Source organism: Cydia pomonella, chromosome 3 (genome assembly GCF_033807575.1).
Source record: "Cydia pomonella isolate Wapato2018A chromosome 3, ilCydPomo1, whole genome shotgun sequence".
Taxonomy (NCBI): domain Eukaryota; kingdom Metazoa; phylum Arthropoda; class Insecta; order Lepidoptera; family Tortricidae; genus Cydia; species Cydia pomonella.
This window is the reverse complement of record NC_084705.1, coordinates 9,525,565-9,585,034: the sequence shown is the minus strand read 5'-3', so window position 1 is coordinate 9,585,034 and position 59,470 is coordinate 9,525,565. Positions and strand designations below refer to the sequence as shown.

At 36.6% G+C, this 59,470-nt stretch overlaps 5 protein-coding genes across 11 annotated transcripts; 3 read left to right on the top strand and 2 right to left on the bottom strand.

The window, feature by feature from the left end:
- Positions 1 to 891: 891 nt before the first annotated feature.
- LOC133516012 (RUN and FYVE domain-containing protein 2) lies at positions 892 to 18,499 on the top strand. 5 transcript variants are annotated; one of them, XM_061848683.1, is made up of 14 exons: positions 892 to 1,141; positions 4,432 to 4,610; positions 4,722 to 4,840; positions 5,150 to 5,357; positions 5,767 to 5,945; positions 6,464 to 6,600; positions 7,776 to 7,834; positions 8,118 to 8,243; positions 8,327 to 8,467; positions 9,791 to 9,888; positions 12,442 to 12,583; positions 13,293 to 13,367; positions 14,019 to 14,252; positions 15,222 to 18,499. In XM_061848683.1, exons 1-14 carry the CDS (start codon positions 973 to 975, stop codon positions 15,345 to 15,347), a joined length of 1,992 nt encoding a protein of 663 aa, XP_061704667.1. In that variant the 5' UTR covers positions 892 to 972; the 3' UTR covers positions 15,348 to 18,499. The 5 variants fall into 5 exon arrangements, with proteins under 5 accessions (XP_061704667.1, XP_061704664.1, XP_061704665.1 ...); XM_061848680.1 differs by lacking the exon at positions 892 to 1,141 and adding an exon at positions 3,731 to 4,352; XM_061848681.1 differs by lacking the exon at positions 892 to 1,141 and adding an exon at positions 3,732 to 4,352 and having other exon boundaries at positions 4,731 to 4,840.
- Positions 18,500 to 18,858: 359 nt separating this feature from the next.
- On the bottom strand, positions 18,859 to 26,855 carry LOC133516013 (retinoid-inducible serine carboxypeptidase-like). 3 transcript variants are annotated; one of them, XM_061848688.1, is made up of 8 exons: positions 26,087 to 26,619; positions 25,015 to 25,114; positions 23,947 to 24,077; positions 22,662 to 22,772; positions 21,191 to 21,521; positions 21,034 to 21,111; positions 19,795 to 19,943; positions 18,859 to 19,281 (listed from the first exon to the last, which is right to left on the bottom strand). In XM_061848688.1, the coding sequence occupies exons 1-8, from the start codon at positions 26,405 to 26,407 to the stop codon at positions 19,216 to 19,218; spliced, it is 1,287 nt and encodes a 428-aa protein (XP_061704672.1). In that variant the 5' UTR covers positions 26,408 to 26,619; the 3' UTR covers positions 18,859 to 19,215. The 3 variants fall into 3 exon arrangements, with proteins under 3 accessions (XP_061704672.1, XP_061704671.1, XP_061704670.1); XM_061848687.1 differs by lacking the exon at positions 18,859 to 19,281 and adding an exon at positions 26,716 to 26,855 and having other exon boundaries at positions 19,303 to 19,943; positions 26,087 to 26,346; XM_061848686.1 differs by lacking the exon at positions 18,859 to 19,281 and having other exon boundaries at positions 19,303 to 19,943.
- LOC133516015 (uncharacterized) lies at positions 26,753 to 31,762 on the bottom strand. Its single transcript, XM_061848689.1, has 4 exons — positions 31,422 to 31,762; positions 30,627 to 30,885; positions 29,036 to 29,227; positions 26,753 to 27,576 (listed from the first exon to the last, which is right to left on the bottom strand). Exons 1-4 carry the CDS (start codon positions 31,461 to 31,463, stop codon positions 27,299 to 27,301), a joined length of 771 nt encoding a protein of 256 aa, XP_061704673.1. The 5' UTR covers positions 31,464 to 31,762; the 3' UTR covers positions 26,753 to 27,298.
- A 2,227-nt stretch (positions 31,763 to 33,989) lies between these two features.
- Positions 33,990 to 45,391, top strand: LOC133516011 (programmed cell death protein 2-like). The gene is made up of 8 exons (XM_061848679.1): positions 33,990 to 34,557; positions 34,637 to 34,803; positions 34,920 to 35,117; positions 35,368 to 35,480; positions 38,625 to 38,749; positions 42,429 to 42,582; positions 43,621 to 43,759; positions 43,873 to 45,391. Exons 1-8 carry the CDS (start codon positions 34,450 to 34,452, stop codon positions 44,171 to 44,173), a joined length of 1,305 nt encoding a protein of 434 aa, XP_061704663.1. The 5' UTR covers positions 33,990 to 34,449; the 3' UTR covers positions 44,174 to 45,391.
- Positions 45,392 to 46,516: 1,125 nt separating this feature from the next.
- LOC133516009 (uncharacterized protein CG16817-like) lies at positions 46,517 to 47,303 on the top strand. The gene has a single exon (XM_061848678.1). It carries the CDS (start codon positions 46,676 to 46,678, stop codon positions 47,186 to 47,188), a length of 513 nt encoding a protein of 170 aa, XP_061704662.1. The 5' UTR covers positions 46,517 to 46,675; the 3' UTR covers positions 47,189 to 47,303.
- The last annotated feature ends 12,167 nt before the right edge of the window (positions 47,304 to 59,470 follow it).

Here is a 59,470-nt window from a genome sequence, read left to right as displayed (position 1 = left end):
CACCGTCGTGGTACCTATTAAAAAAAATGAATTGACAAACTATTAAAACCTAAAACCAAATGGCTACGTCGACAGTGACAGCTGGATTTGACTTCATCTTTCGGATCTTATATCTCTCTAAACTCTGCGTATATCTCTCTAAACTCTGCGTATATCTCTCTAAAATCTGAGGGTCTACCGCGAAACAAGAAAATCGAATATTCGTTATCTAACCTCTCTATTAAAATATAAATTTCGATTTTCGCGTTTCCCGGTAGGCCCTTTGTAAACAAACCGCCTTGATGCATCAATGTCATATTTCATTATCTGTGAAAACTTGTCGAAAAACAATTTAAGGCAGAGTAGGTATAAGTTACTCTATGGTTTATGAAAGGTGCTAGTGCTGCATTCTGGCGGCAGATATTGCAGTAATACTCCCCAAAGAGCATATAATCACTACATACTCCCTATTGTGCCGAGCGAGAGGCAGACATATGATCAAATTGTCAATTTCATTGTCCCGTCTGGATGGTTCTTCAAACACAAATGTCTTCTGTCACAGTCACATTTGTATTTCATGCTTGAGCTGAAGAGCTGATGGCCTAGTTGCCAATGCTCGTAATAAATTTTAAAAAAAAAATCTTCTGTCACAGACTGACACGTAGCGTTTGGACAATTTCTACGTTGGAGATGTTCTGTTCCACGTAGTTATTAGTTCAAATTTTATTTTTTGTTTTCACATTATTTTTACAAAATATTAACTTATTGTGGAAATTTTCAAATTTATAGGGTACGTTTTATGTATTCTAACTATACTATTTTTTAAGTACCAAGTGGTACTAAGAATAACATTATTTGCCTTTAAGTAACTGTATTAGGGTTAGAACGAAACGTTTCACAATGAAAACGTAAAAATAAACTTTTTGTTATGAATTGAATTTACTTTTTCGCAATCGTCTTAATCGAAATGTTTTTTAAAACCCGTGTGTAATTATGGCCTCCTCTAAAGAACAGAAATCAGAATTATCTCCGGCCACATCAACGGCGTCCGTAAAGGAGCCATCATTCGAGAGATCTCCATCTGTAACATCTACAAAAGAAGACAAATGGCCGGACTTACTCTTATCCAGACCCGAAAGATCTTACTTTTTCAGTTCAAAATGTAAGTACTCCGCTTATTTTACATAAGTAAATTACCTATGACGTGTACGTGAATGACATAGGAAGTCAACAATTTACATAATTACTTTGTATTATCAGTGATAAGTGAACAATACGTCAGTTGTATCTCGTAAACAATAATTTCACTATTTTTTATATGACATCATACTGTAATTATTGTAAGATACCTTGAACAACTACAGTTTTTGGTGTACTATAAAAGCCACCTTGTTCAAGCAACAATATTTGCTATTTAGACAGAGTTGTGGATGTATTTAATTATAATACTAATTGACCCTTGATAGGGCTCACTTAAATAGTATATGGCAAAATTGACCACCCTGTAACACAATCTATTTGTATATTTTGTTATGCTGAATTTTTTGGGACTTAAAAGGGGTGATAAATTGATAATGTTTGTATAGTTTTTTTTTTTTTTTTTTATTCTGGACCGTTATAGGCGTAATAATTCATAGTGCAGCTAAAAATAATTCAGTGAATAGCAATTGTGTTTAATGCAACTTTACATTATGATATCAAACCAAACATCCTTTAAATATTAAAACTTTCAACAATGTGTTTCCTTATGTCAAATAAAATGTAACTTGAATATATTTTTCTGTTAATAACCCAGACTGGTAGTACAAATGACAGAGTGAAATGGAGGAAAGGTAGCCAGGCCTTTGCTCAGCAGTGGGACACTAAATTAGGCCAATAATAATAAATTACAATATATGAGTAATTTTTATGTGAGTAGAAGCGCTGGTGGCCTAGCGGTAAGAGCGTGCAACTTGCAATCCGGAGGTCGCAAGTTCGAACCCCGACTCGTTCCAATGAGTTTTTCGGAACTTATGTACAAAATATCATTTGATATTTACTAGTCGCTTTTTTTGAAGGAAGACATTGTGAGGAAACCAGACTATGCCCAATAAGGCCTAGTTTACCCTCTAGGTTGAAAGGTCAGATGGCAGTCGGTTTCGTAGAAACTAGTGCCCATGCCAATTCTTGGGATTAGTTGCAAAGCGGACCCCACACTCCCATGAGCCATGGCAAAATGCTGGAACAACAAAAAATGCGAGGAAGGGAAGGGATATGAGTAAGTTGGATATGATTGAATTCCTTCACAATGACCTGAGTTTGATATTTCCATAGGCACCAGAATTATTTTACACCCTCTCAACATAAGTGAAAATGATACACATAATAATTATTTGCAGCAACCCGCTACTTAGTTTACACTTCATAGTATACACAATGTGACATGAGGAAACAGAAAGATTTTAACTGTGCACTTCTGAGGCCAACAGAAAGAAAAAATGTTATTTGAGTTTAAGTAAATTTATCAAAATTTTTAATGTATTTGTACATGTACATACATGAAAAGCTAATGGTTAAGTAGTGTTTTTTTTTGTAAAACCTAGTTTTTGCAAAGGTTATTTGTCTCTTTTAGACATCTATCAATAAAGATATTTAGACTACACCCCATAATGCCATCATCACCAAAAGTTGTTTTGCACTAAGTTACAATAAAATATTGTTGTTTTTAAATTGCTATTAACTCTGAAACTAGGCAAAATCCAGAAAAGTTTATATGACATTTTAGTCTCTAAATGTGATCAGGAATACACTGTTAAAATCTTTTGGTTTCCTCATGTTACACCATGTATATCCTAACTCTTTAACAATCTTCCACCCTCCATTGAATGTGTGCCAAATTTCCATACAAATCTTGTTGTTTTAAATAATACTTTGTATGGAAGTCTCTAAAAACTTGTTGTACCTTTCTGATCAGCATAATAGCTATATCTTTCTAGAATTTATTTAAAAAATAAGGCTACCTAACAAACACTGTAAATTAAATTAAATCTAATTAATCAGTCAATTGGTACCTTTACACATGTTGCGTATAACTAAATAATCTAATTCAATGGATAGTTCATCATAATACAGTGAGTAGGTAACTAAAAAAATGTCAACTATATCCATAAAAGCAATATGTCATAGTAGCATTTTTCTAGTATTGCCATACTTTGAGAAGTTCATATAAGGTACATTGGGATAATTACGAAAGTGGTCTAAACTAAACCTAAACATTCATAAACTACTGCAACACTTACCAAGGCATCTTGGTTACTTTTGCTATAGTAGAAAGTTTTTTAGTTTAGTAGATATTTGCGATTTTCAAAATTACCCCACATTGGAAATTATCCCAATGCACCTTAAGCATAATATTATAAAGGCAAAAGTGTATATCTGTCTATCAATCTGTTATCTCTTCACTCTTAGGCCACTAGACCAATTTAGATAAAATTGTTGTACCTATGGAGATAAAGAGTCCCTGGGAAGGACATAGGATAGTATTTGTCACGGTATTCATTATTCTATGGAGACGAAATCGCGGGTAGAAGCTAGTATGTATGTAAGTTATAATTTAGGTTACAGGTAAAAGTTACAATCCCTGCACATTTATATACTTTATTTTCTAAGTATTTCCACAAAGTATTCAAGAAAATTTTTGAGTACTTTTGATGTATATTTTTTTGTATTATATTATTCTTTTTTATAACTACATCTATTCCATTATAAAAGAACTACAATGGGCTTACGTAAAAAACCACTAGACAGTCCACATGCAACGTATTTCTCAACTCTGCTCAAAGATGGCAGCACAAGTTACATGTATTGATTTTTTTGCCTCCTATGTTTGGAGGTAGTCATGCTGTGGAAAATCAATATTTTATGTTCCCAATTCGGTGGAAAAGTTATTCGGAATCGTGAAAAGTAAGACGCAATTTGCAGATTTAGCAAATAGCGTGGTTCTGGCAGTTCATCCAGTTTACAGTAACTTGTGGAAATTAAGCGCTTTACCCGGTGAAATGTATTCGACAGAGTGATTCAAGATTCACCTTCGCGTGTTCGTTGTTTCGCTTGAAAGTTTATTTGCCGCTTTATTATGCGTTCGTTGACCGCGGTCCACGGGCACCCCCTGCCTGAGTTAGGCGTTCCCTCCAACATCAACCAGGGCGACGGGAACGGAGACGACATGGCCGGCGCACAAGACACCATCTATCTCTGCAACTTCCGTGTCTCGGTCGACGGAGAGTGGCTCTGTCTAAAGGAATTGCAAGACATGGAAATGCAGGATTCCTATATAAAGCCTGCCGAGCCGGGCGTTATCACCTCGCCCGACGATCCTATGCATTCTTTAATGGGTAACAAACGAGACGCATTTTGTTTACGTCAGGTTACGTTTGAGTTATCCAATTGTTACATACAATGTTTTCCTTGTAGCACGTGACCCCGTGGTCATAGAGCGCAGCAACCTGGTGAATATCTCCAAGTTGATCGTTAAGGAGCTAATCGAACAATCGCTGCGATATGGACGGATGTTGGACAGCGACCATTTGCCGCTGCACCACTTCTTCATCGTCCTCGAACATGTCATGCGTCATGGACTTAAACCGAAAAAGGTATTTTATTCGAAGGGTCTTTATAAAAAAAAAAAGATATTCAAAGAAAAGTTACTAACGGTGATACTGATACTTGTTAAAAAACAAATGGATTGTTTTTAATTTGAACAGCATTTGCAGGGTCTTCTTGGTCCTAAAAAGGAGCTATGGGATATTCTACAGATGGTTGAAAAATACTCGCCAGAAGCAGCCGATATTACCGCCAGTGTCCGAGATCTTCCAACCGTCAAGTATGTTACACGCCAACGTAAACGCAGTTTACAGTGACTTCTGAAAGAATAACAAAAATGCATACTGTATGCATAACATTATTTTAAATTTTTATACAAATGTCCGAACAACGTAATTCAAAATATTATTATACTTTCTTTCGAATGACTTCCTGTAATCACACGATAGTCGCGTTTATCGGTTGCACCCTTTTGGCAACCTCTCTTCATCAAAGCGTTTTTATGAGTAGCATGTCTCGCAAACTGATTTGTCTGTCAAGTTTGTCTCTAATTTATAGCATTACTAGCAAATGTGTTATTTATTATTAGAACCGCAATGGGCCGTGCGCGCGCCTGGCTCCGACTTGCGCTGATGCAGAAGCGCCTTGCGGACTACATGCGACTCCTGCTGGAGCATCGAGAGGACACGCTCGAGGAATACTTTGAGCCGCATGCCCTTATGCTGAACGACGAGGCCGTGATCATCACGGGGCTGCTCGTCGGTCTCAACGTCGTCGACTGCAATTTGTGTGTCAAGGTACTAACGCAATTACGTTTACGGTTTGCTCAACGCTGGCTGACTAAATTATATTACTGGAATACTTCGAGCCGCATGCTCCCTCGCTGAAAGACTAGGCCGTTATCATCACCACCCCGCTCGTGGGCTTCAACTTCGTCAATTGTAATTTGGGTATCAAGATACTAAAGTACGTATGTATACTGTTTACTCACGGCTAGTCGATTAAATAAGGTTATTGGAATTCTTCGAGCCGCATGCTTTCATGCTGAACGACGAGGCCGTTATCGTCACCGGCCTGCTCGTCGGCCTGAATGTCGTCGACCACAATCTGTGTGTCAAGGTAGCAAGCAATTAGGTTTACGGTTTACTCGCGGCCGGTCGACTAAACCGAAATGGTTCTTAGTTAAAGAATCGTACCTTGTTTTAGGAGGAAGATTTGGACAGCCAGCAAGGAGTGATTGATTTCTCGCTGTACCTCCGAGGCAGCAACTCCTCTAGCGACCTTACCACCACCACCAACAACGCCAACACGGAGCCGAAGCAGCGCCATATCAACACCATGTTAGATCAAAAGAACTACATCGAGGAACTCAATCGACATCTCAAGTGAGTTATTTTCCTCAGATGTTACACTAATTAAATAGTGCAAGTGGTTCACAACGCCTGTATCTATGAATTTATAGCATTGTTTAAAATTGTTGCGTAGCTAAATTGGTGAATATATGAAGTTGATTTGACTCGCCTGTATCGGCGGTTTGAAATTCATAAAAACCGCCGTTACACGGGCATTTAAACTTGATTTATTCCTTTATTAATGGTTCTGCTATACCTATATATTAGAGGTACATATATATGGTGAATAAATATCTGTTGTTAAATCGAACCATTTGCGAGTCGTTGATGCCTAATAGGGTGTTTTATGATTATAGATATGTCATATAATTTCATAATTATGTAGACTTAGCGAATCATCAGAAACCATTTTTTTTGTATACATTCTGGCTCATTTTTGTCACGAATATCTGTCAAAATTCACATTTTATTGGTCATCAAAAAGTTAAACAGCCCAGAAACTAATACATCATTTACAATAGCCAATAACAATCTACTTTTATACATTTTAGCGCAACGGTAGCTAATCTGCAAGCCAAAGTTGAAAGTCTGACTACAACGAACGCCTTAATGAAGGAAGACCTAGCGATTGCCAAAAACACAATGATCACTTTGGTCGAAGAGAATAATCAACTAAAACATGCATTGGGTAAGTCCGTTAATAAATGTTTGTATTATACTAAGTGCTGTGTTGTCTAATGCTGATAATTATGCAAATTACAAGTGTCCTTCAAATACTGCTGTCGTACGCACTTTGTAGTCGTAATAAAACGTAGGTAGAGTGCATGCGAATAATGCGCATTTGTACGAGTATTAAATAGACATTTTATTCGTGTTGTGACAAAATCCGCTGACAGAATCACGACACATGTACCTAAGGTCAAGGAAATTTATACTTACGGCACTTTCAGCCGTGTCAATTGTTAGAATGATCATTGTGCCAAAGTACAGGCAGCAAAACTATTATATTCATGCAGGGATGCTAATGCCAAGCTAATAGTTTTGCGGAGTTTAGGTAGAAATTGGCCCAAGTTTGTCTACATTCTTTACTTTAGTTATGTACTTAAGTAACTACAAATCCAAGTTTTAAAATAGAATAGTTTTGTTTTTGTCAATTAAGCGTTACTTTTCATCACAACATAATATAAATATAATCGACAGTTCACTAACGACGACATTCATCAACTAGCCGGAAAAACTCGCTTGATTTGTGCACAAGCCTAATATAATAAAATAAAAAGATTAATAAGATTGAAGAAGAAAAGATTAAAAAAGACTTCATCAATCATATTCGTTAGCCACACAAGACGTTATAATTGCTAGTAATGCTGGTATGTCTTATAACAGTTATAACAGTAACAGTCTTCCAAATACTGGTTGTCCCTTTCACGTGTGTTTTGGCGATATTTTAATTATTCCTCGAATTCGCGTGTCTGTCGGGCGCAAACTCATCAAACTAATGAGCCAGCGCATATCAAAATCGCGATGCGAATAACAATACACGGATAGAGGACAGTAGATAAGACACCTTGCAGTCTAACACTTCCCATGACTCACGCGGTTTAGTAGGCATTAGTATGCTGGAGTTGTCGCACGTATTTTGATGTCCGTCAATTCTGCGCTCGGCCCGTTATGCTCTATCGCTTACGTTAAATGGGCAATACCACGGCAAAAAATCAAACGCGTCCGACCTTTTGGACGAGGTCTTGTGAGTTAGCTAATAATAGATTAGTGTTATTTTGTGCCCGGTTTTAGACTTTTTGTGACTTATTGGAAGTGTGTTTATTTATGTGCCGCGCTATAACACGTGTTCTTTTTGTCCAGGTCAAGACATCAACAAAGATAGTAGGATGAAAGTAACTGAGCTTCAGTCGGATGAAGAGGTGAGGATAGTGAAATATTGCGAAATATGTATTAATGCTTAAAATGCAACTTAAACAAATGTAAACAAGTAGATTGGTGATGTCATTACAACGTCACTAAGCGTCGTCTTTCGTTATTATTATTGCTGTTTATCATATACAACACGTACTCATATAAACAAGAACTAGCTACTATACTTATTATTTATTACATAAACCTGTAAAAAAATAATAGAAGAATAAAATAGGCTGTGTTGTAGACACAACATAAAATATAAATAATGAATCATATTAATGTTTTCAGGAGAAACGCAGTGTCAAGAGTGTCACGTCTGATAAGACTAAGAACGAAAAAGATAGCGAATTAGGTCGAGTACTGGAGGAAGAAAGAAAGAAAAATGTGGAGCTGCAAAGAGAACTGGATTTACAGGTATATAAATAAATATTTTTATTTTATTTTATAAAAAGGAATTTCCACCGCCAATCACTTATTATAACTTATTTATTTTACAGATTTCATTAAAAGCTGAGATGGAGGTAGCTATGAAATTATTGGAAAAAGACATACATGATAAACAAGACACAATAATATCTCTACGACGACAACTTGATGATATCAAATTAATTAATTTGGAAATGTACAAAAAATTACAGGTAAGCCACCTTAACTCGCTTAAAATTATAAATTCGAATGCATGAGCTTAATTAGGGTAATTACTTAGTGTAACAAACTATAAAAAGCCAGGACTTAACATAACCCATTTCTGATTATTATTTCTTGATCATTAAGCAATAGTTTAGCATTAGTACCTTATACATAGAGAAGCCATTCTCGGAAGAAATCACCATAACATTAACATTGACCTCTAAATTGGCGTGTATTAGCTCTCTCCTCATTATGTTCGGAGTGTCGAGTCGAGTGTTGCCCAGAGTTCGCACAGTTGTAACAATGGCAGATAAGAACGGCGCTCACGAAGGCCGCTCATTGAGCGTGGGCGCAGAGATGCATGTCTCCCGCCCATGCGTTCTCATTAGCTTATTGACTAATACTTACTCAATTAAATTAAACGTTTGATATCATCTTCATTTTAATAATATAAAAACTTATCTATTTGTTTCATTCTGTAACTACTTGTATATTTACTTTTTATATTAATGTATATATTTGACTTATTTATTAGATTTTTATTGTTTATATATGTAGAATTCGTACCGTTTATCATATATATATATATTAACTCGCCTTATACTAATAAAATGGTGTATTTATCTATGCCGCGCTTGTCGTACGGAAGGAGTGCGAGATGGAATTGACGCAGAAGGGCGAAATCGTGGCCAGGCTGCAAGACAAGGCCGAGCAAATCGGCAAAATACTCAGCAACATTGAGAAATATAACCACTTCCTAGGACCCGACCACGACCTGGTCAAAGCGCTCAGATCTCCCACTACTAACGAGAATAATTTTGGCGAAAAGTTAGAGAAACTCAAAACTGATAACTTAGGTCAAAAGAGCTCGAAGGCCAAGGACGAAGGCCCGCCTAATAAAAAACTGAACCTCCAGGAAATACCACCGTTTCGACGAGCCACTAGCAAAGATAAACCTATTGCCCAAATGAGAGAACAGCTTTAATAATTCCAATAAACTATTTATCTTCTTAAATGATATTGTACAAATTATCGTTCTGGTTATACTGAGCTCGTCGTAGATTGTTACTGTTACATTGAGGTGGTATTTCCTAATTAAACCGCAATATCAATGTACTTTAACAATATTTCTTAAAATGATATATATATTTACTAACGATTATAAATAACAGTACCCATGTTCAACGTTTAGAGAGCATATACTCTCATCTTAAAATAATCATGATATGTCATGCTTAGACTGTATATTTTCGCTTGTTACTAACAATTTTGAACGCACTATGAACTAAATGTTATTTTAATGCAGCTAAATTTTAATGGCCTTGTTTTAGGAATGTGAAAGTTCCTTGAAACATAAAACAGAGCTAATAGCCAAATTGGAAGCAAAGACTGAATCAATGGGCAGCACGATACATCAGCTTGATGAGAAGTAGGTTCCAAACATTTTACTATAACAGCATCAGGCTGCGGGAGGCCGCGATCTGCGGCGGACTAGAGACCTCAACACCGCAAGGTCACATTGCCGTGGAAATGCTTTCATTGTTTCTCGTCCGCGGCCGGCCAGCCTTCCGTCAATAAGAGTGCCTAGACTTACGCTATCCATTGTACTATTCATGTATGTAACGCTTGACATATCAATATTGGAAGCACTTAGGTGTGCCGCAATGCACAGCTTGCGTGAGGTTGACTAGCGTCGTAGGTAACTCTTTCGACCTTCGGTATTGGCAAACCCCCACAATTTGTGTACAATGTTTTGATAGTATATTTTTGGACTATGTAACTGGATTGGACTGTAAGGGTTTTTACACGGAGGCCATGCTACTATTGCTTTAGCTTCTCGTTGCTGTGATTATACGATCTTCTGGTTGTTATATTTCAATGAGACATATTACGTTATTTGTATTAAGTTTGATTAACTTAAATAATTATAAGATCTGTTTAGCAGATTCTACTAAATTCGTTAAAATATATTTTACTTATCTATTGAGCTATAAGATGCATTATTATTTAATACTAAATTAACAAAAATGTTTGATGATTGTTAGGCGTACAATAAAATAATAGGGGCATTATTAAACATGATGTAGAAAACTAAAATTATTTTGTAAAATTAACTATAGATATAGTTGTATTTACAGTATTATTATTGTACCTTGCTAAATCGACGAGCTATTAATTGTAGGGATGGTTTGATCTCATTCGGTTGAATTATAAAAACTCAATTATACTTAGCACTTACTGATTATATCTAATGTGATCAAAATGCTTGATATTCTTAAGCAAATGTGAAGGAATCCAGTGATAGTTGAGATTCCTATTCATAGTTTTGTAATTCCGAGATACTAGCTATGTAAAATTATATTTATAATAAAGCATATTCAGTCGCATACTGTATTTTATTGAATACCACAATACTTGCTTGTTTTTTTTATGTTAATTGTGTAGGTTTGCCACTACCTTCTTTGTGTTTGCATGCGTTTATGAGTGATGGTCCCTACTCTTCGGGTTAAGAATTAGAATTGCAAATTAACTTTCTAACCATATATTTTCAAGTACCTAAGTATTATTTTTAGAAAAAATGTTGATTATGTTGCATTTTTGAATTATGTGCAGTGGTCATGAATATGTTCGATACATAGACACACCCAACAGTCATTACACTTATGATTATTAATCAAAATCATACGCATGTTTATTTCATACGCCTATAAAATAGAATATTATTCTAACTTGAAATGGATTTTGATCGAACAATTCATATGAGGAATAGGTTTTTGATAATACCTACCACTCAATAATTAATAACTAGTAATTACCCATTGTTTTAATAACAGTTGATCATCAGTTTGGGTACCTATATTTAATTGGTGAAACTAATTAATTATAGGTAATGATAATAGGGCTGAATCAGCTAGACCACTTACCCAGAGCTACATAGGCAACAAGTACTTGTTATTATTATATAATTTGCAAAGCTGCCATAAAATAAAATTAGCTAGAAAATAATTGCAATACACGTTGTTTTGTTAATACAATCTCTCATTATTTCAATGATACTGTTGTGGTTCATTTTGGTAATCATGCCTATGCTAATTTAGGTAGCTATAAATACTTATATGAGGAAGAAAAAGAAATTCCTAATATATTACCCACATATGATGATCAGTATGTCTTAATTTAACATAAATGTTTGTATGGAATACACACAATGCATTTGGTACCACGAAAACAAAATCAGGAAAGAACTCACTGGCAATTAGACCTTCAGCTATGTGAGCTGTAAAGGTAATTGATGACTACAAAGAAAAGTAGAAATTGTTTCCATAGTTACCACACGTGCGAATATTTAACAAGGCAGAAAAATTCGACTATGAGTAGTCAATCAAATCAGTTCCACAAAGCACAGTCGACGTCAAAGGATGTTTACATTTTTCGCCTTATTACAAATGAGTAACGTGCAAAAGTGTAAACATTTCTTTAATGTCGACTGTCCCTATGTAGGTATAATACATACCTACTCCTCCATCTATTATATCGAGATGCTGCATCAAGCTCATTGTAAGTGCAAGTAGTTTCCGCAAATTCTTCTGGCGCTGCAGATCATAATAGACCGATTATACTTAACTATATGGCTCAGTTGTTAGCTTATTTTATGAACCAAACTCTTCAATCCTTCACGAAATTCAAATCACAAAGCGTGCTAGATAGCTTCCTAAAATTATCGCTAGCTTACTCTGATGATTAAATGAATCGCAGTGCCAGCAGGAACTACGGTACCTACCTATATGGGGGCATGGCGCAAAAGCGGGGAAATGGGGATTTAAACTGTGTTAAACAGAGAGCATATCGCGAACCACATCGTTATTTCGCCTATTTACCTCTCTAACGCTCGAATTTGCAAAAGCGATAGAGGGGCAGGTAATGAAAGTTTGATTTTCGCTGTAGACTTCAGGTCCCTAAATATAATAAGATACACGTACAGGTTAAAGGAAGATAAGGCTGCTAGAAAAAGTTTGGAAGAGAGCGCCCGGTCACTGGGGCAGAAGGCTGCGGCCGCGGAGACGAGAGCAGTGACCGCCGAGGGGGATCTGAGGATAGAACGCGAGTGGAGGACTTCGCTACAGGTATACTTACGTAATGAATACGCCCTGTTAGAGAAGTATTTTTGCCGATTTCCTCAGTCGATAACTGGCTGTTACTAGGTGTCAGTTCTGTTATTTATTCTGTGTGGAACATAAATCTCAAGAGCCTCTATGCTATGGGTTTTAAACTTTTAATCTCTTGATGAAGCACGTATAATAAATATTATCATAGCTGGGCACCATTAATCCCTGAACGCATAACTAAAATTGCATTGTTGCGATGCTTACGATAGTGATCTACTTATAATTGAAAATGACCTGACATTCTACAGTCAATAAAAAAAAATGGCGCACTACAAATGCCTTTTGTAACATGTCAGAATTTTTTGGATATTTGAATGATTATTTTTATATTGTTTTATTTTAATGGATTGAATTTTAATTCGACGTAATTATATGAATTACCCTTTTGTCATGTAAAAAATGTAAATTAATGAATAAAGGAATTTGAATATATGAATTGTTAGTTTGGGTTCTAGAAGTTAACAGGTTAGATACAAAAACCCGGCCAAGAGCGTGTTGAGCCACTCTCAGTGTAGGGTTCCGTATTTGCCCGTCTGTCACAATACGGGGGAGATTAATGAAAGAATGTTGGGGTTCACATGTTCTAATGCTAAAATGCAAAATATTGAATAAATGCAATTTGTAATAGTACCTATATATAGAAAAATAAGTTATTTTTGTATTACAGGAGTCGATGATACGTGACCGAGACAAAATATCAATGTTGACACAAGAAGTAGAATCTCTCAAATCTATTGGACAGGTGAGCTTGTAATAGTGTAAAGCCCTAACCCAAATATGACACTACACTTTGTTTTCAATTTTAGTTATATTAAGTGCAAAATTGATTAAATATATTTTCATAATTATAGCTCTAGCAGCAAGCATTTTTTAAATTTTTGCTCGATTGATTTCGAGAAACAGTGACAGTCATTGGCACCCAAAAAAAATTACGTGTCTATGCTAACAAGGTCATGTAATTTAAACAGTTAAAACCGACCATCCGACATGAATTACGTACCATTAATAACGCCGATAATATGCGAAAATATGCTGAATATTGCGATAATAAGGGCTCACATTTGCCTGCTGTTAGTGGTGGACATATATCAGACAGTATGTTCTGCATGTATTTACCAACCCTGAATAATATATTTTTAAACAATACTTAATAATCTTTGAACTTAATATAGTTAAAATTTAAAAACAAAATGTCTTCTTATTTGCCAATCCTGTACTTACATAATACGGCACCAGTCAACTTGCAGCTGTACCAAAGTTACGGACTTAAACTCTCACCACTGGCGTAATGCCATATGAACCTATGTATTAACTCTTTATTTCACAGAACACACAAAGCCATAAATATAGCACAGGCACAAATTTTTCATGAATACTTAATTTTCTCTTCCAGAAATATCTATCCCTACAAGAAGAACAACACATACTCAAGACCCAATATAGCGAAGCTCAGAAAACCTTAGAAGAAGTTGGTGCGACGTTAAGCGAGAACAAGCTACAGTTAGCCGAATTGTTAGAGAAGGAAGCCTTGACGGCATCCGCCGATGACACGCCGAACTGGACCTGCGACAAGGACGCGACGGTCTGCACGGCCTGTGCCAAAGAGTTTACGATAGCGAGGCGGAAAGTAAGCATTTCCTTTTATGAAATAACTAAGGAACTCATATTTATCGAAGAAGAATCGGCTTGGGCCTATCTCATGATTCCATTACAGCATCTCCGCATCTCGGATGTTTTCGGTTACAATCGTTGACAGACTTTTTTCCCGAATGGAGTAGTTTGAGTGCGTTCGTTTATCGTCTTCACCCTGTCGGGGAAAGAACGAAACCAGTTAAAGAAGTTTTTGCTCGGTTTGCCTTGACATACATTTTTATTTTAGTGGCATAATGGGATTCTGCTCTGATAGGTAGCGAACCTAATTCAATTGTCATTACGCCCTTGTTGTTATCAGAATATTTTTTCTTGTTCAAATATGCGTGCAAGCATACTCGTTGCTTGGTCCGTTTATAACTTAATACATACCTATACCTAATTAGACTATCTAGTCAATGAGACAATGATATAATTTTAACTAACAACAAAAGATCGGTTTAATAGCCGGGGCCATCCTCGAGAATGAAATTATGAATTCAAACTTGAATTTAATATCTAATTATGTCATATCAAGTTTTTATAGGGTCCGTGCGCGCTGGAGGTTCTGAGGGCATACCGCCAACATCGAAAAATCGAAATCCTCTTTTTATTTGTTATCTACCTACCTCTTTACCGGTCTTGCATATTCCAGCGATAGAAAGCGTTTTTCGTAGATTCGTTTTTCGCGGGTGGGCCTCTGCTACCTTGTGACTTCATTTGAAAACTTTAACTTGACGTTGTAAATTCACGCCAATATACACATGCTGCCAACTACAGTTCACGTGCGCTCCCCTGTGCATCGTAGGGTCTCCCATCTTGTAGCCTAAATCGAAAACATAAACTTGACATTTACGCTTCGAGCCAACAAACAGGGAGGCTTCTCTGATACTCGTTAGAGTTCATGTGTGATCCATATTAGTCTAAAAAGCACTAAGACTAATTAGCTAGTATTGTTTGTTTCCAGCACCACTGCAGACGCTGCGGCCACATATTCTGCAGCGCGTGCAGCGACAAGGCCGTGGCGTTGGCCGGCAACACCAGGCCCGTGCGCGTGTGCGACGCCTGCTACGCCGAGGTCAGGTTAACGTAGCCGTAGCTTTAGCTTATCTAGGTTACTATTCAATTCGTAGGACTGACCAAATAACCGTTGGACTTATATGGAAAAACGATTTTTTAAGCCGTAATTATTTACACGTCTTGGAGTGACAGAATAAACTCAGAGGTTTACTTAATGGAAGCGTCTATCAACACTCAACTGGCAGCGATGCATAATATCGAGAGTATGCCCTAATGTATTGTATTAGGGCATACGAGTGTTATGTATTGTAAAAAGGGGGTTTGCGAGTTCTTTGGTCAGTGAAGAAAACAAGTCCATACTCAAGTGTTCATTGAGAATATACCAACGATTTTAAAAAATGCAGCTAGATTAACCATATTTTGATCTAGTACTAAAGTAAAATACTGCCCTGCCAAGCCAATCAACGGTATCTTAAATCAAAATTGAATGCAAACGTATATATACTTTTTATTTCTTAATTCTTAAAATTCATAATTCAAGCTCATTTTCAACCTCTTTAGTCTTTGAGATACTGCCATTGGGCTTATAAGGGCAGTATAGGTACGTATTAATAAGATTTTATATAGTCTAGCCATAAATTCTGTTACAAATATAATCGTCTACTATGGCTATTAATAGACCCCGCTATCGGAGGTGCAAAATGGTAGCTGTCTAGTTCTTAGGGATAGGTAAAAATATTTATGATGTCGATATCGATACTTGATTTTTCTGTACAATTATTTTATTTGTGTATAATTACCATTTATGTGACTACAATTTAACATGTTTTTGGGATCCATGATAATCGTAAACATTAGAAATATAAACCGTTATTAGTACAACAAAAAAGCTATTGTTGCTATTTTACTTTTCTTATACTTTGTGTTGCAGGGCAGTGCATGAACGCTCTTGAGATCAACCTTTTCAATAGAGGTTAATACTGGCCGCTTATACTGATAATAAGTTACTTACGTCAATAGATAATCAATGTCATCTTACAACAATATCTTCGATTATTTAGCTGTGTTTACAAGCATATTTCATTCGAATACAATATTTTATATAATAGAAAATGGAGTCACTTCTTGCAGAACACCCTGATCTCCAGCAATAAACCTAAGAAAAAATTTACTGTACCATTTGCAGTGTACACATTATTTCCAGATATTGGAATATTAAGAAGCAAATGGAGTCGAAATCCCATCAAGAGAAAATCCACAACGTATGTCCTACTCATATTGATCATTTAATAACACGTTAATTAAAGTCTTAGACTATCATTATGGTAAAGAAAAATTATCGACATATAGCTATAATCATCGACATGTAGCAAGTATTTAAAAATATTTTTTACCCATCCCTAAGAATGGCTCCAAAATTGGCAGCTACCATTTTGCACCTCCGATAGCGGGGTCTAGCTATTAATTAAAAGAAGTTAGTTTTTTAAATTATTTTATGTAGGTAGTCTGGCTAGCCAAATATTGTTGACAGATTTTTCCTTGATGTATCACCAATTGTCTATGATTAAAAAAAACCTAAAGGCTGTTGTCAATTTATGTCATTCATTCAAATTGTTCGAGGTTTATAAGGGGTTTATTTTAAATAATATTAAAAATGACTATGCCGAGTGGGGTCGGGAAACTATTATTTAAGCTTGTAAATAATTACGACAATGTGTGAAGTTGACGTGAAGCGTTACAACGCTATACATAGCGAAAAACTGTTATATTTACAAGTCGTAAACGATTTAGTAGGTTGGTGCTCTATTACTATTTTGATACTTTAAGTACCTACTGGAAAATATCAATGAAATCCAAACATTGGAACGTAACGAGTTACTGAAAACCAATATTTAGAAGACATCTGTGGAGTAAAGTGACTGGTCAGTAGTAATTTGATTTAACAATATACAATATATAAAAATATCTTGGCAAAACATGTCTATATATGTCTTTATATTTTACGTAGTGGTAGAAATTATAAATAAATAAAATAAAAAATAAAAATCATTTATTTCGGACGACACAATCCATATTTTGTAAGCTGACTTTGAGTGCACGTCAACGTATTGGGAGCGTGCACGACTGTCACGCAACCTAGCGTCCGCAATTATAGGGGAAAACGTCAATTCACTACATCTTATAAAACTACTCCAAAACTAAAAACTACTGAACGGATTTTCATACGACTTTCATCTATCAATAGAGTGATTCTTGAGGAAGGCTTAAGTATATAACTTGTTAAGGTTTTGTGTAAATTGTTTGAAATATAACGATGTTGTCGGAAAAAATCACGTTGGCTAGGAGCTTTAATCGAAAACGCTGCCTAATCCGTTTGAGCTATAACAACACAATGTATGGTGGGGTTGTTTCTCATTCATAGGTCTACGAAAAAGTCCGCGATGTGAAATGTCTATCTTTTAAGGATAACTTACTATATCCATTCTTAACTTCTAGAAAAAGATCACGTAATATGTGGCATTTGCAAAGCTATTTACATGGATACATTATTAACAATTATCAAAATAAATACGTTAGTTATATTAAGCATTTCATACAGATTGCAATGGTCCCTTACACCATACAATTTAAATGAATATTTCAGGAGTAATCGTAAATCGAAGTTTCATTTCGAGCCATATAATTGTACGAAATGTTAAAGACGCTATCCGCAGTTAGTTCAAATTTTTACCACCTTATGCGCTGGGATCGCTTTACTTACCCCCACCACGCACTTCGCACGGTCCCAATATTTAACTGATTTCCTTAGGTACCTTAAGTGTGCACAGAAAATCAAAAATATGTTCTAGTATCAACACTAACTCCTACTACACAAAGTGTAACCAGATTTTTTTAATTTCGCGCCTAAAATTTGTGTAAGATTTCGGTAGCCAGACTCTAAGATATAAGGAACCTACTAAATAAATAATACAATAAATAAACTTTGTATTAAGCGTGCCAGTCTCACTAAAATACGTACCATATCTTACGTATATAAAGTTTGTTTAATAAGCCTTTATTATATCATTGTTGTTCTATACAGTTTACATTGTAACAGAACGTATGGCTAGACCAAATAGTTCGATTATGGGAGCCTACTGTATAGGGAATTTAATTATGAGAGCATATTTTCTTTACCATAGTTAAATTTTTAAGAGCTGACGCGAGATTTGTACTGAATTGTCAATATTTTCAATAAAAAATCCGCACCAGCTTTAGTGAATCGACCTATACAACAGAAATATCGACTAAGTAGGAAATAATCATTATCCTAGGGGTGATTATATAATTTCAATTAAACAATTTATAAACTAATATAATATTTCAAATAAGAACAAATAGAGCAACTTAATCCTAATTTGTCTCGATTTTTTTCAACAAGCTTATTGAATTTTTGCATTTATTTTATTGTATTTTGATACAATTTTGTTTTGATTTTAGTCAATGAATTTAATATAAATGATCTAGAACAAATTCTGTTAAGTATATAATTATGAAGATTATGTAAAAATATAATCACATATTAATATGGTGCTTGTATGAAACCATGTTTGTCAAACATTATTGTTGTTTAATATTGTAAATATCTATATTCTGTATCAATAGATATAGATCTGTTTATCAAAACAGATCGACATTATAAGATGGAATTACAAAATTAATGAATCATCGAAATATGTTTGATTTTTACGTAAGTTAATTTCTATATAACAACTATAAGGATAGTTGGGACTTTACATACGGTTGTATTCTATACAATTCCCTACCTTCACTTCTTTATATTTTAAGGTGGCGTTTTGTAAATACAGTCTCCGTCAGTGTTTAAATAAAAATATACATGTATTATACCTAGGTAGGTATTTGTTCAGACAAAACGTATTTTACCATTAACCATCTTCGATCTAATTAGATACGTCCAGCATATGTTCCAATATATGCTCCATCGCCATTGGGTTGTCTTCAGGAATCTTGAACAAAGAAACTTATTATAAGTATACTTAGTTATATTATTAGTTCGTGTCATCCACGATGACGCACAGATTTGTCAAATCTAACCTTTAAAAAACATGACAATACGAGTCATGGCACTTATAACACAATCTATAAACGAAATTACATTTTAATATAGGAATTAGGAACAGCTGAATCGCTTAATAAGTTAATTACCTATCTACAAATATTCATCATTTACTCGTATCTTAAAATTACTTAGAAATTAATCAAACCATTGACTACATCATACAAAACGAAACTTTTAATACTTGGCATGACCTCGCGCGCCTCTGGCGCCAACTGGTGACTTGGTGACCAAGAAGTTGTAAGCCTCCCTTCCAACCGCCGAAATAGCAATCTCATTTAATAGCGCTATATAAAAAGTATACTTTTTGTGAAACTTAACATCGATTTATAAATGGCATTTTTTTAACTCTGGCAGCTATCACCCAATAAAGTAGACTATAAAAATTGAGACAATTTTTTACCCAATGGCCAGCTCCGAAGACAGACCAGAAGCTCAACTGTCGGGATTGTTTATAGAAGCCGTTCCTGAACCCTCGGATCGGTTGTCTCTTCGCTTCCTTCAGCTCTTGGGCGCCGGGCCACTCTAACTTGTGAACCCAGTTCGATGCACCTGCAAATACATTTTTTTATACTTTTCATAATTATATCATAGTTCTATAATATATCGTCACTGAAACATATCAAGCACGTGAGTGGCTATTATACACTCATCTTCCTCGCGTTTTTCCGGCATTTTGCCACGACTCATGGGAACCTGGGTTCCGCTTGGCAACTAATCCCAAGAATTTGCGTAGGCACTAGTTTTTACGAAAGCGCCTTCCATCTGACCTTCCAACCCGTAAACTGGGCCTTATTGGGTTAGTCCGGTTTCCTGTAGGTACACGATGTTTTCCTTCACCGCAAAGCAACTGGCAAATATCGAATTATATTTCTTACATACGTTCCGAATAACTCATTGGTACGATCCGGGGATTGAACCCGCGACCTCCGGATTGCAAGTCACACGCTCTTACCGCTAAGCTTCCACTTGGCTGGCTTGCCACCAGCGCTTCTTCGTCTAATATACACTGCCAGAATTATTACATACATACTCTTAAACATATTACTAGTGACATTATATAATTATATGTAAGTCCCAATGAAAATAAAAGGCTGCCAGAAAATTGGGATTGGGATAGGTTATAGGTTGAACTGTGACCCCACACAAACGAATATGTAGGTAGCAAAAAGTAGGTTAGGTTAAGTTAAAACTGCGTCCCCATATAAAGAATAAAGTTTTAGATTGTATAAAGTATTACGTTACATTAAAATAACATATAACCAAAGACATTATACAATGTCTTTATACTAGTAAAAAATAAAAAAGTAGTCATTATATCAATTACGGTTTTGATAAAATCACAATATAACAAAATCAACGTATAATAATAAATACATTATAACAAGTAATAATATATGAAATAGCGTTATGTCAAGTGAATGATAGTTTTATTATTATTATATTAAACATTACACACCCACATTAGACACTAGTTTTATGGCCTCACTTTTATCCTTCTCGCCTTTACCTAACGATTTTTGGAATTCTAAAATGGAATCGGCCTTTCCTTTAAAAAGTATCATTTCGTAAAAATCGATCGTTTTTTAGAAAACAAATAACATTGATGCCTGTGTCTGAGCAACAGACCAGCTAAGCTTACCAGCTAACGGTGTTACTACGTCCAAGTTTCCATTGTAAACGGCTATCTTTAACTTCGTGTTATTCAAAAGCATTTCTACTGAAATAAAAAGTCTATCATTATTTTGGGTAAATCACACGAGTATATAACTGAAATATTTCCTCAAAATTTTTCTTACAGAATTTTGTAGACGGTACGAAAAAGTTCTTATAAAGCGTTGTAAAAACTTTTTCCGAGTGGTAATTCCACTGAAAACTTTGATTCACGACGTGAGACAGCATTGGCTTCACATATTTATTCACTTTCACTGCCAACTTGTCTAACGCAGGGTATGGACTGACTTGATTAATATTGTTCATATTTATGTCCATTGCACCTTCTCTGTGGAACATGACGAACAATATCGAATCCAGTCTCAACGCTTTCATGAATTCACTTTTGTCTATAAACACGCTCATGTCCTTCACAATCTCTTTGGCGTTGAAATAAGTGTTCTGGTCGATGACACCCTGTAAAGGAAAGGAACATTATTGTCACAAATAAGGGGGCGTCCACAAATTACGTAACGCAAAATTCCTAATTTTTTGACCCCCCCTCCCCTCATGTAACAGGACCGTCACGCTTATCTGGGACCCCCGCCCCCCCTTCAATTCCGTTACGTAGGTAACAAGTAAAGTAAAGTAAGCTTTGTAAAAATCTTTAGGTTAATATTCAGAAAAGAAAGACAGGTGGTAGTATAGATACTTTTTAATCAAAAATCTGTCTGTTTTAATAAATCATTAAACTGTGGTTTCAAGGAATTTCGGCGGCGATCCCATCTTCTGTGGCTAATATTTTATAATAAAACATGAAAAACAAAAAAAATATTTTTTTTATGTATTATTATAAAATCGTGCGTGACGTAACGCAAACCTTGACCCCCCCCCCCTCCTCCCCAACGTAACAGGACCGTAACGCTTGGCCTGACCCCCCCCCCCCCCCCACCTCCCTCCAATTTGCGCTACGTAATTTTTGGAGGCCCCCTTACCAACATAAAAAAAGTTTAGGTATTGGTTTGGAACATAAACAGCGCATGCTAAGGGGTCGTCCAGAAATCATGTGATCGTTTAGGAGGGGGTTGGGGGTAAGAAAAATATCACGAATGATCACGATGGAGGAGGGGGGGGGGGGTCAGAGAAGATATCACGTGTAATTAAAAATAGGCCAAATATGATCACATGATTTCTGGTCGACCCCTAAGATTCTTTCAAACATTTTTTCCACTTCTATATTTTTCATTCTCCATGATTTTTTAGTATATTATTGACACAATGAAAAATTAGGCTACAATTTGCAATATATATATTTATTTCTTTGCTAAACGAAACCTTTAAACCTACAATATGCAAACGAGGGTGTTAATTCACGACAGCCGCGGGCTGGAATGAATTAAAGGCTCGAGTTTGCTATATGCTGTAGCGCTCGACATCAAAATCAAAGTGATTTATTAATAAGAGTTAGTTGGTGTAAAATGGAATTTCATAGTAAAAGTACCGTTATTTCGCTAGGATCGCAAAGCTATCCCCCCTCCCTCTTAAATCGTTTTATACGTTTATACGCGATATTATTCATTAAAAAAAACTACTTGACTTTCTAAAGTAATTACTTACCATAAGGTACAAGAAATCCGGTTGGACCAAGGTACTTTCCCTTGGAGATACCCATCCGCTTCCGATACCTATGCCTTTGAAGTTCATTTTGAGACGTTTCTTTTCTATTGCCTGGAATTAGTTAATTATTATATTTTATGAAACTTGAGTAGTGTTTTGCTATAGAAGATTTATTTTATACAGAGAAAGTTGTGCTAAAGTGTTATATCAGGCGGAAATCATTCTAGGATCTATAATACAAATCCCATTAAAAAATTACGTTATAATTACGTATTGAAAATTATAAAAATACTATAGTGAACAGAGCAATTTGACCAAACCCAATCTACTAAGCCAGGTCATAAGTTCTGTCAAAAAGGTTTTGACTGATTAAAAAGCTATAGGTACAGATCCCTTATTATTGATATATATGGGTTGAAAGCTTATTTAATGCTGAATTACTTACGATTATTATAATTTAATGTAATTTGCTGTCTCAGTTTTGCATAATTCTGTGTAATATTCGGAAAAATGTTATAAAAAAAATATGCAAAAAATACGCGACCTTTTCAAGGTGATTTTGATCCTTATTTTTTTTTTACATGGTTGAGTACATAAACCAAGAGCTGGGTCTTTTATCTTTCTTCAAATATATAATTCCTGTGTTCTGTTACTGCCAAAATTGCAACTCTACGTTTTTCAACAAACCTACTCGTTTGATGGCAGTCAAAAATTAGCGTGTCATTGAAAAGTACCCTAAGTTTGAAGGGTATTACCTGAAGTACAGACTTCTCGGAGAACTAAATGCTGGTGATAAAATAACGTTCTAATAAAGTAGGTTCATACAAATATACAATTATATTAATATGACACTGATTTTCACTCCCTTTTGTAATATATAATTTTTCACAATCCAGCCGCGTATTCGCGTCTAACGACAATCCCAAAGTAAACAAGTAGTAAATGAAGACGATCTAAATATTAAGTTTTGATCAGTATGAAACCAGCTTTCAAATCAAAGCAAACTTTTTTGATTAAAAGCGTTGTATTAAATTTTATCAGTCAAACCTTTGTGACAGAATTTATGACCTAACTAAGTAGATTCATCGAGAAAAATCTTGACACTAAAAACAAGTAAGTGTAAGAAAACTTGTTGCTTTCCTTTTATTTTACGTCATTAACTGACCACTCATACATAGCTTAGGATGTTCCACACCACGTCTACACGTAGACATTTTTAGTAATCCTCTAAAATGGCTTCTGCTCCTGTAGTGTACTGAGAAAACAATAAGAAAGCTATTCATACCGTGTGAAGATAATATCCCAATCTTGGACTTAACTTGCCTCCGTAACTCTGTCCAAATAGATACGCTGGAGTTTTGCGGAAAGCTTTATGCTTCTTGAAAAACACCTTTATTACTTTTGATAAGTCCATTGCTGAAAAGAATAATGAGGCAAGTTCTTTTATTTTATTTCCAAAAATATCAAATAGAGAATAGGTATTGCATATGCATGGTATCGTGTACCTTATTTCGTTTTCTTCACTAAACTACCTGTATAGTAGATACACCTATAAGTCCTATAACTAAGTATATCTACAATTCATCCAAATAATTAGTCTGACGACCGGTCTGGCCTAGTGGGTAAGTAACCCTGCCTATGAAGCCGATGGTCCTGGGTTCGAATCCCGCTAAGGGCATTTATTTGTGTGATGAGCACCGATATTTGTTCCTGAGTCATGGGTGTTTTCTATGTATTTAAGTATTTGTTTACTATATATATTGTTATCTGAGTGCGCACAAGCCACAACACAAGCCCTCTTGAGCTTACTGTGGGGCTTAGTCAATTTGTGTAAGAATGTCCTATAATATTTATTTATTAATAACCCTCGCTTGCACTAAAAATCTAAAAATGGGTAGATAAAATCCTAGCAACTTATCAATTTGTCACGGCATTAGGTTTTGCGTCAGAGAAGCGGAAGCACATTGTAGTCAAAACAGTAAATGTTATACATAATTACGAAAAATTACTTTTTGGCGTAAACACATTGGTTGGTACCTACATTAATGTTGTTTTCGCACGCAATTTATCAATGATTTTCTTACGCAAATCCGTCTATTCTCTTTTTTTTTATGGGATAGGAACGAGCAGACGAATCTCCTGATGGTAAGCGATTACCGTCGCCCACAGACACACACAACAGCAGAGGGGTTGTAAGCGCGTTGCCGGCCTTTAAGATGGGAGTACCCTCTTTTCTTGAAGGTTTGAAGGTCGTAACCCTCATAACCTCCAAATCTCACGACATTCAACTACCTAGGAAATATAATGTTCATTAACTTATGTAACTATACGAGAAATTAGATATAATGTGTACCCATTTCTCGATCAGTCTTCACCAGCAAGGAGTCATTGGTGGCGTAGCTGAACCCCGTTCCCACGGGATGGTCTATCAACAGCACATTTCTCCCATTAACCTGAAACATTGTTCGTTTTATTGCCATTAATTGCCCATCAACAAAATGGACCTTTAGTTGCCCATCAACAAAATCTTCCGAGCTTCGAAAATGAGACTTCATTTACCGTAATGTTTTCTCATTTTGGTTTTAGCGCCAAATAATAACCTTCACATCATCATATTGCGTTATTAGGTATTTATTGACCGAAGCGTTAGTGAAGGTCTCCGTTTGTTCTGTACGGGTCGCAATTCTCAACCGATTATCGTGCAATTTTGTGAGCAGTTTCAGTAGTTAAATAGAATTTTTCAGTCGTTTCGTTTTTTGGGAAATGTTCTACTTGGTAGAAATTGGTATAAAAGACTTACGTGCCTATGGCATTAACGTTTGTGGTACTTAAGGCTACTTATTGCGAATACGCTGTGATAATGACTCAAAGCTGTAAGTATTTTTTTGTTTTTACAATTTTAAGCTTATGAATCTTAACGCGAGGTCTACAGCTCACAGAACAACTAGTATATAGTTATTGGGACAGATTCGAGAAAATTTAAAGAGGCTACATCCTGTCTGATATTTGATTTCTTCCATTCCATTATTTCCATTTAGGGTAACCAGTAGGTTTACCCTCCGACATAAAAATGTTTGATTGACCGAAGCGTAGAAGGTCTTCGTTTCAGCTTGGCCAAAAATGCTTTCATAATATATCCGGACATTCTCGTCTACAGGTCGCATTTTACAACTGATACTCATGAAATTTGGTCACCAGCTTCGATAATTATATGGATTTTTTTGTCGGTTCAGTTTTGGAAAATGGCGGAGCTATTTTTTTATATTAAATGGGGGGTTCGCGAGGTCTACAGCTCACAGAGCCACTAGTTTATTCATGATAATAAAGTTAATATTTCTACAAGAGCCATAGTTCACGATTGGAAGGGTAGCTATATATCGATACAGAATAGGAGCTAGTAATTAATTTTCCTGCATGATTCTTACCCAGGTATGATTCCGTGGCTGCATTTCCATATCTAACGGACCAAACTCCGCGAAATTACCAATACCGGTGGCAGCCAGGCCCGGCCCGCCTTGCACCCATATTATAAGAGGCTTCCGATAAGCCCCGGCGATAGTTCCATCTGCGTAGTACAGCCAGTAAAACAGGAATGCCCCTGGACGCACTTGGACATAGCTTTGGAAACTCTTCCACGGTCTAATTTTCAACGATTCCAGATATGGATTGTATTCCGTATGAAACGCTGTAACGGGTAACTGTTGGGATAATGCGTCGCAAATAATGGCGGCAAGAGAGATTTTCATAAGGATATTTAGTGATTATTTAGGAACAATTGGGGTTCCTTTTTCCTCATACGTTTTCAACGGTTTTAGATTGTAATTCATCAACTAAAATTATCGGACTTGTACCTGCATTCTGAAATTGTGGAATATATGTTACCGTTATATCTAAACAGCGCATCATTAAAGTTATTTGAGAAAGAACGTGTTTTGAAAAACTGTCATTACAATTGATTGTTTTGCTGAAGCAATTAGGTCTATATTCAATCGGACATTTTTTTAGCAAAATTCATCTCTGATGATGACAACCATACATAAAAAAATATTTTTACCTCCTTCGAGAGCCAAGGTGAAAATAACAAGCGCCGGTAACCACAACATTATTTATTTTAATTATTTAATTAACTGAAACACAAATAGCACTAACACTCGGTGTAAAACACATGCGAACTTTTGAGCCGCTCAAAAGCGTTTACAGTCGTCAGCAGCCACCACTCGCGGTGACATCACATTCACACTTATAAACGAATTAATGAGGTAAATGAACATGAAAATTCACAAACACCATTGCTAGTTGTCCATAAAAAGGATGTATGTCACGCGGTCCCCATTAGAGACGTGTGGGATGATAATCGAGACGTTGGATTAGCTGAAACCCACGGCGAGCTCGGCTACATCGAGTGGATATACTCTGTTTACACCTTATCAAGATTAATATTGAAAATTATCGTCCTATAGGTCCGACACGTTTTGTTCCCGCTCGTCTCAACATCAAGCAAATGACGTACAATGTGAAAGGTTAAATGTTGGTATTTCTGCTAGACTCTACAACAATGAAAGGTCACCCATAAGCGTCTCGGCTCTACAACAATTACATTACTTAACTAAGTGAAATAAATAACAGTCGCAACTAAGTCATTTAAATAGTAGTAGATCAATGAATGAGCCGAGTATTCCGTCGTTGTTGAACATTCTGGGTCTGTCCGTGGCCGGCCTGCTGTATGTTGGCTCGGTGGGTCGCGGTGTGTATCGAGTGGGGTATTGGCGTCTCTTGGTGGTGGTGTGGTCTTCCGGCCTGGTAGTGGGCCGCGCGGGACGGTGCCCCACGACGTGCCCCAGCGGACCTCCTACGATGTCCGGACGATACGTCGAATGGTTCTCGTAAGCACCGTCGTGAACGGGTTTCACGTAGTCTGAAATCATGCAAGAGTTTTATAGAGACAAACTGTCAAAGCTTTTAAAGGGGAGCAGAAAGTTTAAATAAAGCGACTTTATACTATTCGTAAATTTCGTAATACTTTCGCCGTTTCGAGATTTATGTTTTGAAGATATCCATATAACAAGGAACAGAATAAACTATGTATATCTAGTACGAATATACCATCTCAAGATAATTTTTCTTGTCCACAGTACAAGGACAAAATAGTAAATAATCCTGTAAGACTTGTATAACTACTGACTGTTACAACGAATATGTTTAAGTACGAAGTGAATATATTATTTTACCGTACATGAACATTATTTTAAAGATTCAATACCTATTAAAAGCAACTACAAGACATTATTGTCGGATATGTACAGTCAGCGTCAAATACTTTGTAGCAGTCAAAGTGGCCAAATAGTTCGGTACACCATACTAAATATATGGTGTACCGAACTATTTGGCTACTTTGGATGCAACAAAGTATTTGACGCTGACTGTACATATATATAATAAACATGTTCCCTAATAAATAAGCAATTCTCGCCGTTCTATTTGCAAACCACTGCCGTAAGTAGAGTAACGAGTTTTGCCGTTCAAGGACTGCTTTGAGTGGGCCTGGGCCCTTCGAGGTATTCTAATCTTTGTTTATTAGCCTATTAGTAAACTTATAACTCATTGCCTTACTTTCAATTCTAGCCGAGATTGTAGATACTTAGGTGCTTCATTATTTCTTTATCTTGATATATAGTGATTGATATTTGTGTCGAGGGCGTCAAATATTTTTATTGAGGGGTTAAATAATTTCCAGTTCTTTAATAGAACAGAAAAGCTCCATTTTTTTTTTAATACTACGAGGGTGGCAATTAAGCATACGGCCCGCCTGATGGTACGCATTCACCGCAGCCTATGGACGCCTGCAACTCCAGAAGTGTTACATGAGCGTTACCGTCCCTTTAAATACTTGAAGTACTTGTACACTCCTTTTTTGAAGAACCCCACACTGTAGAACCTCGGGAAAACCTCGGAAGGGAGCTTATTCCACAACCGGAGCGTCCGTGGGAGGAAATTCCGCTTAAACCGCACAGAACGCGACTATTTAGGTTCTAGGGTGTGAGGATGAACACCCTGCCGACGGCGAGCGGTGCCTTTCGCCTTATTTCCTAAATATAAATATGTACTTAGGTATTCTATGTTTACTCATCCCTTCATTTTTTACAAGTAGTTAGGCTAGAGTAGATATGGAGGCGTGGTTAAGGGTATCTAATTCTTTGGATTGCCTTGTTCAAGTGTCCAATCCAAGTGGATCTATAAAGGTAAGCTATAAAAACCAAGCTTACGACGGTACTTACTTACATCAAGCGGCACACCCATCTTGATCTACCCAGATCTGTAGCACAGGCACCGGAATGAGCTGTTATTATTTCCGTGACTCGCCTAAAAAAACCTACCCGATGGTTCTTGTTGCACCGGCGGCCGGTAGTGATTGTTGCCGAAATATCCGCCCGACCAGTACGGCGACGTAGGCAAAGGTTTATATGTGGGACGCGTCGGTGGCACCGTCGGAACCTGCCCAGGTCTATTCAATAAACCCCCGAAGAAGAAGCGGTTGTTGTACCCTTGATGCGTGGACGGCTGATTGACTGCAAAGTATCAAATAAGAACTTTATTTCGCAGTTATATCATTTACATGTACTGGGTTCGCCTGCGACGCTTTATACATATTTATAGCCTTATAAACGTAGACTTGTTGCAAAATATTAGGTACTAACTGTAAACAATCTTAAGCACTAAGTATGCTAAAGGGGATTGTGTATCGTCGCCGATTTTCCAAACTAGATAATTATGTAATGTTGTTATGTCATGCACAAATTCAGATGTGCAATGCACGTAAAACAGGTCCTTATATAAGTGCTCCTGAAATACATTTTTCAGTAGGTAGGCTAAATCAACTAAGAAATACTTTTTTGGAATTCAAACCTGAGGGGTCGAATCTTCTTCCTCGCGTTGTCCCGGCATTTTGCCACGGCTCAAGGGAGCCTGGGGTCCGCTTGACAACTAATCCCAAGATTTGGCGTAGGCACTAGTTTTTACGAAAGCGACTGCCATCTGACCTCCCAACCCAGAGGGTAAACTAAGCCTTGTTGGGATTAGTCCGGTTTCCTCACGATGTTTTCCTTCACCGAAAAGCGACTGGTAAATATCAAATAATATTTCGTACATAAGTTCCGAAAAACTCATTGGTACGAGCCGGGTTTGAACCCGCGACCTCCGGATTGCAAGTCGCACGCTCTTACCGCTAGGCCACCAGCGCAGCACCACCTGAGGGGTCGAATATGGGGTTGAAAGTTTTTTAGCGACTGCTAGACTCTAGTAACTTTATAATTACCTAAGTATCTCCTTACTTATAAATTTAACATTCGAGAGACAGTATATTTTTAACATTACTCTCATAAAACAAAATAAGACTATAAAATTGTTCTCATGTTTGTGAACAATCCAGTTACTGAAAATTTAGTACTTTAGCTAATGAATTATCTAAGCAAAACTTTCCTTTTCCTTCCAGAAAAAACCAAAACAAACAGTACTCTACCTATAACTAATATTAATTAACTTTAAATTACAAATTTAAATAAAAACCAATAATTAAGAGCGTATTTTTTACCGTGATTTGTGTTTTGTTTGGTACTTACAAATATATAAATATTTGAAAAATATTTTACGAAAAAAACAGACTACTAGAAGTAGCAGAACATAGAGATATGTGCCTTTAGGATCCTTAACAGCCTAAATACCCTACTCACAATTCAAGTGATAGTGAAGTGTAGATGGCAAGTTGGCAAGCTGCAAGTGATCTCTTTTCCTAATGCGAGGCTAGTAAACGATCAACTACATACAGACGAAATCTGTGAATCATTTTCTGAGTAGGCTATAGGGAGTCTTCATTGCCTGTGCAGGTATTGTCGGTAAATAGGTACATACAATAAATGAGATAACACATTAAAACATCTTAAACACCACCTAAAAAGGCATGATACTTACGAGAACTCAAGTCCGTTTCGTCATAATCCTCGATGTCGCCACAATCGTCCGGATCGTCCTCCTGCGGCCGTTCTTGTAGCGCGCTCAACTGGCCGAGCTGCGCCCCGCCCGGGCTCACCAAATCGTAAAAGGCTCCACCGAAGGTTCGGGCTCCATACTGCCCGAAATATGGTGACCTTTTGTGAGGTGCTATTTTATTTGTTGGACATCGCACCGGTTTTACTGTAACCCCATGTAATGGCGCGAAGGAAATTAAAACCTGTGAATAAAGGCGTTTTTAATTGTACTCGGATTTATAGTTCCTTTTTAAATTAGGTTGCATATTCTTCCTAGAGTAGTCCCGGCTCGGCGCACTAAGGCCGTTCGTCAACTTAGTCCTAAGAAATAGCGCCGGCACTAGTTTTTATAAGAAGGACTGCCTTCAGACCTCTAACCCAAGGGGGAATCTATTGGGATACGTTTGTATTTCTCATGATGTTGTAAATCGAAAAGCGACCGGTAAATAAGTTTCAAGTTATATTTCGTACAATAAATTCCGTGAAACTCGATCCATCAGGCTCGAGGCAGGGTTGGAACGCACGACACTTGTTATGTTTATTAATTTGGTAAGTAAGTATTAATTTTTGATCACTCGTAAAACAGTTAATAGTTGCTAAGCAGTTAGGTAATATTGGTTTCACATTCTTATTTTTGTATAAAAACATTACACACAAAACACAGCTTTCAAAACACAAATCCCTTTCTTGCGTTAGTGATGATATGATAAATATGTAGATACCGAGGTACTATACTGACCAAAATCACTCGGAGGCTATATATTTTTGCTTCTAACGACATGTTTTATTTATTATAGAAAAATAACACTTCGCTTCGACGCCCGCCGGTAGTCTGAACGCCGAGCCGCAATCCGCATTACCATTCCTTGGGCTCCCACGCGCGTGGAGCGAATGTGTAAATCCTTGGGCAACGACCGCTCCTTTTATGTTAAATTATAAATTACTATCAATCTAAAATTGCGAATACGGGTCAAACGATGTCAACATGGTTTTGTTTCACAGGTGACTTTTTATGCGACTTTAATTACATCTCTAATTAGTAATTACCTACTCTAAATTTTAGCATCACACTTCATATACTATACCTTAACTATGTAGATACATACTTTACAGTCAGCAAAGCTATAATTTTCCTGACTGAACATAATGCCAACATATACATACTGATGTATTATCATATAACTATATATAGGATATACCTACTGATACATAAGGAGCACAAGAAATATTTAGGTACATGTTTATTTCATTACCTACGACTAAATCTGTTATGTTGATTAATTTTCGCAATCCGTTCGTTTTTGACTCATTGTTGAGAACAATGCTTCTTTCTTTCTGTGGGGGTGCACAGCTATAGCTTGCCTTGGCGTGACTAAAGAGCAAGTGTACAATTTGTACAAATAAGCGCTTGACATTGACTTGTATATGACTTCGTAGAGACGGGCCTTACGGCCACTACCAGTTCGCTGCAAAGAGCATATAATCACTACGTGTTCACTGGTGCACAAATCGCGTTTGCACATGTTCGTAAGTGCACACACATGTTAGCTCGGCATTATATGAACGGGCCTATCTTTACTTTTGAAATCTTTGGCGCTTTAATTTTGGAACGCCTATAACCTATCTGCAGGTATAATATGACTGCATATGTAGAATAATAGTGGATATATCCGACTATACTCAGAGAAGTGAATATATCTATAGGAACTACTTTTATTATGGGGACAACCCCCAGTACGCAATATTTAGTAAATGTAATTGTTAAGTAGGTACATTTTGAGATTAATTACTTTACTCAATTAAAAATTACTTTTATTGAATACAAGTTCGATCATCTTTATTTCGAAAATCATATTAAAATAATAAATGAGCTTTAAGCGTAACTAACCTTACAATGTTTGGCTTTTTACGAGCTTTTATTTAACTTGCCCTGTTAGTATGTATGGGACAAATTTTGCAAGTTAAATTTGACCCACTTCCCGGTTTCCGATGAAGTGAAAATTTGCATACATATGAAATCGGGTGACAATGCAATATTATGGTACCATCAAGCTGATATGATTCATATGATGATGGAGACAGGAGGTATACTTATATATTTTTTACAACGGGAAATCATAAATAAAAAACAGTTTGTGAAGTGAAGAGAAGAGAAGAGAGTGTGAAGTGCAATGTATGTGAAGTCCAAGTATTAAAATGTTAGATTTTTATACCATCGGGAATTTTAGTGTAATTCAATTACAAACAATTTAATTACATGTAATTCAATTACCAATTAAATTACAGAAGTAATTAATTATGCCCAACACTTAAATACGGTTGCACAAAATATGTATAGGCATGAGATTTAGCTTAACTAGTGACTGTGAGGTAAGTATATGGAGCTTGACAATCTTTATTATTTGCTTGTCTTCGCATCGATCTACATAATTATAGATCGCGCACGGCACTTCTTCTTTTCCCGAGCCTATTTCCTATGTCTCTTAGGGTCGGCCCTCCTAGTCCTAAGACGCCATTCTGGGCGTTTTTGTGCAATTTCGGGTTTTAAATCCGTCGTCTTAATGTCCTTGGAAATGGTTCCCATCCAGGTCATCGGGCGGCGACCTGGACCTTTTTTTGGTTCTTCGATTTCCATGACGACCCTTGTCATGTGCTCTTTGTTTCGCCTCATGACATGACCGTACCATCGTAGGCGATTTTCCTGGAGTTTGTCAGTCAGTTAAGTCAGTTTGGAGTTAACAAGTAACATATTGATTGCCAACATATTTCAACCCGCTTCTCATTAGTAGTCATAACTTGACACACTTGTATTTAAGTTTTTCTCTGTTAGGTAGAACTAGATTTATTCACAATCATGGCATTTCAGTTTCTACTTAAGGATCCTCAAGGCCTAAGATAGATGGACTGAGTCAACGTGCTGTTGATCGGTAAGTAGGTATTACAGATTGCCTAACTTAATGCTCAAATAGGTGGTCTGCGTTGTAAGGACGATAAAGTTTACAACAATTTTTGAAATCGGTTCACATGAATTATCCGTGAATTATCCTCGAAAAACCAACATACGTGCATTACATTACAATTAATTACCACAGAATAAATAATAGTACTACCATACAGAAATGACACTTCCTACAAAAGTTTGACAGCAAATGAGGGTCGAATTATGTTGTCCCTTTCTAACGTATGGCACTATCTCTTTCGGCCATTTAGGGTTGTCAAAATTCAAGTCATTATCTTATTTGTAGTCGTGCACGTATAGGGACGTCAAGTTATGCCAACCCAAAATCGAAGTTCGTCAATTGCGGGCATTTTTTATCTGTCACTCTAATTACGTCTTAGTGAGAGCAAAAGAGAGAGATCCCCGCAATTTACGAATTTCCGTTTTCGCGGTAGGCCCCCTGAGTCGAGAAAAGCCGACAGGAGTGTCGGCCCACACCCACAGTGACATTTCGTCGCGCAAATTAGTTAGACAATTCGCCGATAGATGGCGCTGTACGCAATTATACTTAGGTACTTCTGATAAAAAGTCTTTCGGCTTTATAGTTACACGAGATAATTCAAAGTTTATAACTTTTTACGGAACCCTCTGTGCGCGAATAAAACGAACTTACACTTTACCGGTTTTTTGTCATGGTACCACTGAATTAAGACGTCAACGTCAAAGTCGTCAAAATCAATCAATGCTGTCCTGTCCTACTTTTGTGTTCAATACATTGTGCTTTCCGAGCGATTGATTAAATGAAATAATCTTAATTTATGAACATACAATGGCAAAACAGCAGGGTAAAGTTTACTTAGGGTACGAAGAAGAGGCAGTGGGTGAAAAAAACCAAACTTTATTAAACTATACAGTAAATAAAATTGGTGGATTTCCCGTAAGTGGCAATATGTTTTTTTTTTTGAATGTTGGAATAGGTTAGCAAGGCGTTATAATAAGGTAATTGTTTCCTACAGGATTGGCCGCCTCTCGAGAACGTACAGTTTCCTTCCAAGTGTCAATTATGTGGATTGCACAGAATTTTAATCGTCCAATGCTATGCTCCTCTTGAAAATTCAGTTTACCATCGCACTTTATATCTTTTCGCCTGTATTAATCCTAATTGCTGGATTCAATCAGAAAGGTAAACAATATAATACTATTGATATTGAGAAACTAATTGAATTAAAATGAAGCTACTCTCAACTTGTTTATATTTGAAACTTGTTATAATTTAATTGTATGGTTAACTATTTTCAGTTGGATTTGTGTTCGAAGCCAATATCAAGATAACTCCATTAAACAGTCAAGTACAATAGTGAACTTGCCGTCAGTTGAGACTAATCTCAGTTGGTGCACCGGCGCTGATGAATGGGATGAGAATGACAATGGTGACAGTGCTAATGGGAACTTTATGAACGTGGATAATGCTCCCAGCCCTAATAATGGAATGCACAGGTAAAATTATAAAGAGATCAATCTCTATATAACTAAGAAGAATAATAAATTAATGTCTTTTGTGTTTTATTAATAGGTAAATATTCTTATCAATCAAACAATGAGAACATATATATTAATTCAATCAGCAAAGCTTTAAATTAGCACCCGTCAACTAACTTTAACAGGCTTGAGTAAATTATTGTTTGTATTGGTATAGGTATACTATAGACCATCAATTTTACTTTTCTAAAACTAATATCTATACCAGGAATTCTGATGAGGATGAAGAAAGCAACTCCTTAGAAGTGGAAACTGTAGAGCAAGCGCTTGGTAATCTACACATGTTTGATGCACATAATGCCAACATGTCTCCAGTGCAAGGTGAGTTTTAATCACAAACAAATTAATTTATAGTTAAATTTGTTGCATACCAACACAAATCATCAAATAATGTAATCTCAATCGCAAATTACAGCACCATTTACTAAAGTCTTTACTTCATTTACTATAACCAGACCTCATTAACAGTGAAATTTAATGAAAATGCTAGGGCTGGCACTACACATTCATATTTTTATCATCAATAAATAATTTGATGTATTCTATTTATAGGTATTTTTAAGAGGATGGGTTTGAAAGATGTTTTATTTGGTTTGAAACTCCATAATAGTTACTTGATTGATTGATTTCATTTATTAAGTAAAAGTTTGAATGTCCTGCATAATCTTGCTGAGTTTTCTCATTTTAAAATGGTTTCCATATTGTTTTATTTACAATTTTAGTATATACATCTCAGATGATTAATCCTTGTTGGAAATAGGCCACAAACATAAGCGCCTGCAGTTTTACCACATGCAACACGGCCCAGTTAGTGAGAGTAAATCTCCACTTTTAGGTACACCGTCTTGCTCTATATACGTGGCTAGCAATGTTTCATGTTAATCTTTTTTAAAAGTCTTATAATATATTCTTTTTCCTCAAAACTGGTATTATTTCATCAGTTTATGAGCCCAGCATGCTTCCACTGCGCAAACAATTAACCAAAGAGTTATGTTTTATTTACTAGAAACTAAGAGTCAACTGAGTGAACTATATAAAATTGTGAATCATACATTTTGAAACTCATTTTCTTCCTAATTTCTTTCTGGCCCACTTCCTGTGGTCACATTAATTTAAAATGTAATAACATATACACCTATGTGCAGATTTAGTGACAATACCATAATAAACCAAAAATATGGTAAGATTGAAGGCAATATTGTAAATACTATTAGAAGTATTAGAACAAATTAAATTATTTTCAGATAATATTTTACTGGAGACCTTGATCACTTTTTCTTAGTATATGACATTTATTTTCAGTTTTTATATTTATATTATATTATAGCCTTTTTGTCATGACACCCAAATACTGTTTATTTGTTTCTTCACTGATGTGTTGTTAAATGTATTGGGTGCCCGCTTGCCAGTCGGCATAGGCCTCCTCCAGCCTTCTCCATTTATTCCTGTCTCTGGCAACCCTGCTCCATGTGGCACCAGCAACAGGCCTGATGTCGTCATCCCATCGTTTGAACTGCCTTCCTCTTTTCCTTTTACAGCCTCTTAGGTACCACTGGATCACCTTTTTACTCCATTTGTCCATGCCTCTACTGGTATGACCTGACCACTTCCATTTCTGCCTTCTAATTTTTGTTACAATGTCGTGCATCTTGGTTCTGTTTCTTATCACCTGGTTCCTTATCTGATCAGCTTTTCTTATTCCTAGCATGCTTCGTTCCATAGAAACTTGGCAGATACGTAACTTGTTCAGTTGCCGTTTGGTGAGGGCCCAGGTTTGGCTTCCGTACATAAGTATTGGTAAAACACACGTATTGAATACCTTGCTCTTTGCACTAATGTGAAGATTTTGGTCTTCATTACTTCTTTCATGGCCCAGTACCTGTTTCATCCATTCCCAATCCTTCGTTCGATTTCTTTGTTAGTGACATCTTTGGCTGAAATTACTTGTCCTAGATATATATATTATATATATTCGTCAACATATTCAAGCTCGTTTTGTCCTATGCAGATTTTTTCCTGTGGGCCATTTGTGAAAACTTTGGTCTTATCTAGATTCATCTGGAGACCCATTTTCTTGCTTTCCCTTGCTAGTTCATTAATCACAGTGTTCAGGTCTTGGTGATTTCCAGCAAAAAGCACAATATCATCTGCAAACCTTAAGTTTGTCAGACTGCAGCCATCTATGTTAATGCCGTATTTCTCCCAATTCAGTGATCTAAATACTTGCTCAAGTACAGCTGAGAAGATCTTTGGCGAGAGGGGGTTCCCCTGTCGGACACCCTTTTCTATTGGAAACGGTTGGCCTCTTCTTTCTAGTTGGATGCATGCTGTGCTGTGCTTGTATAAATTTCTAATTATTCTTATATACTTTTCCTCTATTCCTTGATTCTTTAGTGTTTCCCATATCTTGCTGTGAAGTAGACTGTCGAACGCTTTACTGTAGTCAATGAATGCAAAATAGTATGTCAGGTTATATTCATTATATTTCTGGATGATTTGCCTCAGGACAATTATATGGTCAAGCACAGAGTAACCGCTTCGGAATCCTGCCTGTTCGATAGGTTGTTGTTCATCGAGTTTCTTCTCAAGGCGTTTAAGTAAAACTTTAGCAAATACTTTGTAGATATTTGACATTAGACTAATGTCACATATTTTCAGTTTATAATATTGTAAATAGTTTTGTAATAAAATCTTTTTATACTAATATGTCACATGTGCAGAAATAAATATTGAGTGACAACCCTGTGATTCGATTTCATTAAATTTGCACCACTGATAACACACACTGACACACTGGTCTGACTATAACACTACAACAAGTTTGCCCCATCCATTTGTTTTTTTTTTAAATATTGAAATACATTGACAATATTCTGCATTGCATATGATTGCAATAAGTTTGTACATAGTTAACAATTTTTATTACTTATACATAGTCTCAATTTTAATTCACTGTTATGAAGATTTGACAGTTTATATTCAAGATATATGCATGCAAGTGTGTTGGTGTAAGCTGTAAACTTATGTATGCATTAACATATCTAAGAACGGGCCTTACGGGCAATAAGAATGGGGCCAGTACAGCGGTGTGACGCACACGAATTCGAGAAGATAATCGTGCAGTCTAATGCCATAACGCGATTGGTTGATGAGTTCGCATCACGCGCGCGATTGGTCGCAACTAGTTGCGTAGACTGCGCGATTGGCTCGAATCCGTGAGTGACACCACTGAACTAGCACCATTCTTAGTGCCCGTGCCCGCGTCCTTAGATTTATGTCAATGTATGTATGTATGAAAATACTACAGTGCAGTTATATCAAGAAAAAATTTAGGCAGCCCAATATGTTGAGCCTGCTTTCTAAGGAATTTGTGGGGCATTTTACCATTCTATGAAACGATGTATATAATCATAAATATACTCATATACAGAGAAGATAAGATAAAGAGTGATTTTATGTTTACAGGAGCTGTAGGGGCTATAGGAGTACCAGTGGCCGCAGCAGAGCTGGAGGGCGGCGACGAGCCCGGGCTCGTCACTGTCGACACGCCCACTGCAGCTTCCAATGACATAGAAGCACTCCTGCACCAGGTATGTTAGAGGGGGGAACCGTCATCTAGCATTTGAATGTTGGTTTATGTGCCCCTATGCTCAGAAATGCAACTTTAGTGACAATGTGAGATGGCCACTAGCTAATACGTCATCGGCTGGACTTATGAAAAAGGTCACATCCACTAAAATTAAAAGAGCATAACACACTGTGGAATTTCGCCTCATTTGCGGACACCTGTATGTTATGCCTTCAACCTATAGATCCAGCGAAAAACTAAAACTATGATTTTTTTGTTTGGTTTTGAAGTTAATTGAAGTTATGCTGACGTCACAAAAAACGTTTTTTATTTGTAAATTTCAAATTAATTACATGATTTGTAGAAATAAATATATTTTTTAAATAATAATACAATATCTAACTTTATACAAAGTTTAAACATTGTATCTACGATATTCACCGAGAAATCGTTTATTTTAATATTTTCACAAAATTGCTGTTATCTCCGTATTCTTGTTGATTCCGCATTTTGAATTTAATTCCGAGCATGCTTATTGTAGTTACTAATAACAAAAAAAAAAAGCAAACAGTGGGACTTAAAAACTATTGCATTTCTAAAGTTTCCATAGAATTATCAAGATAAATTATCATTCCATAGAAAGTATCAAGTGGAATTTTCCCTCGGAAAGTAAAAAAATGACCTTCATACAAAATTATAAGCTGACCGAGGCAATTTATATGGAGAAATCAAAATTGTTTTTGCGTTCCGACGGTAAATTCGACTGGATACTGACTCAGAGATCATGCAGGGTGATCAAGAATATCAAGATATAAAAATTTCTTCAGATGTTAAAATAATATTTTCATCATCTTTGATTTCTGCTAAGCCCCCGTGATATAAAACATTTTCAGTTGATGGTTTCAAAAGCCAGACAACTTTTTCAGGAATAACTAAACGCTGGTTTTGTTTTTGGCGATTGCTGAGTGTCATCATAGGTCTGACGATTCTAAGGCGCTGTGAAGTAGGTCAAGCACAGTTGTTTTGCGGTTTAATTTTCGCGTATGGTGTTCTGTATTATGATACGCCAGAATTTGCTACGAGATTCTGAAGTTTGCTTCATACCAAGTGGCGACGGACTAGATTTTGTTATTTGACTACCGTGAGCTAGTGGCTAGTAGTAGTGAGTAGTATTTTGTGAAGCGAAATGAAATGAAAGTTTATTCACAAGACCATTATGGTACATTATATAGATATCATTACGTACACATAATTGACCACTGATATGCTCGATATTGATATTGACACAGTTCATGCATGTCAAAGTAAAATACGTTACATAAATGTCGTTTACTAATTTTTTTTATCAAATTTAAACATTAAATATTAAATTAATTAATACAAACGTCAAGTTTTAAGTCTCAATCTACAGTAAGCGTAACGGACATGTAACACCACGCGTACTTTTCTACATATTTTTCAGCTAAATTCGCACAAAATTCGTAAAATTTTTCAGGATCGATCTCGAAACTACTTGGCAACGCTACTAATATAAGATATAAATCATCTACAAGCCATTCTTCCACGCCGAGAATGTTCGCAAATGTTTTTGATGTAAGTCCAATAGTGCAGTGCGGGCTGTGTTGCCGTCGTTGGATGTTCCAGAACTTGAATGTACAACAGCTACTGCTAAAGACATTTTGGCATACATTTCAGCATAGTAATTTGGCAGTCAAAGTTATCCAAGAATTTCTATAGTAAAGTAGGTGACAGCACTAACCTCAAAAATAAAAATTCTATATTTCAGAAGTCCCGCATCATGCACACCTGATTTTTTTTAAATAATATAGCTGATTATAGTAAATCTATTCTTGTTTAAAAAATGCGGATTCAAGTGGAGTTACCACAATTTTTTTTTTTGTAAAAAAACGTAACTTTCCCTTCTATTTATGATTATTTTTATTTTTTTATCGACTTGATTAGTAGATTTGACAATCCTCTTATGATCCCATTTTATAACAATTGCAAAACCATAAATTAGAAATAAATAATAAAATAAAATAAAATAAAATAAAAATTGTTTATTTCAGACATGTGTCCATATAAGTATTAGTAAAACTTAAAAAATAAAAAAAAACTTAAAAAGACTAGGTTAGTTAATTTACATAAGTACTAAGTATAATGAGAACAAAAATTCGTGAAATAATTCCATTGGCAGAAGCAAGCAGTGAAAATAATTTATTCACTACTTGGTTCTACCAATGACCACATCAACCCAGTACTTTGTTAGCGGGCAGTCCAGGCGCTCCGCCAACACCCTCAGCATACAGTTGCTGCTGCCACGCACTCGCTTGAGCATCGAGGCAATTCTTTTCCGCCTTATGGCGAAAAAGTCATCCGCCCGTGCCTCGGCAAACATGCCTGATGCACTGCAGTGCTTTGGCAGCCTCAGCAGCATCCTGAGGATGTTGTTGTACTGCACCCTTAATGTGTTATAGGACCTCTGAGTAAAGCTTACCCACAGGCTGCACGTGTAAAAAGTTTGACAATATGCTTTAAAAAGTGTCAACTTGACTTGATTGTTACAACGTGCAAACCTGCGGGCAAGCATATTGCCCCTCACTGCCAACGCCCTTCTTTCCCTCTCCAGATCGCAATCGTCATTCAGTTCCTTGTCATTCAGTTAGCATGTGGCCCAAATACTTAAACTGTTTTGCTATTTTAAGAGGCTCGCCCCCCAGCATGATCTTTGGCAGGGTGTTTGGGTTATATTTTTTCGCCTTAAATATAAGTACCTCACTTTTACTCGCATTATATTTAAGACCATGCTGTAGAGCGTAGCCTTCACATACTCTGAGTAATATTCGGATGGAGTCGACCGACGGTCCCAACAGGACCATGTCGTCATAATGCATTTCTATGTTTCTATAGAGTTTTCTCGAGTTTTAAAATAACTCTAAAACTAGACATACAAAAAATATGGTTTCTTCTTAGAAGTCTTCGCTGGATCTATAGGATGAAGGCATAAAGTACAGGTGTCCGCAAATGAATCGAAATTCCACAGTGTGCATGGACAGCTACCTAAATTAAATGTATAAAGCTCAAAAATATATATATGCTGTTTCTGTATTGAGGTGTGCAATAAAGAGTATTGTATTGTATTGTATGATGTATGCTAATTTGTTAGCTGAGTTATAAAACATTACCAGGCCACATATTCCTTTCTCAGCATTTTATGAAGTACACTCGTTAGATTTGAAGCTGGCCCCGAGGGGCTAATCCTTTGTCTATTGTTAAGTACTACAAGTTTCTGTTTGATCCAATGGTTGACTGTCGTTGGTCGCCTCTGTACCGCATCTCGAGGACAGATTTTAGACTGGATCTGTCGGCCGGCACTCAGTAATCGCAGAGGGACCACACAATAAATCCCAAATTGTTCTTCCATTTGTTCATTTTGAATATTATTTCAATTGCCATAGGAGTTGTAATCCAATAACCGGTTGAAGTGACCGACGTGCTGCGGCTCGTGCGGTTTTACTTAACAATAGACAAAGGATTAACCGCTCGGGCCAGCTACAAATGTAACGACTATACCTACTTATTAGAAGAATCGCATTTCGTAAGCGACATTCTCGTGGAATAGAATGCCCCTTCATTAATTTAAAATATTTGTGCTAAATTATTTTTGATGAATAAATTAAAATAATTGTTTTGTTTTACAGACGGCGGAGTTACCGCAGGACATACGAAGCCGATTGATGTGCGCTCCAATGCAGTTTGTGCCCAAATACATTTACGTTGAAGAGGAATGGCACAAGGCGTCCAGCCAAGATGATAGGGTGACGGAATTGCTCAATAAATACAAGAAAGAAAATGGTAATTCGAGTCTGAGATAATACTCATATTGATAATAATTATATTTTTGTGTTCACTATGGGTTGGATGCATCAAACCGTTTGCTATCTTTTTAGATGGGAAGGTAGTGTCATACATAGGTCACTGGTCTGTGATAGTGGATGTTTTTATTTTTCAATTTAGGCATGTTGCAATTAGTGTTGGTGGGAACTCGAGTTTTTTGAGTCTGAATTTGGAAAAATGGACTCGTTTTTACGAGAACTTCTGAGTCTTCTAAGTCCCGAGGCCAGTCCTTTATAGAGTATTTTTTAAGAGCAACTCAAAAGGACTCGAGCCTTTGAATAAAGACACAAAGGAAATGAGAGTTCTCTGAAAAGAACTTGTATCTACAAAAGACTCGGGTCTCTAACAAAAAAACTCGAGTTTAGACTAAATATGTGAGTCTGAAAATCTGAGTCGAGTTCCAAAGCAGAGGACTCAATGGACTCGAGTCTTAACCAATACTAGTTGCAATGCACTTATGACTTGTGAATGTTAGAAACAACCACCAGTAGTAGCACTACTAGGGCCCATTTATCGAATGGTATTAGACTAATATTATTAGTCCACGACCTGTCAAGTCGTATGGGTTACCATGGCAACACACTAATAATATTAGACTAATACCCATGGAGTGTGGAATTAAGAGGAGTGACATCTCTTATGGTAGAACTGTTGCAAAATTATCCAGCTGTCAGCTGTAAATAATAGTTCCAAATCTCTCCAGAGTAGCGCTAGAGTAGCTAAGAATCTAGGCGCTATTGACGGAGTTAAGGGTGCTGTCTATGATTTGATTTTTTTGTTCAAGTATTCTAGGTATTGTAGCGCTACCTATTTAAGGTTTTTTGAGGACACTTTTTGGTACATGGAGATTTATTTCCTTACCTCCACCTTCCGTACTAATACCGTTCGAGAAATAGGCCCCAGGTGATGTCGAACAGTCCGTCAAATGTGGTTGGTGTAACTGGACCACTAATAGCCACATCTGTAATATACAATTAAATACTTACTATTAATTAGAACTGGAGGTGTGTGCCGGCGGCGGCGGCGGCGGCGCGCCGGACGAAGAGCAGTACGAGGAGACGGCGCCACTGCACGGAGACCGGCTCTTCCACGCCTTCCTGTCCCGCCTCAGGAAGAACCCGGGGCAGATCTTAAGGTAATTTACACCACCTAGTTGTATGCTGTTCACAATTGCGTTTGATTTTCATACAAAACATGGAACGCTCTCGAGAACGTCTCGCACTGATTAGCACATGCCTTGGGTTGCAGGTACTCCCGCGACTCGGCGCCGCTGCTGGGCGCGCCGCTGGCGCGGCCGGGCGGCGCCGAGTCGCCCGCCGCGCCCGCCGCCTGCGCGCGCTGCGGCTCCCGCCTCATCTGCGAACTCCAACTCGTGCCAGAATTCGCTGAAACCCTCTCGCTCCCACCCGTCTCCCACGCGTCGCCACCTCCCGCTCTCTCGCACCTGCACTTCCTGTCGGTGTTCGTGTTTACGTGCGCGCAGAGCTGCTGGCAGCCCGGCGACGCGCTCGTGCCGGAGACCGTCGTCTTCCAGCCTGAAGTTGTTTAAGCGGAGCCGAGCGGCCGGCCGGGAAAATGTGACAGTAGAATAATATCACTGAAGGCTTTCAATTCGTTCTTTAGATGTAGAGAATCGCCAATCTAAAAACACAACACTTGAAAGTTTTATTATGATTACTGTTAAACGACGGACAATTTGCAACACTGTAGCTATGATAAAAGTATGATGCCTATTGTTGGCAATTTGATAGCCTATTCCAGACATTTAACAAATGAAATTACTACTGTCACGTTTTGTTGGCCACGCGTACATTCGCTGGCTTATTCAAAGTAAGGATGCCAAACATGCCTTTAAGGAAGTAAAAGAGAAAATATGGAATGTTGTACCGTTAAAGTCAGACAATCAAACCTTATAACTGACTGATGTTAAATAGAAACGACCACGCGTGTCCATTATTAAATAAATAATGATAAAATTAAAGCAGTGATAACAATACTAGTCTTCAATTACGATTTCTAGGAAGCATTTTCTATGTCATAGAAATTTAAAATAATAAAGTTGTCATTTCTATAATGTCCTCAGTGATAGGAATACCATAAAATAGTTGAACAAATAGTCAATAACATTTTTTCGTCCACACAACAGTTGCATAAGCATTTTCTTAAAGTACATTTAGTGTCAAGTGTTACTTCATTTCTATACTCCAGTAGAATTAAAAGTGGTCTTTTATTCTCTAGATAATTAGCGATATTAATTTCGTTTAAATATTTACTTCTAAAGTGTGATAAAAATGTTATTTATGTGTGAAGTGAATGTATACATTCATCTGTGATATATTTTTCGATAATCAACTGTATAATTTGTAAGTGTAAAGTGTTTTTTTTTTACCATATTTGAAGCTTTTTAATTGTGTAATTGTGAAAGTAAAAAACCTATCCAAATATTGTTATAGTGGTGTTCTTATTAACCTATAGGTTAAATGTGTAGTTGTACATCTTCATAGCAAACGCTAGGGTAGATGGTAAGCTATTGTTATTTTATATCTTACTTATGTTCTATATTTTACATACTTACCTATTTGTCGCTATATAGTAAGAGATATGATATGATATGACATATGTGTCTTCGTTAATAGTGCTGAACTTCTATCTAACTCCACACTGTCTTATTTATTCAGTATATAACTTCCTTCTTTAACTAGATTGTACAGTATAAAGTGCAATAAAAATACTTGTATGTTTAATAAATAATGTTTATGGAGTCTAACATTTTTTTCATTGTAGTTTTAGAAAACTTTATTAAACTTTTTACTGGTAGTTTTGAAACCTGCGCTGCGCCTGCGATATTTCCAGTCCGATACGACCTTCTGACCTTCAAAAGAACGGCGTACTGCCATCTTAAACGCCGATATCGCACTTACAACCCCTCTTTGTGTTGCGGGTGTGTTCATGTCCCGTAATCGCTTACATCAGGCGATCGTTTGTTCAATTGCCAAATATTATTAAAAAAAAGAAATGTTAGGCACATCTCACACAAGCTGATTATTTCTGAAATCCAGAGTTTGAATCTATTAGGGACGAAGGTTCTGTATTTCTGAAAAAATTCGCTCTTGCGTAATGTAATGTCACATCACATTCACATTAAAATAATACGATGTGATTCGACTCAACACGTGTCGCGTTGTTTCCGTGAATGTCAGAGACATGTCAGTCGATTGAATGTTGTGGAATTATACTCTGGCAAGCCAGTTTTGTCAGTACAAAAAGGCGGCGGCAGATCTTCCATACAAATTTTGAATTTCGCGCTTTTTTCTACAGATAAAGTTGGCTTGCCCGAGTATGCATATCTTGATAGACGTTCGATTACGCAAGGAGTGTGACGGCTCCTTGCGTAGGGGGCCTACCGTGAAAACCGAAATTCACAAATTGCGGGGATCTTTCTCTTTTACTTTCACAAAGACGTGGTTAAGAGTGACAGAGAAAAATGCCCGTAAATGACGAACTTCGATTTTCGCGGTTATAGCCCTGCAAATCTCGAATATTCCAGGGCTTAATAATCGAAGCCCATGAAATGAATCATGTTTTTGATGAAATGAGGAATTAAGTTTATTCAGTAACTGTATTTGGTATTATAAATACGAAAAACGGATGGTTACGTACGAATATTAAAATGATATCCGAACGCTCCTTCAAGATTTTTCGAGAACAAATTTAGAATATTGCTTGTTTTGAATATTTGATACTGAAAATCGAAATCAGTATTTTTATTAAAAATTATATGATAATTATTTAAAAACTATTTATAATAAACATATGTTTTGGATTATTTATGCTCTTTTAAGTACATTTGAAATGTATAGTCTCAAATTTAATACTTGGAAATGGTAACACTATCAATTCTTTTTTCTTTTATGAATCGGCGAGGCGGTGATTCGGTGAACGTGCTAAATCGAGTCGTGAAATCGGAAAAATTGTGTCCATAGAAACTGAAGTATAATCAATTACTTTACAAATTGATTTACTTGTAAAGTGTAACTTGTGAATATTCATCATGAGCGAAACTGCAACCCCACCTGCAGTTTTATGGGCCCAGCGGAAAGAAGATGTATTCCTCACGTTTAGCGTCGAATCAAAAGACCCCACTATTAAAATAGAAAAAGATTCGGTATATTTCAAAGGCTTAAATGCACAAGACAATAAAACACACGAGGTAACTATACCTTTATACGATGCCGTGGTTCCTGATACTAGCGCTTTCGTAAATAAAGGCAGGTGCATAGAAATGGTATTGCGCAAAGAAAAGAAGGATGCGCCTTACTGGCCGTCGTTAACGAAGGACAAGAAGAAGCCGCACTATCTGAAGATCGACTTTAATAAGTGGAGAGATGAAGACGACGAGGAGGAGGAAGGTGGAGGCGCTATGAACTACGATATAGAAGAAATGCTGCGATCAATGGGCGGCGGTGGTGGCGGGCTCGGTGGAGCCGGTGATAAGGCCGAAAAACCATCGTTCGACGACCTGGAGAGCGATTCTGATGACGAAAACCTACCCGATCTGGAATAAACCCGTTCGAACAGATATTTAACATCAGCGTTTAACATTTACAGTACAGTACATTATGTATATTAAGGTTTTTACGGTTATAATAAAATTTTGCCAAAAATGTTGTTAATTTACATTTAAAGGAATTGCTCATTTGGACTATCTTTTTCTACTGATAATTCTGAATACTAATTTTATAACCTCTATCTGCCCTAAGACCTGTTGAAAGTCTTTACATTCTTGTATTTAGATGTTATTTCAGACAAATCAATCAATAGTGCATTTGTCTTGCCTGTTTGTAGTTAGCGGGCGGCTAGAGTATTTTCTCAACTAGTGACTATCTTTAGGGTTTTTTAAGACATTCGCTGACAGTATAGTGACAAACAGGATATTTGTTGGCTTAACCGTTTTTAACATGTTAGCTGTGGCAATTCAATTCCTAACTTGAATGTGAAGGTTGAATTGACCCATATTTCAGTGGACTAAAGACTGGCTCATATCACTAAATGCTAACAAGTGCACAGTCCTACATATAGGAAAATAAACCCAAAACTAAATTACCACATTGACTCTTGTTCCCCTACAAGCAGTAACTAGTCAAAGAGACCTGGGCATCACTATTTCACATAACTTAAAATGGGACACGCATATCATCAAAATGACCAAGAGAGCAAATTCTATGCTGTATATGATCCGGAAAGCATTCCATGTAATTAATAAGGATCTATTTATTAGAATATACAAGTCATATCTCCATCCTTTACTTGAGTATGCTTTTTAGATATGGTCCCCCTACTTTAAAAAGGACATCACTTTGCTGGAAAAAGTACAGCAAAGGGCAACTAAAATGGTTGCTTCACTGAAAGACAAGCCATATGAAGAACGGCTTCAGGAATTAGGTCTTACAACATTGGAGGACAGAAGGAATCTTATTGAGACATACAAAGTCTTGTCTGGACACTACAATGTTCCAAATATTAAAGACCTATACATATCAAGCCAGAATGTAAGGTTGAGAGGACACTCTTAAAAAACTAGTCAAACCATGTGCTAGCAACCCTAGGAAACACTTCTTGCCAAATCGTGTAGTAAATGTGTGGAACTCTCTACCAGAGACTGTTGTTAGTGCACCATCAGTGAACTCTTTCAAAATAGACTAGATACACATTTTAGAACATTAAAAAGTGCTAAATAAACACAAGTGCTGCGATATACAGCAAATAATAATAATATGGCAGTAAGAGTAATACTGACAGCGAGTGTTAATTTACGAATCTCCCTCATCATCACAATCACTTTGGCATTTGGTTGATTTGAGCTGGTCTAAATATGCTGGACAGCAACTGGCCAGATCTAGTATACCTTTTGAGTAACTTCAACGGAAGTTTCGTTCCCTAAAACTTTCACTTTTAACACATTCAGTGAAAACAACCCACTAGGCGTCTTCTCCTGTATGCAGGTGCTTTTTGCTACAAAGCGGGAAAAAGCGCGCAGCTAGTGCTAGCACTGGCAGTGAATGTGTTAAAGCACTTTTTTATATGCATAAGCAGTAACATGATTCAGAAGAGATGAGAGATTTGAAAGGGAAGCCTCATGAATAGTTTCCTTTTCAACTTTTATGCAATTTTCTATTTCTTTCCTTCCTCCTCCTTCCTTTTACTAATAGGCGGATCCACACAGAGCGAGCATACGCGCGAGGCAATTTCTTCGCGCACAAAACGGCCAGTGTAGCCGTGTCTCGACCGAGGCGGCGGCGCGTTCGAGTGGACTCTCCTAATGACATACATAAGATCCAATATTGAATATTCATATTAACTTAACCTCCTAAGACCCAGCCATGCAAATAAAAAATCCAAAATTTGTTACTGAAATTACAATGTGAAAGTAATTGTCAGATTTAAGTATCAGCACAATTGTATCATCAACGTGGACCAAACTCCGAATCCACAATCTACCAAGTATTATTTTTAGTGGCCACCAACATACGAGTGTGAATCAAAAACTCCTTAGTAATAGGGTCAACACAAATTTTTTTATATTCTAAAAAATCCTTTTCGTTCTATATATTTTATGTGCCGTTATAATTATTATTATTGTCAAATGAAGTATATTTTTGTCATATAAGATTTTTCTCTAGGATCATTAATTATGGAGATAGACGAGGTAACCTATAAACCTACAATAATACTATACATATAGTCGGTTCCGGCACCGTTTGATCGCGGTCAACCCTATCGATCCCCTATCTTGCCCCTGTCACTTAATTCTTTTAAGTCCCAAACGACTTTTCAAATTGTCTATTACTACCCCGTCTATCTCCATAATAGTTGATGTTAGAGAAAAATGATACATGACATGATTTATTTTTACATTTCTTACATGATAAAGTAATAAAAAGTTGGTGATATGTTGGCAAAAAAATAACACATGAAAAGTCCTAAGAACGGCACCCCTTTCCTATCATAATTATTTAATTTTATTCCGTCAAAAAAAATTTTTTTTCCCTATCTCGAAAAACTCTACAGCAGTCATCACCAGGGGTCGGACAAAAAGTGCGAATGACGTCAAACCACTTATAGGATGATTTCAAATAGTATTTTTGATTTTCATAAACAATTATCACGTATCATTTATCAATCTCTTTATTGACCTCTTTATTAAACGATATCGCCACTTGAAATGAGTAAGTACGTTTTTGACTGACACATTGTCAATCAGATGAACAGTCAGCGTCAAATACTTCGTAGCAGTCAAAGTGGCCAAATAGTTCGGTACACCATACTAAATATATGGTGTACCGAACTATTTGGCTACTTTGACTGCTACGAAGTATTTGACGCTGACTGAACAATAAATTGACTTCGTTATTGTTTAGCTATTGTATCCTCACGATTATATTTAGCTAAAATTTATATTTACTAATATATAAGAAAACGCTCTAAAATGTCATCTTTACTCGAATATTGTGGCAATTTTCCGTTTTTGGAGGTACGTGACAAACACGTATACTGCTAATCTTACCTACTGTTCCCACTTTTGACTATTAAACCTATTTATCTGAGGATCCCACAGACTTGTTCTAACTAATTTCAAATAATTATACCTTATGGTAACAAGTTTCGTGAAATTTATTTTATTCACTACATCACCCTACCACCTGTATTATTAATTCCATGGATTTATTTACGATTATTTTGTTACTTCATTAATACTACTTTGTTACTACATGTCACACGGAAGTTTAAATACAAACTCAAACATCATCCTGTGTGCAAGATTAAGTACGTCATTTTTACGTCATCCGCACTTTTTGTCCGACCCCTGCTTATTAATATATCTTATTCTTGACAAAGACGATTAAAGTTTTATACTTAGCAAAATCGCTTACTAACAATGTCTTTACAAAATCGCTCTCCTGTAAGTTTAGGCAACTGCTATAGTAGATACCACCATTTAACAGTTGCTTCAACCTCTTGTCTAACTGTCTGATAATTAAAGTAGTTCCTAATAGACGGCTTTGTGCAATTATGGATATCCCGATCAAACTTTTCATTTCAGAGGAACGCGATTCTGTGTTGATAATGTTAGTCTATACTTTATTTGTCCATGCTCTTGAAACCATTAGCCAACCAATTAGCTTATGGCGGGCATTGAAGGGTCGTTCTTTGAAATCAGATTATTAAATATAATATCACTATAAGCCCATCAATCTAAAAGCGACGAGGGAATGAAAAAAACCGATAAGGGAATGACAAGGAATGACATAATGACAATGAATTTCGGAACAATTAGTTCCAAAATAATACACTGAATCATAGAACGCTCTTAGCAACTTAATGTCATTTTTAAGATCTATAGAACGAAGTGCCAAGCGTTGATTTTAGTTGAAACCCCAGTCCAAAGGGATGGAATGAGAACCAGGGGAAAAGAAATAAGTATGTCTTTGATCAACTGTTATGATTACGATAATTTTACTTAATCCATGAAAGTAAATAATCATTTACTTGACATATGATTTAACATTGTACATGCCCATGAAGAATACATTTTATATCAAAACACACGGGAATGAAAATCACAGTGAACCAAAGCCAGGGGAACGATATTATGTAATCGTTTATTTCAGGTGAAAGACCCATAATTACATCACAAACAAACGAAAATACAATACAAATTAACTTAAATTAAAAACAGTCAAAATAATAAACAAAATAAAAAAAAAAACAGTAAGAATAGCATATATTTGTAAGAAAATAAGTTAACTGAATATCAATATACTTAGTAATTTACCTCTAGTTTTATGTCAACCTAATATCCTAAGAGCATTTATTAGAAACATATTAAGGAGTTCGAAATGTCACGAAACGTGTAGTGTGACTTCCTCGGATTTTATGATATCTTATTTTTCTTTGAAAGTGATTTTGGAAGAATTTTATATGAAATGTTAACACTTACACCTATTCCACAATACGGTTTAAAAATTGTATGGATATATAACGACTTTATAAAAATTTTAATAACATACGAGATCAGTTTTCGTGTCACCGCCGCGCGTGGTAACATAAACATGCAGTACTCGGTAGAAAGTTACCTTTACGTCTGGCAGCCTTTTTAACGCTATTTTTTTAGAACAGCAATACTGTGTTGGTGTCATATTTGCAAATGGCTGAAGGGAGAAGTGTTGTCGAAAATTATTTATTTGTGTTAATTAAAGAAAAAACAAAGGTCAACCTTAACGCATCACCGCCGTGTTTGAGTTTTAAAAGTCAGTACTCATTTCACGTTATTGTTTGTAACATAAGATATACCTACTACATTCGAGATTGAGCTAATTATTTAATATTTGCAAAGTCAAAGGTAATTTTTAGGTAATACCGAACATGTTTCAAATTGTCACGACAGTGGCCTCAAAATTCTGTCCCCACCACGGACTTTTGAATCCATGTTCGTGACATATAGACACGTGGTCGTGACATTCTCAATTCGTTTGATTAATTTCGAGGCATATTCACTCTTTAGAAATGGATTTTTTTAGCTACGTTCATTTGTTATTATTGCCGAACTGCCAAAGCAGAAAAATGGTTTCCGCGTGTATGTGGATGTATGATGTGTATCCGATTCTTTGTCACGCTCTACAGCGCAGTTTGACGAATTTCAACGTATGTCATTCGATGTGTCGTAGTTATACTTAGGCTATATTAAAAATATTGTATAATTCAAAATAGTGGAGTTGGCCGCCAAAATGCTGAAACGTCATGACTGAGGGACACTTTGTGACAACCGTGATTATGTACTCATTTTATTTACCTTTCCTGAGGGTATTAAGCTTGACCATATGCATCAAAAAATGCTTTTTATACGTAACAATATGTGAAAAATAAAAAGCTTTTATGAAAAAATATTTTTCTGGACACAATTTAAGAATCACCCTGATTGTTTGAGTAATTGTTTAAAAGTTATTAGTTGAATATTACATATTTCAGCGTAATAAAAATACTTACTTCACTTTTTTTTGGTAGTTTTCGTTGTTACCATATTACTTACTTTTTTCTTTTTTTATATGTAGGTAGTTCCCACTGACAACTGTGATTCACTATCATCCGAAAAATTGGTCGTCGGAAAACGGCACCCTGTATTTCCTGCCTCAACAATATATTACTAAATAAAATATGATAACTAACAATGTAAGATACCGAATTTAAAAAGATAATAATAAATTCCCGACGTTTAATGTAAGTAGACAACGACTAGGAGATCAGCGAAGGGCTATAGTAGGAAATAAACTCTTGTCCGAGTCAGATATTGCAGAAATTAGAAAACTAGCAGAAAATGACTTGAATGAGAGACCTTCTCCCTCCCATTTGTCACAAATTGTACCACAAAACAATAATCAACGTATGAGCTGGACGAACGAAATCAACGAATCAATAATAAAAGAGTATTACAGAATAACACGTTTAGAGACCATCATAACTGCATATCGAAAACCATTACATCAAACAGTCATTGCTAAACACCCCCAACTGTCTCATATATCGGAACAGAGAATAGCAGATCAGCGTCGAGCAATAATTTATAATAAGTACGTGACTGAACATCGACTTCAGGAAATTAAAGACGATGTTTCGTGTGAACTAAACTTAGATGATAACATACTCCACACCAGAGATATGACAGAATCCCAACAGACTGACTCATACGACGAAGCACCTGCTACTGATAACAACACTTTTGTTAATAGTCCTGATGCCCATGCTGATACTGTAAATACATGTGAAAATGAAACACTAACAAATTATCTCCCTTCAACAATACAAAAGGAGATTGAAACAAATTTCTTAGCCGCTAAGGAACGGTTTGACAGTTCTGAACCCACCAATAGACCTAGCATACCTAAACAGAAACCGTCTAAAAAACTTGTAGCTATTGTCCATTTTATAAACAATATCATACTCCCAAAATATTTAACCCAAGACTCGAACTTTGAAGACACCCAAACAACTCTTTATTGCGCTGCCGTTGCAGCAGCCACCCAAAACGGCTATAAGGTTAGGGACTCAACATACTCCCCCCAACATAATAACCAACCCCCAAACTGGCAGAAAAGACTACAAGACAGAATTACAGGTTTAAGATCTAAAATAGGTAGACTTACAGAATTCATTAATGGTAACAACAGCCCGAGACTCACGAGACATATAAATTTGATCAAAAGACAGTATAAGATTCACTCCCGACACGAAGATGAAAATACACACCTTACCCATTTTCTTGACACCCTTAAACAAAAACTTAGCGCACTCACTAGCAGACTACGAAGATATAAACTTACTACGCTCCGAAAAACACAGAACAAACAGTTTGCGAATAATGAAAAGGTGTTTTACAGAACTTTACAGAATTCTCACAATCGTATTAACGAACCGGGACAAAACTCCACCGAAGACTCTGAACTCCCAACAGCGGAACATCTGCACCAGTTTTGGTCTGAGATATGGTCCAAACCAGTAGAGCACCAAAGCGCCGAATGGATTGAGGCTGACAAAGAACAGCTGAATCCCGTGCCTGACATGGCATTTGAACACATCAGCCTCGATCTCCTACAATCAGTCATAAATAAAACTCATAACTGGAAAGCCACTGGCTCCGATAATATCCACAATTACTGGCTAAAAAAGTTTACATATTTCCACCCGATTTTACTCAAACATATTAACGAATTCATTCACTCTCCTGAAACTTTACCGCACTATATTACTCAAGGTACAACACACATGCTGTCTAAAGATATCACCGACAGAAAAAACCCTGCTAAGTATAGACCCATAACCTGTTTGCAGAATATCTATAAAATCATGACGTCTTGTCTTAGTAAGCTAATATACAGGCACATAAACACACACAATCTATTAGCAGAGCAGCAGAAAGGGTGTCGACCAAATAGTCAGGGCTGCAAAGAACAACTTACTATAGACGCTGTTATTTCTAAACATGCTCTTAAGAAGAAAAAAGACATTTATACCATGTACATCGATTATAAAAAGGCATTCGACTCAGTACCGCATACCTGGCTTATCTATATCCTTAAACATTATAAAATACATCACACAATCATCAATTTCCTAAAAACTATAATGTTGCACTGGTCAACCGTTCTCAAAATCTCCAACACTACCAACCATATTGCAACGGAACCAATTAACATACGCAGAGGCATTTTCCAGGGAGACGCTCTTAGCCCACTATGGTTTTGCCTCGCACTTAATCCGCTCTCAAATTTACTTAATAACAGTATGGCTGGATTTCAACTAAAACATGGTAATATCTCCCACAAATTATCTCATTTAATGTACATGGACGACATCAAACTCTACAGTAATAATTTAACAGACATTCACAAACTTGCAGACATAACACAAACTTTTTCATCTAGTATACGCATGGAATTTGGCATTGACAAATGCAAAATCCAGTCGATTAGAGCCGGTAAAATAGAGCACAACAGTTACACGCTTAACAGTGGAGAAAGAATAGATCCCGTACACGAAGAAGCTGGTTACAAGTATCTTGGTTATCAACAGTCAAAGCAAATCCATCATAAAGTAATTAAATCAACTCTCAGACAGAAATTTTCAGATAGACTTCACAAAATTCTTAATACCCATCTCAACTCGCGAAACACCATCAAGGCAATAAATGCATATGCAATTCCAATACTCACCTATTCGTTTGGTATAATACAGTGGTCACAGACAGATCTCAGCAATCTTCAAAGAACTCTTAATACATTAATGACAAAATACCGTAAACATCATCCAAGAAGCTGTATTCAGAGATTGATTCTACCAAAAGCGGAAGGCGGAAGGGGTTTAATAGATGTTAAGAACCTTCACAATAAGCAGATAAGTTCCCTTAGAAATTTTTTCCACGACCAGTCCCCACGTTCTCAACTTCACCAGTCCATTGTTAAAATAGATCACAAATTTACTCCACTGAACCTGAATGACTATACAAAACAAAAAAATGAAGAAATAGCCGAGCCGCAGCAATACCTTCAGGCATGGGTACAAAAATCACTACACGGTAGGCACCGACTTGACCTTATAAACCCTAACCACGACAAGCTGGCATCTAACATGTGGCTTAAAAAAGGTGAGCTATTTCCCGAGACTGAAGGGTTTATGATAGCCATTCAGGACCAAATCATAGACACTAGGAACTATAGAAAACACATTATCCGCGACCAAAACCTATCTACAGATTCATGCCGACGCTGCCACGCCGCCTCAGAGACCATCCAGCACATAACCGGAGCATGTCGTTCTATTACACAAACCGACTACAAACACCGACACGACCAAGTAGCAGCCATCATCCATCAATACCTCGCAGTTAAGTACCAACTCATAAATAACAGGACACCTTATTACAAATATACTCCGGAAACAGTATTAGAAACGACTAAACACAAACTGTATTGGGACAGAACTATTATAACCGACAAAACAGTTCATTACAACAGACCGGACATTACACTACACGATAAAGCTGCAAAAATTGTATATCTTATTGACATAGCGGTCCCCAATACGCATAATCTTGTGTCCACTCATACCGAGAAAATCAGCAAATACACCGATTTGACCATAGAAATCAAAAACCAATGGAAAGTAAGCACAGTTAAAACTGTTCCGATTGTAATTTCGTCCACAGGCGTAATTCCCCGCACTCTGCACACTAGTCTAAAAACTCTTGAAGTACACCCACTTACATACATACTTCTACAAAAAGCAGTGATCATGAACACTTGTAGATTAGTACGTAAATTCCTATCTTTAGAACAGTAGGATCTTAAATTCCATCATCATTTGGCCAAAAGCCCGCGATTATGGAAGTAAAATCACCTCCATTTAGGAGAGAAAAACAAATTAAAAAAAAAAAAAAATAATAATAATAATAAAATGCTTTATTGCACACTACAAAAAAAAAAAAAATGGTACAAAGTATGTAAAGGTATAAATATGTAGGTAACAACAGGCGGACTTATCGCTAAACAGCGATCTCTTCCAGACAACCTTCAGATAGAGAAATGGCGAACATAATCAAGGTAACGGGTGGTGCAAAAATAAAATAAAATACATATACTACAAATATTTAATATATATAGGTATACTACATTTATTACTATATATAAACAATATATAAATAACAAATAAATATATAAATAAATGACAAAGGAAAAGCCATACAAATAACGAAGAATTTCAAGAATAACAACTACATTTATGAAAGAGACAAGTAATGTTCTTTTAATCGGTTTTTAAAAATAGAGAGCGATTTAGCACGTTTGATGTCAACGGGCAGAGCATTCCACAGCCGGACAGCGCGAAAACTGAAAGAGTTAATGTAAAATTTCGAAGAGGAAGGAGGGGGAACTAGTAACAGATTTTGAGAGCATCTGATAGAGGAAAGAAATTTAAACCGAGTTTTAAGATAACAAGGAGTATTGGGGTGAAACAGAGTGGCATACAGGAGGGAGAGAATATGTGCGTTGCGACGGAAACGAATAGGTAGCCACTTAAGCTTTGAACGAAAGCTTGAAATATGATCAAATTTGCGCAATCCAAAAATAAATCTAATGCAAACATTTTGAAGTCGATCAAGTTTGTTCAATTGCTCTTCAGTAAGGTCTAAATAGCAGATATCTGCATAATCTAAAATAGGCAGAAGGAGAGACTGAGCAAGCGCAATTTTAGTGGCGAGAGGCAAGAAGTTACGAAGGCGACGTAGGGAACCAACTGTAGCAAAGATCTTCCTGCTCACCTCGCTGATCTGCGGAGACCAAGAAAGAGTTCGATCTATTATCACGCCAAGATTTTTAACCTGGTTAGAAAAGGGAATGAGTACCCCATCGAATAAAACACCAGGTAAACTTTCGAAATCGACTCTTGCTATGCTTCTCGGGCTGCCAATGATAATAACTTGAGTTTTGGACGGATTAACATTTAAACCATAGCAAGAGCTCCATTCAGAAATGCGTTCTAAGTCGGTGTTAATGGAATGAACAACAAGGGGTAAATCGTCAAGCAGGCCTTGGGAGTAGATTTGGAGGTCGTCGGCATAGAGATGATAAGAAGAAAGGAGATTAGAAGTAATAGAATTTATGAAAATTGAAAAGAGTAAAGGGGACAGCACGCCACCCTGCGGAACGCCAGCCACCGTACTGCACCAAGATGAAAATAAAGAGTTATCAGCTTTAACCCGTTGCCGGCGACCATCCAAGTAGCTGTGAAACCACTTAACTGCTGCAGGAGAAACATTGAGAGAACGCAATACCCCCAACAAGATGTCAAAGTCAACGGTATTGAATGCGTTGCTAAAATCTAACAACGTCAATACCGTTAGCTTCCGGTTATCCATGCCAGAACGGATATCATCGGAAATCTTTACTAGTGCGGTGACCGTGCTGTGACCGGAACGAAACCCTGACTGGAAAGGATTAAACAAGGAGTTTTTATTTAGAAAAGAAGTTAATTGCGACTGTACAAGCCGCTCTAAAACCTTTGAGAGGAATGGAAGAATGGATATAGGTCTAAAATCAGAGAAGGAAGAAGGGTTGGACTTTTTTGGAAGGGGAATAATGTCAGCGTCTTTCCAGGAGTTCGGAAAGCTACATAGAGAAATTGAATTATTAAAGATATTGGTGATAATGGGAAGAAGAAGGTCTAAGATAGGTAGTGTTATACTTACAATTAACTATACTATTAACATCTTCCAAAAATCAACAATAAAAATTGGCTATATTGTAGTCTCAGATTTATTACAATTTACAACAATATATTTTTTTATTTTCTAGTAGCAAGTAATAACGCCATCTTTTTTATTTTCTAAGAATTAAGTTTCTGGCTGACCACGTATAATCGTAGTTAACTTTTGTAACGCTAGATGGAGCTTTCACCTACACGTGCGCGGAGTCCGCGGAGCGCTTCCATGTGTGCGTGCTAGCGGGGACTGAGGAAGCTAGCGGGCGTGGCTTACGAACCGGTATTCGCGGCTTTAGTAGGCCCTTAAGAAGTGGAGCCCCAAGATTTTAATGGGGAGGGAGGGGGCTCTCAGCTTTATCTTGATATCTATATCATTTAAGCTACTAGGCCAAGTTTGGTATCGTTTTCGTATAAATCGAGGATGCCGAATTCATTTATGATACATATCCACACCATTCCGAACTAAAAATATACAAAATATGAAAAAATAACTTTTTTTTTAATTCCTCCTAAAATCGCGTGCTTAAACAGCTGAACCAATTTTGTTATAATTTTGTATACAGACAGTTTGAGTCTCGAGGAAGAATATAAGATAGTTTTAATCTCAAAAATCATCCCTTAAGGGTGTGACAAGGGAGGTAGAGATTTGTATGAGAAATCAATAATAGCTGAACCGATTTAGATAAAACTTGGTATAGAGATAGTTACGGTCCCGAGAAAGAATATATAATAGTTTATATCCCACAAATTTTCCCTTAAAAGTGAAAAGTCAGGTGTAGATTTGTATGGGGAATCAATAACCGCTGAACCGATTTAGATGAAATGTACGTCTATAATTCTATATCTTTGATTTAGTAGAGAATGATCCTAACTTTAGTTAGAACCTAAACTTAAACAATTATTAACCCTAGACGTCGTCAACGCCAAAACTCACCTTACCCCACCTAAATCAAAAATCTGTGTCTCCACTTCTTAAATACATCTTAGGAATACAAAGATTAATTCTGGCAAAGGAAATATTTTAATCAGTGAACGCCTT

Excerpts from the sequence above, each read along its gene's own strand:
- LOC133516012 (XM_061848680.1), top strand. The coding sequence starts at position 4,094 with ATGCGTTCGTTGACCGCGGTCCACGGGCACCCCCTGCCTGAGTTAGGC. Across the intron at positions 5,946-6,463 it reads GAACTCAATCGACATCTCAA|CGCAACGGTAGCTAATCTGC; the intron begins GTGAGTTATTTT and ends TATACATTTTAG. Across the intron at positions 13,368-14,018 it reads CTCTCAAATCTATTGGACAG|AAATATCTATCCCTACAAGA; the intron begins GTGAGCTTGTAA and ends TTTCTCTTCCAG.
- LOC133516013 (XM_061848686.1), bottom strand. The coding sequence starts at position 26,407 with ATGAAAATCTCTCTTGCCGCCATTATTTGCGACGCATTATCCCAACAG. Across the intron at positions 21,522-22,661 it reads CGGATTTCTTGTACCTTATG|GGTGTCATCGACCAGAACAC; the intron begins GTAAGTAATTAC and ends TTTCCTTTACAG. Across the intron at positions 21,112-21,190 it reads CGTACCGTCTACAAAATTCT|TAGAAATGCTTTTGAATAAC; the intron begins GTAAGAAAAATT and ends TTTTTATTTCAG.
- LOC133516015 (XM_061848689.1), bottom strand. The coding sequence starts at position 31,463 with ATGTCGTTAGAAGCAAAAATATATAGCCTCCGAGTGATTTTG. Across the intron at positions 29,228-30,626 it reads CGAAACGGACTTGAGTTCTC|TCAATCAGCCGTCCACGCAT; the intron begins GTAAGTATCATG and ends GATACTTTGCAG. Across the intron at positions 27,577-29,035 it reads GGTGCAACAAGAACCATCGG|ACTACGTGAAACCCGTTCAC; the intron begins GTAGGTTTTTTT and ends GCATGATTTCAG.
- LOC133516011 (XM_061848679.1), top strand. The coding sequence starts at position 34,450 with ATGGCAAAACAGCAGGGTAAAGTTTACTTAGGGTACGAAGAAGAGGCA. Across the intron at positions 35,118-35,367 it reads CCTAATAATGGAATGCACAG|GAATTCTGATGAGGATGAAG; the intron begins GTAAAATTATAA and ends TATCTATACCAG. Across the intron at positions 42,583-43,620 it reads TAAATACAAGAAAGAAAATG|AACTGGAGGTGTGTGCCGGC; the intron begins GTAATTCGAGTC and ends ACTATTAATTAG.
- LOC133516009 (XM_061848678.1), top strand. The coding sequence starts at position 46,676 with ATGAGCGAAACTGCAACCCCACCTGCAGTTTTATGGGCCCAGCGGAAA.